The sequence below is a fragment of the Myxine glutinosa genome, chromosome 2, assembly GCF_964187855.1.
Source record: "Myxine glutinosa chromosome 2, kmMyxGlut1.1, whole genome shotgun sequence".
Taxonomy (NCBI): Eukaryota; Metazoa; Chordata; class Myxini; order Myxiniformes; family Myxinidae; genus Myxine; species Myxine glutinosa.
Window position 1 is genome coordinate 81,545,134 of NC_136262.1, and position 72,089 is coordinate 81,617,222.

A 72,089-nucleotide genomic window follows, 5' to 3' on the forward strand; every position below is an offset into this window, starting at 1 on the left:
GAGGGCTTGGCAATGGTTTTTATCATCAAAATACAGTACTTGTCCTCGAAATATGGTACTTGTCCTCGAAATATGGTACTTGTAACTTTCTCTTTCCTCTGCCGTTTTTAGTTCAATCATTTAGAGTACGGTACTTCAATAGTTTACAGCACCTCCCTGAAGCGGACATTGCTGTCAAATTGTACATCTTGCAAATTACCTTCATCTCCAGAGTGTGTTTGTGCGTATGTGTGTGTTTGTGTGTGTGTTTGTGCATACTTGTGTGTTTGTGTGTGTGTGTGTGTGTGTGTGTGTGTGTGTGTTGTATGTTGTATGTGTATGTTGTATGTGTGTATTTGTGTGTGTATGTTGTATGTGTGTGTTTGTGTGGCTCTGTGTGTGTGTGTTTGTGTGCATACGTGTGTGTTTGTGCATTTGTGTGTGTGTGTGTGTGTGTGTGTGTGTGTGTGTGTGTGTGTGTGTGTGTGTTGTATGTGTGTATGGTGTTGTATGTGTGTGTTTGTGTGTATGTGTGTGTGCAAGTGTGTGTATGTTTGTGTGTGTGTGTGTTTGTGTGTGTGTGTGTGTGTTGTATGTGTGTATGGTGTTGTATGTGTGTGTTTGTGTGTCTGTGTGCGTGCAAGTGTGTGTATGTTTGTGTGTGTGTGTGTGTTTTTGTGTGTATAGGTGTGTGTGTGTGTGTGTGTGTGTGTGTGTTGTATGTGTGTATGGTGTTGTATGTGTGTGTTTGTGTGTCTGTGTGTGTGCAAGTGTGTGTATGTTTGTGTGTGTGTGTGTGTGTGTGTGTGTTGTATGTGTGTATGGTGTTGTATGTGTGTGTTTGTCTGTCTGTGTGTGTGCAAGTGTGTGTATGTTTGTGTGTGTGTTTTTGTGTGTATAAGTGTGTGTGTGTGTGTGTGTGTGTGTGTGTGTGTGTGTGTGTCCGTGTGTGTTTGTGTGTGTGTGTACATGTGTGTGTGTACATGTGTGTTTGTGTGTGTGTGTGTGTGTTTTTGTGTGTGTGTGTTTGTGCGTTTATGTGTTTGTGCTTGTGTGTATGTTGTTTGTGTGTGTTTGTGCGTGTATGTGTTTGTGTGTATGTTGTAGGTGTGTGTGTGTGTTTGTGCGTATGTGTGTGTGTTTGTTTGTATGTGTGTGTGTGTGTGTGTGTGTGTGTCTGTGTGTCTTTGTGCATATGTGTGTGTTTGTGTGTATGTGTGTTTGTGCGTGTGTATGTGTTTGCTTGTGCGTATGTGTGTGTGTGTGTGTATTTGTGTATATGTGTGTTTGTGCATATGTGTATGTGTGTGTGTGTGTGTGTGTGTGTTTACGCGTGTGTTTGTGCATATGTGTGTGTGTTTGTGCATATGTTTGTGTATGTGTTTGTGCATATGTGCATATGCAGATGTGTGTGTGTGTGTTTGTGCGTATGTGTGTGCGTGTGTTTGTGCATATGCATATGTCACATGTCTGTGTGTGTGTGTGTGTGTGTGTGTGTGTGTGTGTGTGTGTGTGTGTGTGTTTACGCGTGTGTGGGTCTCGGCATGTTTTTGTGGATTTCTTTTGAACCTTTCTGATGTGGAATGGTTTACACCAAAATTATCGTTATGATCTCCTGAGTTTCTTAGTTTGATTAACTACAATTAATTCGGATCAATTACCATATTTTAAACACACACCATGTTTATGTGTGTAGAGCAGCTTTGTAGGTGTTTACAATGCATGGTATTCTAATTACAAAATTAACAAGAAGGAACAATCATAGATTGCAGACCCTCGCCAGGAGGTGTATGCGTGGTGTATTTTGTGTGGTGTTTATTAGCTGCTGTGTTTGGGCGGCTTTTTTGAAGACGTAGATTTATGTTCAATCCAATATGTCTGCCGAACTACATGAAGGAGTGAACGATGACGTCATTATTTTAATTCTCACATACAATGGTTGTGTGGTCACTCAATAAATTTCGAACTAATCGGATCAAGCGTTCTACTTGTCTAATGATATCATATACACTATACAGTATAATGAAGGCACCGATGACATCATCATGAATATATGGTGTTCCCCATGGAGTGTACTTGACAATGACACAGACATGTTTCAGGTTTTTCCATGAAGCGGTTTCTGAGATATAGAGGCGTAAAGTTTTTCGGTTTTTCAAGCATGGCGCCTTTTCCACGTCACGTATGACGTCATAATTATCATTAAACAATTATGCAGGAGGAGGCGCTCTTATGGTTAAAATTTCGTGTCCATCAGACGAAAAGTTGCATAGAAAATGAATTTTGAAATGCAGACACACACGTATGTAGTAAGTCCGCCACACATACACACGCTTAACCCCGTTTCCACTTCGCGAGCCCAGGGTAATAAAAACACCACGAGTGCACTGCGATGCACCTTGACATTGAAAAAGAGTGCAGCACCTTGGCACAAGGCAAAGTTTCCCGCATTTAGACGAGGCGCGCGCGGCATTCTTCCCTGTGGCAGGGCAAGTCCAAAGGAGCTCAAATATGCGGCCAAAGCGCGCGTTGGAAACACTAAAAAACAGGCACACCGAGACCGGAGGTCGAAAGTCAACCGACAAGGGCCATATGCGAGCGAGTTTGAAGTGGCCAATGGCGCGCCTCGCGGACCGTCTCGGCCAATGGGATGAGCCAGCCCTCGGAGCGCGAGCTCAGCGTCCAGGCACGCGTTCTCCGAGCACCAATTGCGAATGCGCGCGCACTTTCCATCTGAACTCCAAGGTTCGCGAGGTGAGACGCACGCGCGCGCCGTCGCTTGTTATTCGCCAATTTAAATAACGTTAAATATACGACTTTTTTTTTACATCTTAATAATAATTCTGCGTATTTATAAAACTGATACGAATTAATATGGAAAAATAACTTGCAGTTGTATTGGGTTCGAATCCCGATTTTTAAAGATGCCATTTTAACTGGATATTCTCCATGTGAAGCTTTGGTATTTATCTAATTATTTATTTTAATAGTTATAGAGTAAAAAACAAAACAAAAGACTTGTTGATCGACTGTAGAATAATATATCGCTCGGTGGTGTATTAGCGTGTTTCGGTCAGAGAGAGGAAATCGGGCTCCATTATGCTTAAACAATGGAATCCGAAAGTAAAATCGACAAGGAGCAACACAGGTGGTGTATCACCACACAGGTAGTGTAGCACCACACAGGTAGTGTAACACCACTCAGGTACTGTAGCATCACACAGGTGTTGTTGCATCACACAGGTGGTGTAGCATCACAAGGCACGCCTTCCTGAAAGTGATAGTTTCTCCCTCTGTCGCAACCAACGAACATCTCTGTTGCTCAATTAACAAAAATAAACTCTTTACTTTTGGACGTACAAGGCAAGAACATGTTCATCCGTCGAGGCGTTACTCACCTCTATTCAAAAATCATAACCTTCAACGTTTTTCAATATAACCTTCAATTTATACACCAATTGTATGCAGCATGTATGTATATATGTATGTATGTATTTTTGTATTTATATATATGCATGTATTTCTATTGTATGTACAATGTACATATACGTAGTATGTATGTATGTATTTATGTATTTTTATATATGCATGTATTTCTATTGTATGTACAATGTACATATACGTAGTATGTATGTATGTATTTATGTATTTTTATATATGCATGTATTTCTATTGTATGTACAATGTACATATACGTAGTATGTATGTATGTATTTATGTATTTTTATATATGCATGTATTTCTATTGTATGTACAATGTACATTGTACATATACGTAGTATGTATGTATGTATTTTTGTATTTTTATATATGCATGTATTTCTATTGTATGTACAATGTACATATACGTAGTATGTATGTATGTATTTATGTATTTTTATGTATCCATGTATCTGTTTATGTATTTTTATGTATCCAATTATCCATGTATCTGTTTATGTATTTTTATGTATCCATGTATCTGTTTAAGTATTTATGTATTTTTATGTATCCATGTATGTATCTGTTTAGCTATGTATTTTTATGTATCCATGTATGTATCTGTTTAGCTATGTATTTTTATGTATCCATGTATGTATCTGTTTAGCTATGTATTTTTATGTACCCATGCATACAACAACAACAACAACAACAGTCATTTTAAGGCCATTTTCCCTGCAAGAGCGGGGGTTAGCCTATGTACCCATGTATCTGTTTATGTATTTTTATGTATCCATGTATCTGTTTATGTATTTTTATGTATCCATGTATCTGTTTATGTATTTATGTATTTTTATGTATCTATGTATGTATCTGCGTATGTCTTTTCATGTATCTATGTATGTATGTATTTATGTATTTTTATGTATCTATGTATGTATCTGTTTATGTATTTTTATGTATCTATGTATATATGTATTATATGTATTTTTATGTATCTGTGTAGTGTGTATCTGTTTATGTATTTTTATGTATCTATGTATGTAGCCTGGTGTTGGCTTAGCAGTTAGGGTGCCGGCTTGGGATCCTAGGATCCTGGGTTTGAATCCCGGTCGATCGTTGAATTAACACCAGGGGGGCTGACTCAGCCTGTCATCCTTCCAAGGTCGGCAAATTGAGTACCAGCTTGCTGGGATGAATGATCCCGGTGTGTACCCTGGCCTAGAATAGGTACACCGTATCCCTGCGCATCGTAAGAGGCGACTAAGGGTTGGTGTCAGGAAGGGCATCCGGCCATAAAAACATTGCCTCAAACAGGGAACTATGATTGTCATGGGGCCTGCAAGGCTAACCCCCGCTCTAGCGGGGAAAATGGCCTTAAAAACGACCATTCATTCATATGTATGTATGTATTTTTATGTATCCATGTATCTGTTTATGTATTTATGTATTTATGTATTTTTATATATCTATGTATGTATCTGTGTATATATTTTTATGTATCTATGTATGTATGTATTTATGTATTTTTATGTATCTATGTATCTGTTTATGTATTCATGTATTTTTATGTATCTATGTATGTATCTGTTTATGTAATTTTATACATCTATGTATATATTGTTGCGGTTTTGAGTTTGTACAGTGAGTCTAATAAAGGTTAAAGTTTGCCCCCCATAGTTAGTCACACAAGCAACATGTAGCCTCGCGATAGTGTAGTTATCTCTTAGTATTTGTGAGCTTAGTCCTTTTCCATTGTTAGTTCTGCGTTGAGTAGAGTCAGGAGAATAGGCCCTACTTCTACCGACTTTCCAGCTTCCCTAGCCTCATGCCCCATTGCGCTGACTTTGGTTCATTTTGGGCGAAGTAACACGAGGCAGGCTAGGAGGGTCGGGGCGGAGCCGAATGAGGGGCGGCAGAGGCTGACGGTAAGCACGAGCTGCCAATCAGGGCTCAGAGGTGGTAGCGGGGGCGCTGCGTCACAGGGCGTGGTAAGAAGGTTCGAGAGGGTTCCAGAAGGTTCGGGGGCATACCTATATAACCCATCGCACAAAGCCCCCGAGAGGAGTTGCAGCAAAAGGACTCGCGAGAGAGGGACTAATGAGAAGGACCAGCGCTGAGGACTTGCGCGAGAAGGACTTGCACCAAGAGGACCCGAGAGGACTCTCGCTGATGAACAGAGGACTTGCCCAGGGAGAAATCGCGCGCACTGACCAACCAAGAGAATCGTTGAAGAGGAGTTGTGAGCGTCAGAGAACTGTGAAAGATACGCGGGCGAAGCAAGACGAGCATGAACCGAAATACGCGCTTTTATAAGTGATGCTCGGTTGAGTTGGAGGCTGATCGATATACAGTGCATTAAGGCGCGCGAGTGAGAATGGCTGTGTAATCGCCAGCCGCGCTGAGAGTCCCGCATTTGCCGTTCTGCCTCATCGGCTGCCTTGTTCGGGAGACACGCTACGAGGTTCCTTCCATCACCTGCTGCCATCTTCGCGGGGCGTGCTGGGACCGTGGAGAGCTGGACGGGGCCGTTCCTGGCGACCACGTCGACGCGTTTGGCTGAACATCAACCCATCTGCATTTCCTTGTGTGAGTGTGACGGGCCCGAGTCTGGGGGATAAGATAAGACTGATTAAGTGCTGCCCTGTGTCTCTGCGTCCCCGATCATTGTACATACTGTTACGGATTCATAACTTCCGTGGTTTGTGGTTTTCCTCCACTTGACATATTTCTGATATTATGTACTATTATTATCTTCAAAAGGTTTAGTATTCACGAACAGTTATCAAAAGTTAAAAAGGTTAACTTTAAATGATACCGGAAACCAGACCGGAAGACAACAGCAGAGGAGAGGAAGAGGCGGAGCGAGAGAGTCGGAGAAGAAGCTGGTTGCTTTGCGGTCTGCAACGAACGTTGTCGAGCAAGAGTCACTTACTTTGGGTTTCCTGGGAAAAAGGAATTCCTGCGATAAAGTTGTTATTGCTGTGACGGATCATCCTGCGTGTCAGGTGGCGTTAGATTCCGAAGAATCATCGCTGGGTCGTGACGACTCGAGAACCACGAGCCGTCGGCCATTTTGACTCGTGCGCTTCGCACGTCGAGCAGACTTTCCTTGCTTCGTCAACCGTTTCCACCGCTTTCAGACGTATCTGTGGTGTGTGTGTGCACCGAGGCTTTTGACGATTACTTTACTGCTCGCCGACCGTGAACAGTGAAAGTTCATACCTGGAGGGTGCCGTTGGATTTCCCAGTCGCCGTGAGTGCGCCTTTGGGCCGCTTTAACCACGTGACCATTTTCTCTGCGGCCTTTGTGCCTTTGTGCCGTTTTGGGCGGCGTGTCTGTGCCTGTCCTCTGAACGAGATTCTGGTTTCGATTCGACATCGTTCCGTTGATCACTGGAGGGGACCAACTCTGAGCTCGAAGACGGGAATATAGAGACACTGGGGAAGTTTATTTTCCACTCACTTGGAGCACAGTGAGTTACCTCATGCATGTTAACGGATGGTACCATCATAGGAGATATTGATTGTACTCTGGATTCCTATTATTGTTGTACTGTTATTTTTGTGTGATTTTTAATACAATATTTGTTTCTATTTATTGGTGTTTGTATTATTTGCAATTGGTGTGGTTTCACCATTGATTTTTGCCTCAGGATAACATATTTTTCTGCCGTGTCTCCTCTCGGGGTTCGGAGGTATTCCGAGACCAGGAGATCGTAGAGGAACCCGTAACAGAAATTGGGGGCTCGTCCGGGATCAAATTCCCTAAAAACATCCATTTGGGATTGATCCAGATTGAAATTGGGGGTTTGTACTGTGGGAAAATTGGGGGCTCGGCTTTGCTGGTTAAATTCCCTAAATCTCAGACGGTGGATTAAATTCCTTAAATTTCGTCTGGGAAAGAATTCCCTAGTATTCCCAAATTTTCCAATTTTGGAGTATTTTCCAACAGTCCCAAATTTTTCAAAAAACAACAAAATATATATTTTTTTATTTATTTATTTTAATTTCTTGTGTGAAGGTTAACAGGTGCTAACGGATAGTCACCATGGAGTTTGACGCAGAGAAGTTTGCAGCGACCCCTAGTGAGGAACAGTTCCGAGCGTTACTAAAATCGGAACTCTTGATATTGGCCAAACATTTTTAGCTTGGAGGTCCGAGCTAAAATGAAGAAAACAGAGATGCAGACAGTGGTGATAGAATCTATGGTGGAACTAGGAACATGGAAAGAGGGAGCCTTGGATTGGTTACCAGAAGAACAAGAAAATGTGGAGCTCCAAAAAATGGAGATGCAATTGCAGAGCCAGGAAAGGTTAAAAGCAAAGGAACGAGAACTCGAGGAAAGAAGAGCAGCACCGGCAAGAGAACTCCAGGAAAGGTTAGAAGAGAAAAAAGCAGAGGAAAGGAGAGCTGCAAGAGAGCTCGAGGAAAAGTTAGAAGAGAAAAAAAACAGAGGAGAGAAAAGCTGAAAGGGAGTTAAGGGAACGGGACTCAGCGCTTCAGCAGGAAATTAAACTCAAGGAGCTGGATTTAATGAAAGAACGGGGAGAGGTACCATCCATGCTGATTGGTTCGACACCTAGTCAAACACCTGGGAAGTTGGCAGACATGTTAGGCTGGTTCCACTCTTCAATGAAAACGAGGTAGCCAAGTTTTTTTACACTTTGAGAAAGTGGCTCGAATGCTAAAATGGCCGGAGGAGTTCTGGACCATGTTAGTGCAAAGTGTTCTGGTGGGTAAAGCTCAAGATATTTATTCGGCTTTACCGATTGACCAATGTGCAGATTATGGGATAGTGTTTAAAATATGTTTAAAATAATGTGCAGTGTTTAAAATCGTTTATTTTTATTAACTCCTTTATTTTCATTTTTATTTATTAATTCATTTATTTTTATGGAATTTTTTTATTTACTTATTATTGTTGTTTTTTTCTTTTATTAATACTTTTTTTTATCAACTATTAACTTATTTATTTATTTAATTAATTAACTTTTTATTAACTTTTTCATATTAATGCATTTTACTTTTATTATTACCCTCGCCAGAGGAGAAGGTATTGCATTTGAGCCCGTTTGTCTGTCTGTCTGTTTGTTTGTCTGCACAGAATAAATATTATTGACACAATTGACAGGAAATTTTCACCAGAGGTGAACCTCCTCCTGTAGAATTTTAAAATGATAATTATGACATCATAGGTCACGTGGTACAGGCGCCATCTTGGAAAAACCGAAAAACTTTGCACCTCTATTTCTCCAAAAGCGCTGCATAGACAAAATTGAGACATGACTCATTGTAAAGAACTCTCCATAGGGAATAACATCTGTTAATGATGATGTCATAGGTGTCTCCATGATGACGTCATAATTCGACAAGTACAAAACTTCATCCGATCAAGATGAAATGTCTTGAGCAGCATCTGGGGAGAAAAAATTGGTGGAGAAAAAAATATTAATGACGTCATCGGTCACACGGTTCTGCCGCCATATTTGTTTTAATGCAAAAGCCTTAAAAATCACTAAAAACATGTCCGGGCGAGGATCTGCAATCTCCGATTGCTCTTTCTAGTTTTATATTGTGCTTTGTCCTGTGGCCTTTTACAGCCGATTTGAACATTGTGAACCATTACCATGGCGATCTACCACACCAAAATGAACCCCAAGCTACCAGTGGTGGCACTGGTGCTTGAGGTTGTGATGCTTATCCTGTTTGGCATATTTGTACGATATGACCACGATGCCGATGCAAAGGATCATCATAATAACACCAAAGCACAGAAAAACGAGTTCTACTTCAGATACGCAAGTGAGTAGCCCTTAATTGTTCAGACGACCATCACGTTTTCACATCGACAACTGCATCACGTTTTCACATAGACAACTGCATCACGTTTTCACATAGACAACTGCATCACGTTTTCACATAGACAACTGCATCACGTTTTCACATAGCCAACTGCATCACGTTTTCACATAGACAACTGCATCACGTTTTCACATAGACAACTGCATCACGTTTTCACATAGACAACTGCATCACGTTTTCACACAGACAACTGCTGGAAAATAGTTTATACTTTCACTTCATTGTGAATCACCTTTTATATGAATGACTATAAATGGCCTGCTTTTCTTTCATGTGGCGGATAAAGTTATGGCATTCGATATCATCTCACACTTCCTACTATCTCAGCCCTGTTTATTGGCCCTCCCAAACCTCAACTGCTGCGTGTGTTTTGTGAACATAATTATGGATGTTGATATTCAATTACGGACACATCCCAACGGGTAGTAAATTTATTGTTTAGATCTCAGCAAATCAAACATATGTTGATTGATTAATTAAAATAAGTAGAATTGACATCAATCCTTTGAAGAACAGAGTTGATAAAAAGATAAAACCATAACGTAACTATTATGGCACTCAGTAGAGAGCATACCAGGTGAACAGTTTACGTTTTGTATCCCAGAGTCGACCAGAAAATCACAATACAGAATCACATTTAAGCAAAATCATCGGTCGACAACTTTTTGAGATATCCTGCTTTGTATCGTTTTTGGCCCAATCTCCCAATGGTGAAGAATCACTTAAAAATTCTACTAGCCGGACCCGGATCCGGATCTTCACCAAAATCTAATCATTTCGTCCTTGTCCCATACACTACATCTGCCAAATTTCGTCCGAATCCGTCCACATCTTTTTGAGATATCTTTTCACAAACGGACAGACAAACAAACAGACAGACAGAGAGCGGTGAAAACATAACCTCCATCCACTTTTGGGTGTGGAGGTAATAAGTGACTGGAATCTTCCCACCTTTTTTATTCCTCTCTCTCTAGAAAAACGAGGCTCATACAAGGGTAATATAAAATTGTCAGTGGGGCAACGGATCAACAATTGGGCACAACCAGTGAGGTAATAAACAAACAAAAAATTGAAAGATACAGAGAGAGAGAGAGAGTATCTCTTGTATTACTAGTACTCATATCTCTGGGTAATCCAAAATGAGTGTCAACCTGTTGAGAAATGAGATGCTGTGGTTCTGCCAATCGGTAATATATGTTTGATATGGCAAAACTTTTTATTACCTCTGCCACGGAAGGTGTTTTCACCTCTGTCTGTCTGTTTGTATTCACCATCGACAGGTGTAGCCAAAAACGATATATAGCACGATAAAGGTTATGGATGGATTCGGACGAAACTTGGTCGACAGGTTGGGTGTGTGACAAGGAAGAATTGATTCGATTATGTTGAAGATCCAGATCCAGATCCGGATGCAATAATTATTTTAATTTTCGAAGTAATTCTTCACCATTGAGAAACAGGGGGAAAAAACGATATATAGGACGATATATCAAACCGTTGTGGATCGATTTGGATGAAACTTGGTGGATATGTTGGGTGTCTCGCAAGGACATATTGATTCGATTTTGGTGAAGATCCGGATGTGGATGTGTATCCGGCCTATCGGTGGGATACAAAACATAAACTGTTCAGCCTCGTGGAGGTATTGCTCCCAACTGAGCGCCCGCCGTTCTAGTTTATTTATTTATTAAATTTAGTCTTCAAAAATCTTTCACCAGCTGAAAGTCTGGCGCTTCCCATTTAATCTGCATACACCGTTGCATATCACCAGCATCCTCTGCTACTTCCCATTCAAAATGATCACCATTCAAAGTGACCATGAACACCTGACATGATCTGCACGTGCCAAAGTTTTGATATTGACATTGCATTATCTTAAACAAAAGAAGCAGAAGCACAATCTGGTGGTTATCACGTTTGCACAACCTCGCCAGCCTCACGAGATTGGCGTATTATGAAAGAAGCATTTCAATTCACCATCGCATTTTCAACTCGCATTGCCGCTCCATGAATTCCTGCTTGGATTATCACCCACGACAAAACATCCAAACATCATGTTATTCCAGCCATTCCAAACGGAAACATGAAAATGGATTTGTGCAATAACATGAAGATACCAGATATTAACAGGATAGTCAGGTTCACTATGTTTTTTCGTTCAAAATCATGGTAGATTAGCAAACCTATACATTTTTGGAAACGTTATTACATGGAAAATCTGAAAATCAATGTTTACATTTGCCAATTCCGACCAATTCGATTCGACCAATTCGACCAATCGACCAATCGACCAATTCCATTCGACCAATTCGACCATTCGACCAATTCGATCGATTCGATTCGATTCGATTCATCGAATTCGATTCGATCGACCATTCGACCAATTCGATTTGCCAATCAATTTGACCGACCTTTGCTTGTGTGGAACGGACTGTGAAAACGATGCGGACTATATTGTCGGATACGACACACGGGACAGTGATGACGAACTCTAAATGGCATATTCTGTAATCGTGTATGTTTGATGCCATTGACTGCCTGTGTATATTTTGTCATTGACTGCCTGTGTAGATGTGAAGTTATACTGACTGCATGTGTATATATGATTTTGCTGACTGCCTGTGTATGTTTGGTGATATTAATTATTGTGACACATTTTGATGTTATTAACTGCCTGTACAAAATGATAACATGTATTTGATTATGCAACTTATCGTGAATATAAAGATGGTATTTTGCAATTCAAAACCTTTGATTTGTGTCTTACCATTCCCCATAGCACTAATTTGATACTTTCATTGGATTCCTTGTCCCTGAAAATATAGGTTTAGCATATTTTTAAAAGTTGTTAGGGTAATTAGAGGCAGAAATAGAACAAAATATGTATTTTACAGTGGCCATTTTGAAAATCCAAAATGGCCGCCATACAGGTATCTCTCCAAATGTAAACATTGAGTTTTGGTTTCCTTATGCTATAACCTTTCCAAAAATGTATAGGTTTGCTAATCTACCATGATTTTGAACGAAATATAATTTATTGACATCGTGAACCTGACTAGGAGGGTCGAAGAGCATGACGCTGTGACATGATAGTGACGTCGTGATGTGTTTATTTGTCTGTCTGAGCAGGATATCTCAAAAAGTTCTGGATGGATTCGGACGAGCCTTCATGGACAGGTTGGGTACCTGACTGGGGTTAATTGATTTAATTTTGGTGAAGATCCGAATGCGGATCCAAGAATTTTTAAATTTTAAGTGATTCTTCACCATTGAGTGAAGAGGCCAAAAATGATATGCAATATAGCATGATGTTTCATAAAGTTGTGGACGACTTGGGTCGGTTCGGCGACAAGAACAAGCCGATTAGATTTGGTTCAGATCTGAATCCAGATTTGGTTCAGATCTGAATCCAGATCTGACTCATTAGTGGGATACAAAACATAAACTGTTCAGCCTGGCGAAGGTATGCTCTCTACCGAGTACCCTTCTAGTTATATAACTGTTTTTGAATGATTCCTGAATCCTTCTGTGCAGTGCACACACAAAAGGGGGCTTAAGCTAGGAGAATGGCAATAACAATTCCTCATATATTTTGTGCCTCTTCTTCTTTTTGGTGCAGCACGTGGCTACGTGTAGCAGCATTTGCTGGGCGTGCAGCTGTCACGCTGATGCAGCGCCCTCTGTAGGTTAGAGCTGGAATCTGGAACTTAGCTTGGGTGTAGGCAATAGCTCGCCTATAACATCCACCAACAAATACCGACAGACTGGGCACCCAGTTTAACGTCCATCCATGAATCACTTTACCTGCGAAACATCAGCATGACAGTTTATTGCTGATTGAGATTCCAACCCAGGCGAGACAGCTCAGAGACGAGTGTGCGTATCTTATTCTTCCAGCAGCATTTTGAGCCGACACCATGCTATGTTGTTTTTTTTCAGGCTTTCAAGATGTACACGTGATGATTTTCATTGGTTTTGGCTTCCTCATGACTTTCCTTAAGCGCTACAGTTTCAGCAGCGTGGGTTTCAACTTCTTAATCGCAGCATTTGGTCTGCAATGGGCAGTGCTACTGCAAGGATGGTTGCACCACTTCGACTCCAGCACTATGAAAATCCACATTGGCATGGAGGGGTGAGACCCGTCAGCATCTTTGCTGTTAGTGTATGGTAAAAAAAAAAAAATCATTGCTGGAGTTTTCACACCTCCTCGGTCTCATATCGGATTTCCTGTCTGGTAATCCAATAGTTCATTCATTCATTCACACTGTCATATTTTCAGTTCAGAGCAGGACAAAGACCTCACTCATCTCACATTGGGGGTATTCGTTTGTCAAGTGTGTTGCTGGGAGAATTTTGGACTTTGGCACAAATTTGAGCACAAATTTGGAATTTGGCCAGGACACAAATGGTAACTCACCTACTCTTAGCCAAAAGTTGCCTTTTTACAATTTCTGAAGCTAATAGAGCCTTATGCAAAGAAGTGTTGCAAATAAATAATGTTGCTCGTACCGTCACGGTTGTTTCTCTCCGCAGGATGATAAATGCCGATTTCTGTACAGCAGCCGTTCTCATCAGCTTTGGTGCCGTGTTGGGTAAAACAAGTCCTTTACAACTGTTGGTGATGACAGTACTAGAAGAGGTTTTCTTTGCTCTGAATGAACACATCGCCATAGGTATTTTACAGGTCAGTGTTATCACAATCATTCATATATCACTTGTATCATGTAGTCATTTTAATGAACAGGTTTTCTTTTATCGCGGAAATGCTGCAGTCATGTCCATCGAGTACACGGCAGCCCCCCTTTGTTTCAGCACCATCATCTCAGTCAAATGACCAGTGTATATGATTTGTGGCATAAAATGCAAATGTGTTCAACCTGAACATGCAAACAAACAATCGATCATGCAAACGAACATGCAAAACGATCAATGATCTCTCCGACTCTCTGGAAAATCCTCTCTATCTCTTTGCTGATGACTCCACTCTCTGCCGCTCCATTCCTCTTCCCTCAGATCGGCAGTCTGCAGCCTCCTCACTCTCTGAAGACCTGGACAAAATCACAGACTGGTCAAACAAGTGGAACATGTCTTTCAATCCTGCCAAATCTCACACTCTTACTATGTCTCTCCGAAAAGATCGACTGGACAACCCTCCCATCTACTTTCTCCACAATCCTCTCCAAGAAGTTCTGTCGCTCAAGCTTTTGGGTCTCATTATCTGCCATGATCTTTCTTGGGAAAACCACATTTCCAAGCTGGCCTCCAAAGCCAGTCGCCGACTGGGCATCCTCCGTCATGCGAAGTCCTTCCTAGGCACACCTGAGCTCCTCACCACATACAAGGCTTTCATCCGCAGCTCAATGGAATACTGTTCTCCCCTATGGGCCGGTGCTCCTGCCTCACACCTAGCTCGGCTTCACGCTGTTGAAACCAAAGCTTTCAGAATCATTGGAATCTCCCGCGATGAAGCTATCTCTGAGGGCCTTTCACTCACTCACCGCAGGCAGGTAGGTGGTCTTTCTGTCTTCTACCGACTCCTCTCCGGCCTTGCTCCCCCAGCTCTCTCTGTGCTCTGTCCCCCAAATATTCCTACAGGTCGCACAAGATCTGCCAGCAACCCTCTGATGGTTAAACTGCCGAAATCTCGGCTCTCTGCTCACCTTCACTCTTTCATTCCACTTTTCTCCCGCCTCTGGAACAAACTCCCACACTCCCTTCAATCCCACTCCTCCCTCCAGGTATTTAAAACAGCTGTTCACCACCATCTCTTATCTTCCCCCATCCAAAACCTTGATCTTTTCTACCCCCACTAATTCACCCCAGATCCACCTTGTTTGAAATTCCAACTTCTTTCCTGGAAGTCCTGGCAGTGTCCATATGTTTTATACCTCTCCCACCCCCCCCCCTTCCCATGCCTCCCCCCCAAAGCCCTCTCCCTCCCACAGATCTCTCAATGTCTCTATGTCTCTCGGTCCCTGCTCTCAAATGTTGTGTTTGTGTCCTTCCCCCTCTCTCCCCATCTTGTCTACCGCTCCCGATGTTATATGTTTTATGTGTCGGTTTGTGTTTCTGTGTGATTAATGTTCGCTCTTTCACGAGCCTCGATCTTGTATACAAAAAAAACAAAAAAAACAATATGAATGGTGTTCGCACCGTCGGGATGGACTACGGAACACTGTCTTTAAATCGAGGATATTATTCGCCCCCATTGCTGCCCGGCAAATTACAACCCAAAATCAACATACTTCTTTGGTCCCCTTTTCTCTCTCTCACAGGATGTGGGCGTTGAAAGATTGGAGATGTTATAATCAGCAAGGATTGAGCTTCTTGTTCTCGAAGTGGTGGGCATGAAGTAGGAGTAACTTCAGACAGCTCTATGCTGTTAGCACAGTTCATATTAATAATAATAATAATAATTCATTTATTTTGTATAGCGCTTTTCCAGAAGCCCAAAGGCGCTTTGACAGAGTGGAAAACATAATGCATAACAATACATGAAAACAACAATTGCAAAAAGACAAGAATCAATAGGGAAATATTTAAAGCAAAAAGAGGGAGAAGGAGAAGAGATAGTCAGGGGTTAAATGCTGTGGGTTGAATGTTGAATGCAGTGTTGAACAGGTGGGTCTTTAGTGATGTTTTGAATGTGGTGAGTGTAGTGAAATTATACCAAGGTGAACCCAGGGTGTGCTCGCTACAGAAGGGGCGTCTATAAGACCCGGGACAACCGGGGCGCGCGGACACTCCAGCGGAACTCACTGTGACATAGTCCTGTAGTTTGAATGGTATGTACGCCCCTAAATGCTGCGCTGACTGTCCTCTCTGTTGGACCATTGCTATATTGAATCGACCATTGCTCATGAAATACTCTGATTTTAATGCCTGTTGCATGCATGTATTCTTACAGGATGTACTACAGATCTAAATGATATTAAACCTACCCAGAGGTCAAGTCGTGTCTGAGCTTGATTTTCACGACATTTAATATCATTTAGATCGCCGGAATGGCTGACCACAAGATGATCGTGGTACCGATTCTCGGAGCCGACCCTCAAGCTGAGGGATCAGCATCGGAGTTCACTCACTGGCTCAAAACGCTGGAGAATTACTTTGCTGCTCAGCAAAGCTGCTCACGAAACAGAGCCCACCGCAGCGATAAAGCTGTCCGTGTTACAGTCGAAGGTCTATCACACCGTTTTCCGGAACATTTCTCGATCTGGGACGTACGCTACGGCTCTAGCCGAGCTGAAGTGCCTCTACGTAAAGACACGGAGCGCTGTGCACGGCCGGCATCAACTCTCTCAGCGGCGACAGCAACCATCTGAATTGATCGATCGCTTCACGCAGGAGTTGCGCTACCTGTTGGCAGACTGCGTGCAGGACGTCCGGACCCACGAGCAAGTGCAGGACGACTTGCTCCGAGATTCATTCATCTCCGGAATTAATACTGGAGTCTTGCGGCTCCGGCTCCTGGAGGTTGCGGATCTGACATTTACAGAGGCACTACGGCTGGCACGCGTATACACAGATGCCCGAGAACAATCCACCGCATATGATCACCCACGAGTCGTGGCGGGGACCTCGCAACTCGCGCGACCGGAGAGGGCTACCGCCGAGGATACGGAGGAGGACCCGACCACTACGGCCGAGTCTCTGGGAGCTCCTGAAGCGGACTCCGCTTCCAGCCTCACTGCTGCCGCCGCTGCCCGGCCACGGCCTGACCGGTATGCAAAATGTTATTTTTGCGGGAATCGGCAGCACCCTCGCTCTGAATGCCCGGCCCGGGAGGCTACATGCCACCTGTGCTCCACCAAGGGCCATTTTGCAAAGGTCTGCAGGAAGGCCGCTCGGGGCACGCGTCCCCGCGCGACCTTGAATGGGCTCATCGCGGAGCCAACGGATCGAGCGCCGGACGGGGCGCCTCACTCGGCTTTGAAGAGCCGCTCTCCTTCTCGCGGGCCTCTGGCTACACGCCCGACCTTGGTGAGATACACCGGGCCGCCGAAACAAATGGCGCGAACGCGACCGGCCACAGCGCGACCGACCTTGACTGGCGTTCGAACGCCTACTTCAAACAAGCGACATGCTCCTGCTTTGGAAACTCCTCTCGAAGTGCGGCAAACGCAGCACGTGACTCGAGCCCCATCTGACGGCGGCTTTTACGAATTACATGCACCCACTTTGGCATATGAATCTGCAGACGGCAGAAATCTTTCTCACGTGACGCGAGCGCCATCTGGCGGCGGCTCTTACGAATTACATGCACCCACTTTGGCATATGAATCTGCAGACGGCAGAGATCTTTCTCACGTGACTCGAGCGCCATCTGGCGGCTGCTCTTACGACCAACACACACCCACTCTGGCAAATGAAACTGCTGATGAGCCAACTGACTTCAATGCTCCTGCTGAGGCCCAACCTGCCGACGCTGCCCAAAGGATTGCAGCCGGCGTGGGATCCACCCGCGAGGCGTGATCTTCTCGCCCGGCCGGTACAATACCTGCCGGGTCTGCCGGCCTTGCGCAGGCCATCATTCCGCTCACGGTCGCGGGCGTTTTTGCGCAAGCTTTGATTGACACGGGGTCCACGGATAGTTTTATCGATCAGCGACTCGTGCATCAACATGGGTGGCCGGTTCTCGGGACAACCCGCCGGATCTTCATGGCCTCTCAGGGACTTCGGTTGAGCACAAAAGGGGCGTGTCGATTGAAACTTGTGATAAAGGGACGCACGTTCCCGGACGTGTATCTCATGGTATTACCTGCTTTATGCGCTGACGTTCTGTTAGGACTTGATTTCCTTAAGCGGCATGGACGTTTGGAAATAGACTTCGGAGGGCCGGACACGCTCGCTGTGTGCGCCCTCGCTCAAATGGACATGGAGCCACTCTCACTGTTCCCCAACCTGACCACTGATTGTACCCCTGTAGCCGTCAAATCGCGGCGCTACTCTCGCGCGGACGCGCAATTCATTGCGGAAGAAACGGCCCTGCTCTTAAAGGACGGTATTATAGAACACAGTAGGTCACCGTGGCGGGCCCAAGTCTTAGTGGTGCGGAGTGAGGCCCACCGCCGGCACATGGTAATCGACTATTCGCAGACGATTAATCGTTTTACACAGCTGGATGCCTACCCCTTACCGGGGATGGACGCCCTGGTATGCCACGTGGCCCTGTATTCCGTTTATAGCACTCTCGATCTGCGTAGTGCGTATCATCAAGTCCCCATCTCTAGGGCTGATCGCGTCTTTACAGCCTTTGAATCGGGTCAGCGGTTGTACCAGTTCACGAGACTTCCCTTTGGGGTAACTAACGGAGTCGCTTGTTTTCAGAGGGCTATGGATGACCTCGTTGCGAAGGAGAATTTGACCGATGTCTTTGTCTATCTGGACAATCTTACGGTTTGTGGGTATGACCAAGAGCATCACGACGCTAATCTGAAACGCTTCCTCGAGGTCGCGCGGATATATCGCCTAACCATGAATGCGGCTAAGTGTCGATACTCTCTACGCACGGTAGACCTTTTGGGGTACACTGTGACCCATGGCTCCGTCTCTCTGGATAAGGAGCGTCTGCGCCCTTTGCTCGATATGGCTCCGCCTAGCGATCGGGCTTCGCTGAAACGCGCTCTAGGGCTGTTCGCCCACTACTCAAAGTGGGTGCAAAATTTCTCCGCGAAGCTCCGCCCCCTCGTAGCCTGCGACACTTTCCCCATGGGCCCAGCCGCCCTGGCGGCCTTCGAAGGCCTCAAAGTCGACATCGCTGGCGCCGCTGTCGCGACGATTGACGAGAGTGCCTCTTTCGTTTTGGAGAGTGATGCCTCGGATCATGCGATAGCGGCGACTCTCTCCCAAGGAGGCCGCCCTGTGGCTTTCTTCTCGCGGACTCTCACCTCCGCCGAGCGGAGGCATTCGTCTGTCGAAAAGGAAGCGTACGCGATCGTCGAATCAATTCGGCGATGGCGGCCGTATCTGCTTGGGCGGAGTTTCCAAATTGTCACGGACCAACAGAGTGTTGCGTTTATGTACGACACCTTACATGCTCAGCGCATTAAGAATGAGAAAATCACCCGTTGGCGTATCAAACTCGCCGACTTCTGCTACACCATCAAATACCGCCCGGGGAAGGATAACCTGGTCGCTGACGCCTTATCGAGGCCGGCCACTTGCGCGGGGGTTGTAACTTTGGAGGGGCTGCGCACTTTGCACGGCACTATGTGTCATCCCGGGGTAACGCGCTTCGCGCATTTTGTGCGCGAGGGCAATCTGCCATACTCGATTGAGGACATCCGCCGCATCTGTCGTGATTGCGCGATCTGTGCGGAACTCAAACCGCGTTTTTATAACCCTCCTATGGGGACACTCGTTAGGGCTACTAGACCGTGGGAGCGCTTGGCGATGGACTTCAAAGGGCTGCTGCCAATGTCGAGCAACTCTCGCTATCTGCTCACTATCGTCGATGAGTATTCCCGATTCCCCTTTGCTTACACGTGCGGCGATATGTCGGCTGCCACGGTTATTCGGTGCCTGCAGAATTTGTTTTCTATGTTCGGGTATCCGGCCTACGTGCATACCGATCGGGGTGCGGTGTTCCTGTCCCAGGAGGTGAGGGGCTACTTGCTCCAGCATAATGTCGCTTCGAGCTACACCACCCCGTACCGGCCCCAAGCGAATGGGCAGATCGAACGCTTTAATGGGATTATATGGAGGGCCGTCATGCTAAGCCTTCGGACCCTCGGCCGAGGCCTCGATAAATGGGCGTGGTCACTACCTGCCGCTCTAAACTCGATCCGGGCTCTCCTATGTACTGCCACCAACCAGACTCCTCACGAACGACTGTTCCACCACCCTAGAAGCTCCGGCAGTATCCAATCTTTACCCAGCTGGCTCGCTGAACCGGGGCCCGCCTATCTCAAACGAGCGGTTCGCGCTAGCAAGTACGACCCCCTTGTTGACAAGGTGCAGGTCCTCCAGGCTAATCCCGAGCATGCTCGCGTGTTAACGGCGGATGGCCGCGAGTCTACTGTCTCCGTACGCCATCTCGCCCCATGTGGGGACGACGACCGGGATATCGACGAACCCGTCTACGAGTCTATGGACTCTATCGAAGTTTCCCCTATGGAACTACCACCGTTACTCCCGTCGTCCCCCACTCCCGTGCCCGAAGGCGCAGGGGCGCCCCCTCCGACTCCCACCTCCGGCGGCTATTCCGACGCGGGGGACTCCGGGCTTGGGGACGCCGTGCCCGGTAGATTCCGAACACGAACTGGCAGGGAAGTTCGCCGCCCCGACCGCTACGGGTGGACCGACTGACGTGGATTGACGTGACCCATTCGTTTATTTCTGATGCTTGCTTGCATCCTGCCGAGCGGCAGTATAGTTCTAACGGCGGGGAGAATGTAGTGAAATTATACCAAGGTGAACCCAGGGTGTGCTCGCTACAGAAGGGGCGTCTATAAGACCCGGGACAACCGGGGCGTGCGGACACTCCAGCGGAACTCACTGTGACATAGTCCTGTAGTTTGAATGGTATGTACGCCCCTAAATGCTGCGCTGACTGTCCTCTCTGTTGGACCATTGCTATATTGAATCGACCATTGCTCATGAAATACTCTGATTTTAATGCCTGTTGCATGCATGTATTCTTACAGGATGTACTACAGATCTAAATGATATTAAACCTACCCAGAGGTCAAGTCGTGTCTGAGCTTGATTTTCACGACAGTGAGTGAGGAGGAGTCTCTGATGGTGTGAGGTAGTGAGTTCCAGAGGGTGGGAGCAGCGATGGAGAAGGCCCTGTCCCCCCCAGGATCTGAATTTGGTCCGGATGGAGGGGGTCAGGAGGTTGGTACCAGCAGAGCGGAGGTTGCGGGTGGGAGTGTGTCTGGAGAGGAGGCCAGCCAGGTAGGATGGGGCCAGGTTATGGAGGGCTTTGTATGTCAAGAGGAGGATTTTGTACTGGATTCTCTGGGGGATGGGGAGCCAGTGAAGCTTGTAAAGGATGGGGGTGATGTGGTCACGGGTCCAGGAATGGGTGAGTAGACGGGCAGCGGAGTTCTGAATGTATTGGAGTTTATTGGTGATTTTTGAGGGTGAACCACAGAGGAGGCTATTGCAGTAGTCCAGACGGGAGGTGATGAAGGCGTGGATGAGGGTTTCTGCAGCCGTGGAGGAGAGGGATGAGCGGAGACGGGCAATGTTTTTCAGGTGAAAGAAGGCTGACTTTGTGATCTGTTTAGTGTATTTGTCGAAGGAAAGGGTTTGGTCAAAGATGACGCCAAGATTCCGGATGTGAGGGGAGGTGGATATTGGTTGTCGCGTTCCCGGGGGTGAACACCCCTGGGGACGAATAGCCGATTTAGCTTAAACTCCGAGGCGTTCAGTCAAACTATGGCGGATCTTCTTTACACATGAGGGAACAGAGAGTGACGAACTTACCTGGACTGCCGGACACGAAACGGGGTTCCTGAACCACTAACAAATAAACAAGGCAGGACAAGGAATTAAAATTCAACAATAAAAGGGTTTAATAAAAATAATGCCAGGGAACAAGAAAATGTGTGGTAATACATAAATCACGAATTGGGACGTCCCAACACAGACACATATACAGACACAGGGGAAAATAACTGGAAAATAATGCGTGTATGTGTACTCAGCTTTGAGCGGCTCTTGAACCCTGTAGGTCCTCGAACGGGTCCCCGTGTCCGTGCGTGGGAAAACACACGCCTTGGCATGAAGTCCATGCGTGGGAAAACAAACGCCTTGGCGTGAAGTCTGTTCACCGCCAGCCGCTAGGCGCAAAGCGAGGAGACCGAACTCCCTCCTCGTTGTCCGCTCCACACAGCACCGCCGTCTCTCAGGCGCACCCAGCCATCAGGAAGTCACCACCAAGGAACCAGAAAACGAAGATGCGTCCGCTCGCACACGCAGCAAGGGCGTACGAACCGTGACCGCCTGTATTGAATGTCCCGTCCAGGAGAGTATATGCGAAATGTGACTGTTCGTTACAAAAATCCCAGCGCAATAAATATAACTTCAACTGCACGGTATCGATGTCCCAAAGCAAGAGCGTATAAACTGCGTCTGCTCGTTATGACTGCACCCACGCAAGAGAGGGAAAATGCCGGGACTCAAGTCTTTTTTCCCCGGCCTCCCATGTCATCCGATGACATATGCGCTTGCTCCAATCAGAGAGTCCATCTCATCGCTCCAACGGCCGGACCAATCACCACCCCTCGAGGCGGGGCTCCATGCCCCCTCCCGCTTGGTGTTGCGATGACTCGGCTGGCGGCGCCAGCGCCATTTCAATGTACTGGTGGCTTTTATTTAGTGTTTATTTTAGGTGTGGAGTGTATGGCTGGTGTGGTGTGTGTAGTGCAGTGTCATAAGGAACAAAGGAAAAGGTCACAGAGGCAATTTACATACAGGGAATTTACCCTTAACCCCTACCTAATTAACATAGCCCCTCCCCTCGCCATGGGGACAAATATATGACCTTACATGACATCCGGTCTAACATATTCCATACTTAGGTACATGGAGGTTTATTATTCTTCACAACAGTCAGAGCACACTTCCTATTCAATCCTACCTGGCCCTAAGGTATTCCATTGCCTACCCCCCATAAACGTAACAATATTATCGCTCACATCTCCATCGTTCCCCATGGAAGAGTCGGCTATACCATTGCCAGGACTCGTGTTCTTGCTGAAAGGCACTCTAGCTGGAGCTTGGACTGTTGGTGTATAAGGGTGAGAGGAGGATTGGGAGCAGGAGTTTGGGTGTAATCCCACTTTTTGCTAATAAAAAAAAGAGGATTCCCTATATAATCTTCTTCTTCTATCTTCTCCATATATATAAAAGAAAGTTTTTGTTTGTTTGTTTGTTTGTCTGCATGCGCTAATCTCCTGAACGGTGAAAGATAGGAGGAAACCTCTGAAACAAAAAGTGTCAGGATGGCCCCGGGAAGGTTATAGGCTAGGTAGCGAGGCCGGTCGAGGCCGCCTCTGCCCGGGCTGGGCCCATTTCGCAATTAAAAGCTGGCCTGAATTATAGTAGTCAATCTTCTATGGCCGCGAGTAAAAGCTGAATTATCTTACTATAATTCACCAAATGTCCGTCCGTCTGTCTGTACGTCCGTTCGAAGGTACCGCAAAAACGGCTGAACCGATCGCAATGATATTTTGGGTGGGTAATGCTGGGATCTCCTGGAGTAAAATAGGCTACATTGTTTTTCCAATTTCAGCTTTGGCCTCCAGCATTTTCAGGTTTGGACTCCCGCATAACTTTATTTTCCCGGGTGCCGCACAAACGGCTGCACCGATCGCTGCACAGCTGCACCGATCGGCTGCACCGATCGGGCTCAGTGACTTTGAACAAAGACATTTTATAAGGACATGGGTTGAATCCCTGCTTGAGAGAATGCCAACCCCCTCCCCACCATCACAGTCGTCTCTCCAACTCACAGTCCCACGAGATATGCGGAAAGGACGACCCAAGACCAATTATATTCTTTTTGATTTGTATATAAACATCATTAAAAGTAAATAATGACTGCGGCCAAAGTTCAAACGATGTGAGTTTAATCTCTACATGGGAGAATTCCACATAGCTATTTGGGCGGTGTGTACGCTAACAGATCGCTGTCTCCATCAATCTTGCCAAGGCCGTAACACCTTTCGGCTCAAAATCCTTTTAATTGTTGACTTGGTAGTTTTTACAATGAAGGAAACATTAACAATGTTGTTCAAAGTTTATTTTGTGATTAATTTGTGATTGGAGTTATGTTGTTTGGAATGAAAAAAGAGATATCGAGTTCAAGTAAATGACAACATGCCGTGATGGTTTCTACCTTCTAAACGTGAACTTCGTCGATCGCCATATGCAGATTCGCCATGGACCCACGATCGATGTTTCTATACATGAACGTACCCATTTGTTTGCGAACGGGTACCGTACGTTTTTCATGGAGGTCTTTCACGAACTTGCTGTCCATGGCTGAAGTGCGATTGAGGGTGCTACAGGAATGCGGAATTTATTGGTTTCATTCTTTCGCATTCGCCGTATCTGCATTGCCTGTTTGCTTCTGGCCTCCCACCCGTGCGTAGCACATGTATCTCACTAGTAGTAGTAAATGAGCGAAATGCGGCCGTGGCCGGATAGTCAAACTCCGCTGCTTCGCAAGGCCGCGTTTTATTCTTATTTTAGTACAGAAGATTAAATTTATTCAAAAGGAACCTGGGCAACGCCGGGTGCATTCAGCTGGCATTTTATATGTGTTTGTGCAGTTGTTTGTGTACGTTATGCTTCCATGGCCGAACTGTATCACCTAGAGGCTCCAAATTTTGGGTGTAGGTACTTCAGAATCTGGCCATGGTTCTAAGCTACCATACATTGGCCTTGATGTTCGTTTTGAGGCCACCCAAGGCCGCTATAAAGTGTGTATTGGGATGTTGAGTCAGGCAGTGCTGCCCCCGGGCCACAGGCAAAAGGAAAACACCATGAGGCCAATAACTCCATCGCTTTTGAATCTCCAATACATCCCGAAACCACCGCTGGGAAAAGTTCTCCCAGCCGGGTAGCACCAGGGTTTCCACCACCTCCCTCCCCCGGGCAGTGCTCTATGTAGCCCCTGACAGTTCATTCACAAATCATACATTTATTTTCAAATATTACAACGTATTTTCCTAAAAGGTTTATGGCCATTCGCATCTCGTAATGACTTCACAGTTCACACCTATGGTGCAGGCCATGTATTGTGTCCATCTCCTCCCCCTTTCAAAATCCCGGATTATTACCAACTAGCCGAAACCCGTGGAACATCCACGGAAGGGAGGATGTGGTGTATGGATAGAGTGTACCATTATGGATGGCATAGGGGATTTGCTTGTCCGAGTAAGAGTTAGGAAGAAAGATGAGAATGAAGAGTGCGTATATGAACAACGTATTTATTGCAATCTACTTAAATGACAACGCTACGATATACTTTTGAAAAATGAATGGATTCGTAATAGGAATCGGCATAGCACCACTCTGGCCATTTTTTATGAGACTATATGGTGTGGGTTGGATTTGTGTGAACAAAATCAAGAAAAAGGCGACACTTTGTAGAATCCAACTTACACTGTGTATAAAGTGTCACCTCCTGACTTTGTATTTTATATTGTTAGAGACAAAACAAACACTAAATAACATAGCCACATACCAAAAACGTGTATTTTCAATTTTCACTTGTGCAAAAATGCTACTCACAATTACATCGCCTGTGCGTCGGCCTGTGATTGAGCCAGAGAGTTGGCCTGTGAGTCAACTTCCTTTCCAATGTCTGCAAGAGTTGAAATACTGATTGTGCATGTGTAAAATTATATGAAAGAAGAACATGCATATCAATAGACGATGCCATTGAAAAGGAGCGCAGCTGTCAATAGAAAAGGATGTCTGACTTATCAATTTGACATTATTGCACAGGAAATGACAAACAAAGAAACAGTTCATTTCCATCGGGTAATATTACGATGAGAGATCAGCCGATACCTTTATTATGTCCATCAGCATCCATGGCACTTAGGAAAAAAAAACGTGGCATCAGCCAGCCGCAGCCAACTATCACGTACCGTCTCAAAGTCAATGCCATCCTTTTATCTCTTTGTATACACCTCACTGATTTCTACCTTATCGTGAACAGGGTAAAGCCTACTTTGATAATCATGAACGGTGGCAGATGCAGGAGCGAAACGTAAGCGTAGGCCTCGGCCCTACCTATCCAGTTGTTGTTTCCGTTGTGTAAGGGGGGGGAAAAACAAACATTTTGGCCTCAGACCTTTGAGAGTACGTCGTTCCGTGAACTTTTTGAACGGGCCTCGTATGCCATGCTTCGTCAACGTTGGGTTGTTTTTAAATGATTTGAAGGATTAACTTAAGCACCGTGAATAGAGCAGATACTGATGGGCTGCTGATCGGTTTCACTTCGTTGTTATCACAGTATATGGAAGAAATTATGGTAAACCCACCTGATGAGGTTAGCGTACACCGCCATCGATGACACCGGCACAAATGGCGGAACAGATGGATTCTTCTTCATCGCATTGCATCGCATTCTCTTCCTGTGAAACTGTTTCATAGAACTGTGTCGTTTATGTACATTTTTAGCCGCGTCGCAGACGCTGCTCATAGAGTGCACTCTGCTGTTGTTGTTGTTACCATGTCTTCTTCTTCTTCTTCTTCTTGTGGTTCTTGCAGAGAAGACAAAACCTCAAAGCTCCACCCATTCTGGGAACCATAGCTCCACCCATTCTGGGAGAGCCTTCATATAAACAAATATCCACCATTTTATTAACTCGCATACCTTTGAGGCCTGTTGTGTAGGCCCGTGGTGTCTTCCTCTCACACAGTTTTCTTTCAAATCAAATTCGATATATCATTTCATTTTTCACAGTCGCCAACATAGTTTTAGACTCGGTTGAAAAAAAACGGGAAGAAAATGCGATGAAAGTTGCCCTTTATAGAACGAAATGAATTCTCAAAGGCCTGTAACTTCAAGTCCATTGCCATATATTTTTTTTAAATCGCGGCATGCTCAGTCATACACCGCCCGAAATAAGAGACGGGAAAATGCCGAGATATATATACGTATTTTGTTTAAATCGCGGCATGCCCAGTCATACACCGCCCGAAATAACAGACGGGAAAATGCCGAGATATATTAAAAATTCGTCCATTTGATGACAATCGTCACGATGAAATATTTAATTTATACGTCGTCACAATAATGTGGAGAGAGGAGCATAGCTTCGTTCACGTGTCGCCACATACGCGAAATTGCCGAGATATATATTTTTTTACATCGCGGCATGGTCAGTCATACACCGCCTGAAATAACAGACGGGAAAATGCCGAGATATATTAAAAATTCGTCCATTTGATGACAATCGTCACGATGAAATATTTAATTTATACGTCGTCACAATAATGTGGACAGAGGAGCATAGCTTCGTTCACGTGTCGCCACACACGGGAAATTGCCGAGATATATATTTTTTTCAATCGCGGCATGGTCAATCATACACCGCCTGAAATAACAGACGGGAAAATGCCGAGATATATTAAAAATTCGTCGCCACACACGGGAAATTGCCGAGATATATTTTCACTTTGCACAAAAATAACATCAAGTAATCGAATCAATAGGAATGTCCTGTGCTTATAACATCGACGTTATAGGCACAGCTGCATCTAGGCATTGTGTAACATCGACGCGGTTTTTGTTTTAATTAAAACTTTTTGTACTTGTTATTTTATTACATTCACGTAGTTTCACATTCTTTGACTTCGTGGAGCTTCAATCTTTTGTGGTTCAAAAAAATAAAAAAAATATGGATTCTTCTTCATCGTATCGCATTCTCTTCCTGTGAAACTGTTTCTCCATTTAACGTTTCCAAAATCAAAACTTCAAAAACTTCTTCACTTCGATTCGAAAAAACTTCAAACTTCAAAAAACGTTTCCAAAACGTCACTCCATTTAACTTTATTAAAATGACGATAAAGACCATTTGACCATCGCCTTCGCCCAGCAGACGCCAATAGGATGGTGTCGTAAGATGGCGTCGTATCGGCCGATAATCGGATGCTTTTGGGTCCCAAAGTCGGCGAATTCAGATTTTTCGAGTATGGCTGTCCGTGATAAACAAAGAGCGCGGTTCGTAGATGGAAAATGCATTAGTGCCGTGGGCATGGGGTCACTGGGTGCGGCGTAAAAGGGATAACAAAGTCGAGTCCTTACGGTATTATTTATATAGATACTTTCTAATTTTCATGTTACTTGTATTTCTCTCCATATATTTAATGCCTTCACCACAAAAAAAAGCAGATGCCTCGGTGTTTAAATATGACATGAATATAATCGACAATGCTTGTGGTTTTCATTTGTACGATTTTGCAGGTGAATGATGCTGGTGGATCAATGGTCATACACCTGTTTGGAGCCTATTTTGGTCTTGCTGTCTCCAGAGTAATGTTCCGTGATGGCTTGCACGGAGAGACGCATGAAAAAGAGGGCTCTGTTTACCACTCGGACGTCTTTGCCATGATTGGTGGGTGATGTTTCATATCACATGTCATCACGTTTGCGCTTCAACATATACTTGCAAAGGTGCAAGCGAGCATGAAAATGTAAACGACTCACCAACCTTTGAAGTCCAACTAACGGCCAATTACTGACAATTTCATTTTTAACAGTCGATCGCACTCCCATAATACGCAAAATGATGTTCACTGTGCACCGAATCAATACGTGCTGTTCAGAGGGATGGTTAAGTCGGCTGTCCTGACCCCTAGCAATATTCCACACGTACAGGGTAAATTTTGTGCTTGTATGGCCAAATTCAAAATTCAGGAGCCTGATCTACAAGGGGCACTTTATCAGTGTCACACCCACACCACCAAAAAATATACAGCAGAAGAAAGATGGAGAGAAAGGAGAGAGACAAGAGAGATTTGTCTTCAGCTGAGCACGATCGATCATTGGGGCCTCACCCCTTCAGTCAAATAAACTTCTCCAAAGAGCGGGTCCACAACTTTAGTTTATTTGAACTTTAGCGGTTCCACAGCTTTAGGTAATTCAATCAGGGAGATGGATCGAGAGAAAGAGATGTGCTGTTCGGCTTTTCAATTCTCAAGTCAAGTTGGAGAGCAATTTTAGCAAGTGACAGGTTTGTGTTGTTTTAGCAAGTGACAGGTTTGTGTTGTAAATGGGTGTAAAAGCAGTATTAGCTTAAATGAGTTATGATGGAAGTCCCATGATTAATCGATTTTCATCGTGCATCTGAATTCCCTACTTAAATATCACAGTGGCTGCTCCGATCCCGATTAAATTTTCACAGAATGTTCTGTGATTTTGTTTCTGTGGAATGGAGGGAAGAGTAATGCACCAAGAGGAAAAAGGCAACACATTGAAACAAGGCAGTGGAGGAAAATGAATGAACAGAAGAAGGGCAAGGGAAGAAAACATAGACGCAGATCCAAATGAGACCCACGAGAGCAGCTGGCCGAGACAAGGGCACAAAATCACTGCACAAATGCACATGTGAAATTATTCCTTCAAGATGGAAGATGAAAGTATTCCTTCCTTTTAATTATTCCTTCAAGATGAAATTATTCCTTCAAAATATTAATGAATCAGAGACATTCCTTCAAGATGTCTGATTCCTTAATATCTCCTCCGGTATGATAGACCTGAGGCTCGTCCTGGTGGTGGGGTTGCTATCTTTATAAAAAACTCTCTTCCTCACTCTCCTTGCACTGCCCTCTTTCCTCCTCACCCCCAGGAGTACCTCTGGCTACGGCTTCCTCTCCGCTCCCACCTTTTGTTCATATGTGTTCCGTACCGTCCTCCAAACAGTGATGACTCCATTTACATTTCACTGTCTGACAACATGGACCAACTTCTATCCACTCATCCCAACTCTCTCTTCCTCATATGTGGTGACTTCAACTGTCATCATGCCAGCTGGTTGGGTGTGGGTTCCTCTCTCACCAGTCATGGCACCTCAGCAAAGGACTTCTGTGACTCACTGGGATTGACACAATCTGTCAATTTCCCGACCCGGATCTCAGCCAATGGAGAATCTTCTCTTCTGGACTTGGTTATGACTAACTTCCCTGCAAATATCTGCTGCTCTTCTTCTGTTCCAATCGGTTCATCTGATCATTTTCTTGTTAAAGTGGATATCTCTCTGGCCATTCTCAGAGAGCCTCCTCACTCCTCAGCATCAACGAGTCGGGCATTTCACTCAGGCTGACTGGCACGGTCTTCAAGCAGCCATCAATCATCTGGACTGGTCTTCCATCTCTACTGCCTCTGACATCAACTCATCCTGGGAATTCTTCCAAAGTAAACTGCTCTCTCTCATTCACAGATTTATAGAATCTTGTCTTCAGTTGTCATACCCTTCCTCCCGTCCATGGTACACTGAAGCTTGTGATGAGGCAGTTGCCCTTAAACAACTTGCCTTCGCCACCTGGAAGGCAAATCCAACGGAAGGCAATCTCATTTCCTTTCACAAAGCCTGGAACAAGTGTGTGTCTCCCCTCAGGAGATCCAGCAAAAACTATCTCTCCACTCTCAAGACTGAACTCTCAAACCTGTCTCCCTCCTCCAAATCCTGGTGGTATCTGGTCAAATCTGTTTATGGTGTTTGTTCCCCTTCAATCCCCTCCCTTACCTCAAACTGATCCACAGCTGACACTGCACGTGACAAAGGCGAATGCATCAACTCTCTGTTTGCCTCAAAATCTTGTGTCCCGAACCCATCTCTCTCTGTTCCCACCTTACCCAGTCTAACCCAGCTGCTCCTGGACTCTGTGTCCTTCTCTCCTGACAAGGTGGAGAAGTTTCTGTCAAACCTCGACTCTGATTCTGCAACTGGACCAGACGGCATCAGCCCATGGGTCGTAAAATCCTGCTCTGCCACTCTATCTCACCCTCTCTCTGTTATATTCACCCTCTCTTTTGCTCCAGGTCATCTGCCATCTGCTTGTAAATCAGCCAACATTAGCACCTTACACAAAAAAGGTGCAAAAACAGATCCTTGCAACTACAGACTAATCAGCCTGCTCCCAATAATCAGCAAGGTCATGGAATCCATCATCGCTTTTGACATTAAATCCTTCCTCTTCTCCAATGGCATTTTTCTTCTCTTTTTTTGGATACAGAATTGAGGCTCATGTAAGAGCTAACACATTGAACATGAAAACATGCACAGACATATAAAACATGCAATGAAGGGAGCGGGAGACAAGAGAATGAGAGAGGGAAGCACACAAGCACAGCAACAGAAGAGCACAGGGACGTCGGTAAGACATTCGACAAAGGGTAAAATACTCGGGGGAGTTAGGGGGAGAAAAGAAAATCAAAGAAAAAAATGATACAGCGAAGGAAAGAACTTAAATTCACAAAACGCCGATGGGGGAGCAGGGGGGCGGGGAGGAGTGAGCGGAGAGGGACTAGGCCGCACATGCTGTACCAACAGAAAACGATTAATTACACACAAGTTTGCACGAATTACAAACCAAAACCTAACTAGAAACACACAGTAACACATATGCAGTAAAATAACCAGTGGAAATTTGACAAAGTCATACAACAACATGACAAAGTCATTGCTCCCCCTGCTCGGGCTGTGCTCCCCCCCCCCCCCCCCAAATATTCCTGCAGGATGCACAAGATGTACCAGAAACCCTCTGCTGGTGAAACTGCCAAAATCAAGACTGTCTGCTCACCGTCACTCTTTCCTTCCTCTTTTCTCCCACCTCTGGAAAAATCTCCCTCACTCCCTTCAATCCCTCTCCTCACTCCAGGTCTTTGAAACAGCTGTTCACCACCATCTATTATCTTCCCCCATCCAAAACCTTGATCTTTTCTACCCCCATTAAAACACCCCAAATCCGCCTCTTTCAATCCCCAACTTCTTTCCTGAAATTCCTAGTAGTGTTCATTTGCTTTGTACCGTGTACCCTTGCCTCCTTCCACAGCCCTCCCCCTTCCACAGATCTACCAAAGTCCCTGTTCTCTACTGTTGTTGTGCTTGTGTGCTTCCCTCTCTCTCCTTCTCTTGTCTCCCGCTCCCTTCATTGTATGTTTTATGTGTCTGTGCATGTTTTCATACTCAATGTGTTAGCATATACGAGCCTCGATTCTGTATACAAAAAAAAAAACAACAAACAAATACAACGAAATGCACAAATAAACTAGAAAGACTCTCGGTAGAGCGCATACCTCCACCAGGCGGACCAGTTTACGTTTTGTATCCCACTGATACTGTAGGCCAGATCTTGATTCAGACCTGAACCAAAATCTAATCACCTTGTTCTTGTCACCTACACAATCAACTCATCCACCAAGTTTTGTAATAATCCATATACAACTTTTTGAGATATTGTGCTATATATAGTTTTTGTCCCTACATTTCAATGGTGAAGAACACTTTAAAAATTAAATAAAACTGGATCCGAGAGTTTTATGTTCACCAAAATCTGAACAATTTGTCAATGTCACATACCCAAGCTGTCCACCAAATCTCGTCTGAATCCATCCACAACGTTTTGAGATATCCTGCTCACAGACAGACAGGGGTGAAAACATAACCTCCGTCCACTATCGGTTTTCCTCATGTTACAAAGACAGCCTCTCAGAGCAGAGGAGGTGGTCTCTGGCTGTGAAGGAACCCACTGAACAAACCGAAAGATGAAAAAGCAAAATGATATTGCTGTTATCAGTAAATGCAAATTGTATTGGGATTAAAATATGAATTCAGTCTGCTGGTTACATCATTACTGTATTTCAGTGTGGCATTAGCTCTGATGGAGTACCCATGCGCCCTAAGGCAGGATTTGTAATTTGGCCTGGGTGCCGTTGGCAAACGCATACTCTTTGGGAAAGACACTGGCATCCTTAACATCCACAAGGTAGTGCTAGCATATTGGACACCCAGCTTAATATCCATATAAGGGTGACCAGTGTATGGCACATGACCAATAGTTGGCACATGACCAGTATTTTATGTAACGCCAGTACCTGACACCATACCACTGTGTGGTACATCCATAGTACATCGGTCTGATGTGAATATACACCCAAAGGGAACCATGAGCTGGCAGCTAGTAGCAAAGCCATCACAGGGATGGGAGGTGAAGGTTTGGCTATCAAAATGAAATTTTAATTTGTCATTAATTTTCGCAGAGTTTCATTATCTAACTTTACTTACCACAGAAGGGGGAAAATCAATGAAATTCCATAAATATGATTCATGATCTCCATGTGGATAATGTCAATTTAGACACCTCTGGGGAATATGAACAATAAAAAATGATTTTGCTGACATCATCGAGGCAACATTTGCAATCACCATTTATCTTGGTTTACATTGGTTTAGAGTTTCACCTTTTATACCTACTGACACCTGGTTCTGCCCACAGGCACCATCTTCCTGTGGATGTTCTGGCCAAGTTTTAATTCTGCCATCGCTGGTCATGGAGATGATCAAATGCGCGCTGCGATGAATACATATTTCTCACTCGCTGCCAGCCTTGTGGCCACCTTTGCAATTTCGAGTTTGACAAGTCGAGAGGGAAAGTTGGACATGGCAAGTGCTTCCGGTTTTTCTACTTTTTAGTTTAGCTTCATCAGGAAATTAATTTGTTTGCTGAAGCAAGGTAATAGAGAGAAACAGCTCAGGCAGGTTTGTTTTTTATTTTTTATTTCATTAAGTAATTTTTGGATCTGTTAATGTTGAAAATGTTTCATATACGTATAAATACACACACACACACACACATACATACATACATATATATATATATATATATATATATATATATATATATATATATATATATATATATATATATATATATATATATATATATATACTGAAACGCAAAAGAAACTTACCACCTTTGAAACCTTTAAATATCAACAATAACACTGCGTGTAGTAAATGTGTGAACCTATTTGTGGACAATAGTGTCCTCACTGTCAGACAAAACGGTCACGGGTGGTCACTTGAACCTTCAATGGTCACTTCATAGCACAGCTGTTGAACAGCCGTTTTGACTGTCAGTGATTAGCCAAGGGGTACGGGATGATTTTAATGAGCTGCACGTGATGTCTTGATATTGGCTTTAAAAAGGCCAGTGCAAAATGGGCATTTCAATCAACATGCCACGATTGTCAAGGGATCAACGGCAGCGTGCCCTGGGCATGCTGCAAGGCGGACTGAGCTACCGTGAGGTGGGACATCGCCTTGGCTGTTCACACCAGACGATATCGGCCCTGGTGGACAGAGACACCCTCCACAACTCTGCAGATGACAGACCTCGATCAGGGAGGCCAAGAGTCACCACTGCAAGGCAGGACAGGCAGATGGTCCGAAGTCACCTGCGGGATCGATTCCGTCCAGCATCCCGCACTGCGGCAGAAACTCCGGGGCGTGCAAACCCACGGATCTCCAATGATACTGCACGAAGACGACTGCATGACTATTGCAGTCATGCAAGAAACTTACCACTTGTTTGAAATGTAATAAAATTGTAACAATTTACGCCGATGATGCACTGCCTGTATCCAAAACAATGGTGGCCACACACGCTATTGAAAGGGGACTGACATTGCACCCTGTGCTGTTCTGTGCTGTAGAACAAACTGATGAGATGGTGTATCTTGGTCAAAAACTTGACATGTCATCAATAAAATGCCAATGTTTCAATTAGCAATTGTTGGTTTGTTTTATTTTGAACTGTTACATTTTTATTACATTTCAAACAAGTGGTAAGTTTCTTGCATGACTGCAATAGTCATGCAGTCGTCTTCGTGCAGTATCATTGGAGATCCGTGGGTTTGCACGCCCCGGAGTTTCTGCCGCAGTGCGGGATGCTGGACGGAATCGATCCCGCAGGTGACTTCGGACCATCTGCCTGTCCTGCCTTGCAGTGGTGACTCTTGGCCTCCCTGATCGAGGTCTGTCATCTGCAGAGTTGTGGAGGGTGTCTCTGTCCACCAGGGCCGATATCGTCTGGTGTGAACAGCCAAGGCGACGTGCCACCTCACGGTAGCTCATTCCGCCTTGCAGCATGCCCAGGGCACGCTGCCGTTGATCCCTTGACAATCGTGGCATGTTGATTGAAATGCCCATTTTGCACTGGCCTTTTTAAAGCCAATATCAAGACATCACGTGCAGCTCATTAAAATCATCCCGTACCCCTTGGCTAATCACTGACAGTCAAAACGGCTGTTCAACAGCTGTGCTATGAAGTGATTATTGAAGGTTCAAGTGACCATCCGTGACCATTTTGTCTGACAGTGAGGACACTATTGTCCACAAATAAGTTCACACATTTACTACACGCAGTGTTATTGTTGATATTTAAAGGTTTCAAAGGTGGTAAGTTTCTTTTGCGTTTCAGTATATATATATATATATATATATATATATATATATATATATATATATATATATATATATATATATATATATATATATATATATATATATATATATATATATATATATATATAATATATATATATATTATAATAGCCGTAGATGATTCTGTCTGTCTGTCTGTCTGTCTATCTGTTGGGTGTCTGTCCGGGGTGTGGCTTACTCGGTTTGCAGAGTAGCTCCACCCATAGCTCCACCCATTCTGGGAGTGGCTATAAACAAATATCCACCATTTTATTAACTCGCATAGCTTTGAGTCCTGTTTTGTAGGCCCGTGGTGTCTTGCTCTCCCCCAAATCAAATTCGATAAATCATTTCATTTTTCACAGTCGCTAACATAGTTTTAGACTCGGTTGAAAAAAAACGGGAAGAAAATCCGATGAAAGTTGCCGTTTATAGAACGAAATGAATTCTCAAAGGCCTGTAACTTCAAGGCCATTGAGTCTCTCTCACGCCTTTATCTCCAATCTAACTCACCATATGATTTCATTTTTATCGATGGTTTTACTTTTAGACTCGGTGTCAGCAATAATTGAGAACAATCCACACACGCGGGAAAATGCAGAGATATATTTTTTAAAATCGCGTCATGGTGTATCATACACCGCCCAACATGACACCGCCGGCAATGTGTCGATATATATTAAAAATTCGCTTTTGCTTTTCCGTTATGATATATTACTATTTCGTTTGATGATAGTCGTCACAAAAACGTCAACAATGATGCCGACATATATTTCTTCGTTTTTATTTCATTCAACATATTAGCCGGAAGTAAAATATGTTTCAGGAAATTACCGAGAGATATTTCTTCGTTTTTTTTATTAGTTATGTGCGCATACACTTTAAATAGGTTTATTTGAAATCTTTAATTTTCCACAAACATTCCACACACGCGGGAAAATGCAGAGATATATTTTTTAAAACCGCGTCATGGTGTATCATACACCGCCCAACATGACACCGACGGCAATGTGTCGATATCTATTTTAAATTCGATATATCATTTCATTTTTCACAGTCGCTAACATAGTTTTAGACTCGGTTGAAAAAAAACGAGAAGAAAATCCGATGAAAGTTGCCGTTTATAGAACGAAATGAATTCTCAAATGCCTGTAACTTCAAGGCCATTGAGTCTCTCTCACGCCTTTATCTCCAATCTAACTCACCATATGATTTCATTTTTATCGATGGTTTTAGAGTCGGTGTCAGCAATAATTGAGAACATTCCACACACGCGGGAAAATGCAGATATATTTTTTAAAATCGCGTCATGGTGTATCATACACCGCCTAACATGACACCGACGGCAACGTGTCGATACATATTAAAAATTCGATATATCATTTCATTTTTCACAGTCGCTAACATAGTTTTCGACTCGGTTGAAAAAAAACGGGAAGGAAATCCAATGAAAGTTGCCGTTTATAGAACGAAATGAATTCTCAAACGCCTGTAACTTCAACTTCAAGGCCATTGAGTCTCTCTCACGCCTTTATCTCCAATCTAACTCACCATATGATTTCATTTTTATCGATGGTTTTGGACTCGGTGTCAGCAATAATTGAGAACATTCCACACACGCGGGAAAATGCAGAGATATATTTTTAAAAATCGCGTCATGGTGTATCATACACCGCCCAACATGACACCGACGGCAACGTGTCAATATATATTAAAAATTCGCTTTTGCTTTTCCGTTAAGATATATTACTTTTTCGTTTGATGACAGTCGTCACAAAAACGTCAACAATGATGCCGACATATATTTCTTCGTTTTTATTTAATTCAACATTATTAGCCGGAAGTAAAATATGTTTCAGGAAATTACCGAGAGATATTTCTTCGTTTTTTAAAATTAGTTATGTGCGAATACACTTTAAATAGGTTTATTTGAAATCTTTAATTTTCCACAATATAATTTACTTGCCATTTATCATTTGATGATTACGAGACAAATTCCTCTTGAGGATCGTGACAATTCATGCGCTGCGTGGAAACTTCTATTTCCAAAATGAATGAGACGCTCGATGAAGAACGCAGACTTGAACAGGATGCAGCAAGAAAACGAATGAGACGGGCGAACGAGTCCATCGACGAACGTCAATGCAAACTTGCGGGGTCACCCGTGGGAATCCCACGGGCATGGATGTGTGTGACATTTCGACATATTGTCATTGAGTTAGATGCTGCACATTCATTTTTACAAAATGGTTACTGGCAAGTCATCAGATCCAGAAATGGTGTAAAAACCACCGTTTAGAGGCCATTTTTCCCCGCAAAGCGGGGGTTGGCCTTTTCGGGGACCGTGGTAGTTGTTGTTTTTTTGTCCCCTTTTTGAAGCAATGTTTTACGGCCGGATGCCCTTCCTGACGCCAACCCTTTTTGCCGCCTTCAACGACAAACAGGGAATTACCAGTGAACTGGTACTCAATTAGCCGACCTCGGAAGGATGACAGGCTGAGTCAACCCCCCTGGCATTAATTCGGCGATCGACCGAGATTCGAACCCAGGATCATAAGCCGGCACCCTAGCCGCTAGCCCAACACCAGAAATGGTGTCATGAACACAATTTATTTACGCACAAGCACAAAAGCAAGACGGGCCGATTTCCGATTCCGACGGGCGAGACGGGCCGATTTGGAGCAAGAAAAAGAACGAGACGGGAGAAAAAGGAGAGAAACGAGACGGGGAAAGCCGATTGGAGAGGCGAGTGAGGCGCGATTGGAGAGGAGTGTGAGGCGCGATTGGAGAGGAGTGTGAGGCACGATTGGAGAGGAGTGTGAGGCGTGATTGGAGAGGAGTGTGAGGCACGATTGGAGAGGAGTGATTGGAGGGGAGTGTGAGGCACGATTGGAGAGGAGTGTGAGGCACGATTGGAGAGGAGTGTGAGGCGCGATTGGAGAGGAGTGTGAGGCGCGATTGGAGAGGCGTGTGAAGGATTGGAGAGGAGAGGAGTGTGAGGGATTGGAAAGGAGAGGGATGTGAGGGTTTGGAGAGGAGAGGAGTGCTAGGTGGAGAGAGGAGAGTGTCAGGTGGAGACAGGAGAGTGTCAGGTGGAGACAGGAGAGTGTCAGGTGGAGACAGGAGAGTGTCAGGTGGAGAGGAGTGAGGGGTCACATATTATGTGAAATAACTAAATTCACACCATTTCTGGATCTGATGACTTGCCAGTAACCATTTTGTAAAAATGAATGTGCAGCATATAACTCAATATGTCGAAATGTCACACACATCCATGCCCGTGGGATTCCCACGGGTGACCCCGCTAGTATATATATATATTCCTTTGGAAGGTTCCTCGGGCCTGCTCCCTGTCCCTCCGGACCTTAGGCCACCAGGGCACAGATAACTCCGTGGCCCAACGGGTTGTTAAGCAACCGTGGACGTCGGTTGGGATAAGTCTGTCTAATAAGGTCCCCTCGCCTTTATGTCGTGTTACCTGTTAGTGACCCCATGACCTCAGCTAAGGACCGCACCCTCGTCCCATTATTCACTCATCCTCCCTTTAATCCCTTGGCCTGGTGTTGGCTGAGCGGTTAGGGTGCCAGCTTGGGATCCTAGGATCCTGGGCTCGAATCCCGGTTGATCGCTGAATTAACGCCAGGGGTGTTGACTCAGCCTATAATCCTTCCGAGGTCGGCAAATTGAGCACCAGTTCACTGGTAATTCCCTGTGTGTCGCAAAAGGCAACTAACAGGGTTAGTGGCAGGAATGGCATCCAGTCATAAAACATCGCTTCCAAAAGGGGACCACGGTGCCCAAAGAAGGCCAACACCTGCTCTCCGGGGAAAAATGGCCTCTAAAGGTGGTTCTTCTCCCTTTAATTCCTTCCTTCTACCCTCAGTTTAATTTTTCAAGTCACTCTACAAATAAAAAAATTGAAAGACAAGAATTTTTTTCTAGATTTGAAGCTGCAACAAGCATTGTGGCTTTTATGGGTTTCGATTGTTTTGATTTTTGTGGTTTTTTTTTGCAGGATTAAGAACGTTTTGTATATTTTATTTGTAAAATTAATGCATTATCAAAATGTCATCACCATTCAATAATAGATGCTGGTGTTCATGAGGAACAGCTAATAAAGAATGCGTGTCTCTGCTTACTCTTCCTTTGTTTCCCCAAACCCTCACAGGTTCACATTCAGAATGCCTCACTAGCTGGAGGCGTGGCTGTGGGGACGTGTGCCGACATGATGATAAACCCGTATGGAGCTATCATGATTGGCTTTTGCAGCGGTATAGTTTCTACCTTGGGCTTCAAGTATCTTGCGGTCAGTCTTGAATTGGCTTATAACTTTAAACCGCTTTGGATTTTTCTTTATACATACAGCATTATAGGTTTCAAACAGCATGTATACCGCTTTATGCTTTATACAGCATATACCGCCGTTGATGCAGCATCTGTTACAACACCTTATATAACACGTTAAATAAGTTATTCGTGCCTGTTGTTTGTGTCCTTTATGACGTCCTTAAAACAGTAAGTTTCCTGTTTGGAATGATTTTCAATTTTAACTGCCAGGCAGGGAGACAGAGTAAAAGTATTATCTCGCTCGTCCTTGCGCATGTGTGATTGGGATGAGATTACGTATAATTTACCAAATGCAGAGCCAAAGTACTGCAAAACTACAGGTTTGTGTTCTGATTTGTATTCAAAATATAACATTCACTTTAAATTCAATAGTTCCTCGACAGACAGACATGCACCACTTACTTAGTCCTGCTTTTCGCTTTGTGCGTGTGGGTAATAAGCCAGGAAGCAACACCAGCATCGTGAATACATCAAAATGTGGCACCTTACGTGATGGAAAAAATTGGGAAAACAATATAGCCTATTTTACTCCAAGGGGTCCCAGGATTACCCACCCAAAATTTGGTTGCGATCGGTTCAGCGGTTTTTGCGATACCTGGGAACAGACAGACAGACATTTGGTGAATTATAGTAAGATTCTCCCATTTATCTGGATTCAGTCAATGCAAGCCATGCGTACTTGTCGCTTTGCTAACGGGTTTAATCAAAAGACAACATTTTGTATCAGTGAATCTCAATGAGGATTGAAATTGAAGTGAAACACATCAAAAGGGATCTTTTATAGCACATCGTTGTTATTGTCGTTGCTGTTGTGCACTCTTTCCGTGTACTTGTTTATGTTTTTGATCTTGCTTCCATAGGTATTACCACCTTAAATACAATTTTGTGTGCTACTTTCATGTCCGTCCCGAGTTATGCTAAAGGGTTCTTGCTGTCGTACCGTTGGAAACACTACGTTAAAGCTACAGGTTCTACTTATTCTTCCATCATGGAAAGACAGGCTTTTAAAATGGATTTCTCTCATTAAATAGTCACTATTTTTTGTTCCAAGCAAATCGATTAATTAGCTTTCCAAACAAAGAAGTCGAGTATTAGGTTTGTAATGGTACCATTTTTATACTACAACAGCAAGAACCCTTCAGAATAACGTGTGACGCGCACGCACACACACACACACACACACAAGCACACACACACACACTTCTGTTTTTACAACAGGTAATTTATACCAGTGCAACAAGCCAAACGTCACATGATAAAACTAGAATAAGTAGAGACGATAGAGCACACCTCCGCCAGGCTGAACCGTTTATGTTTTGTATCCCACTGATCGGTCAGATCTAGATCCGGACCTGAACCAAAAACGAATTGGCTTGTTCTTGTCACCTAACCAATTAATCCACCTGAATTCCCAAATAGCATGCTATACATCGTTTTTGGCTCAATCACTCAATGGTGAAGAATCATTTAAAAATTAAAATAAATAATAAATCGGATCTATCGCCAAAATCGAATCGATTCTTCCTTGTCACACACCTAACCTCTCCACCAAGCTTCGTCCAAATCCGTCCATACCTTTTTGAGATATGGTACTATATATTGGTTTTCGCCTAACTCTCACGCAATGATGAAGAAGAAGAAGAAGAAGAAGAACACACATTTTGCATCTACAGATTCATATGGCTGCCGAAGCAGTTTCCTAGGCAACAGGGCACAATCCTGGACAGGTCGCCATTCCGACGCAGGATACTTGAATGGCTCATTCTTCCAAGTTATAATAATAATAATAATTCATTTATTTTGTATAGCGCTTTTCATGAAGTCCAAAGGCGCTTTGACAGAGTGCAAAACATAATGCATAACAAAACATGAAAACAACAATTGCAAAAAGACAAGAATCAATAGGGAAATATTTAAAGCAAAAGGAGGGAGAAGGAGAAGTGATAGTCAGGGGTTAAATGCTGTGGGTTGAATGTTGAATGCAGTGCTGAACAGGTGGGTCTTGAGTGATGTTTTGAATGTGGTGAGTGAGGACGAGTCTCTGATGGTGTGAGGTAGTGAGTTCCAGAGGGTGGGAGCAGCGATGGAGAAGGCCCTGTCCCCCCAGGATCTGAATTTGGTCCGGATGGGGGGGGGGGGGTCAGGAGGTTGGTACCAGCAGAGCGGAGGTTGCGGGTGGGAGTGTGTCTGGAGAGGAGGTCAGCCAGGTAGGATGGGGCCAGGTTATGGAGGGCTTTGTAGGTCAAGACGAGGATTTTGTACTGGATTCTCTGGGAGATGGGGAGCCAGTGAAGCTTGTAAAGGACGGGGGTGATGTGGTCACGGGTCCGGGAATGGGTGAGTAGACGGGCAGCGGAGTTCTGAATGTATTGGAGTTTATTGGTGATTGTTGAGGGTGAACCATAGAGGAGGCTATTGCAGTAGTCCAGACGGGAGGTGATGAAGGCGTGGATGAGGGTTTCTGCAGCCGTGGAGGAGAGGGATGAGCGGAGACGGGCAATGTTTTTCAGGTGAAAGAAGGCTGTCTTTGTGATCTGTTTAGTGTATATGTCGAAGGAGAGGGTTTGGTCAAAGATGACGCCAAGATTCCGGATGAGGGGGGAGGTGGATACTGGGATCACCATTATCGATGGTGCCAACATCGATGTTGAGGGCAAAGTTATGGGTGGATTTTGTGAGCGTTTTTGGGCCAATGATGATTATTTCAGATTTATCACAGTTAAGTTTGAGGAAGTTGATTTGAAGCCAGGATTTTATTTCAGAGATGCAGTTTGTCAGGATAGAGTGGGTGTCGGTGGAGATGGACTTGGTGGAGATGAAAAGCTGGATGTCATCGGCGAAGCAGTGGAATTGGAGACCACGACGGCGGATTAAGTGACCGAGGGGGGACAGGTAAAGGATGAAGAGGAGGGGGCCAAGAACTGAACCTTGGGGGACACCTTGGGGGAGGGGAGCAGTGGGGGATTTGCAGTTATTGATGGAGATGAACTGGCGTCTGTCAGAGAGGTATGATTTAATCCAAGAGAGGGCAGTGCCGGTAACGTTAAAGGTGGATTCAAGTCGGGTGAGGAGGATGGTGTGATCGATGGTGTCAAAGGCAGCGCTGAGGTCGAGGAGGACGAGAATGTTGAGGTTGCCAGCATCAGAGGAGAGGAGAAGGTCGTTGGTGATTTTGAGGAGAGCAGTTTCAGTACTGTGGTTGGAGCGGAATCCGGATTGGAATGTTTCATACAGGTTATTGGCAGAGAGGTGATGTTTGAGTTGAGCGGCTACAGCGCGTTCCAAAACTTTTGACAGAAAGGGTAGGTTGGAGATGGGTCTGAAGTTATTTAGGGTGTCAGGGTTTAGACCAGGTTTTTTTAGAATGGGGGTAACAGCAGCAATTTTGAGGGATGGTGGGATGATGCCTGTAGACAGGGAGGAGTTTATTGTTGCAATGATAAGTGGAGAGAGAGCAGGGAGGGAGGCCTTGACAAAGCTGGAGGGGATGGGGTCAAGAGTGCAGGTGGCAGTTTTCATTCCTATGAGGAGTTCAGAGAGGTCAGTAGGGGAGACCGGGAAGAATTGAGACAGGGGAAGGCAGGATATGGGGGGGCAGGTGGTTGGAGGGGGAGCGGGTGCGGCGGTGGCCAAGCTGTTGTAGATGTTGTCAATTTTGCATTGGAAGAAAGAAAGGAAGGAGATGCAGTTGTCTACTGTGAATGACTGGGTGGTGGTGTCCAGGGGGCGGAGGAGTTTGTTTATTGTCGAGATGAGTGCTTTTGGGTTTCCGGAGCCAGAGTGGATAATTTGAGAGTAGTAGGCGGAGCGGGCGTGGGAGAGGGCATCTTTGTAGTGTTGTAGGTGGTCCTTGTAGGCTTGGGAGTGAACTGTGAGACCTGTTTTATTGCGGAGTCTTTCAAGTTGGCGAGCACGAGTTTTCATCAGGCGGAGTTCAGGGGTAAACCAGGGAGCAGAATGGGTGAAAGAAACTGTTTTGGTTTTTACAGGCGCAGGCTGGTCAAGGCAGGAGGAGAGAGTGTGGTTGTAGTAGTCAGTGAGGTCGGAAGGGGTGTGGAGGTCAATGAAGGGAGAAGTGGACATTTTTTCAGAGAGGGTGGATGAGAATGAGGTAGGTGAAAGAGCGTTTAGCTTACGGAAGTTGATAGTGCGATAATGTCTTGGTGTTGGGGTGGGGATGTTGATGGTCATAGTGATGGCTAAGTGGTCAGAGAGGGTGAGGTCGGAGCCAGAGAGATGGTGCAAAATTAATCCAGTGGAGCAGACAAGGTCCAAAATGTGACCACGGATATGCGTAGGAAAATTGACATGTTGAGTGAGGTTAAAGCAAGTGAGTAAATCAGTGAAGTCAGTGGTTATTGTGGAGTCAGTGGAGTCCATGTGGATATTGAAATCACCAAGGAGGAGGATTGAGGGGGAGAGGGAACATAGCTGGGTCAGAAAGTAGGAGAAGTCAGACAGGAATAATGGGTGTGGTTTGGGAGGGCGGTAGACGACAGCCATGACTGACTGCGTGCGACCAGAGAGTTTAAAAGCCAGGTGTTCAAAGGATGAGGATGAGGCGATGGGGATGAGGCTGGTCCTGATGTCTTGACGGTGGATAACGGCTGATAAGCTGATATTCTTTGCCGACTACAGAAGTATGACAGTCTGAGTCAACCCACCTGGTGTTAACTCAACAGCATGGCAGGGGCTTGAACTCAGGACCCTGAGATCTCAAGCCAGCCACCTTAACCATTAAGCCAACACCGGGCTTCCAATGGTGAAAAATCACATCAAAAAATTCTCGGATCTGGATCCAGATTAGAATCTTCACCAAAATTGAACCAATGCTTCCTCGTCACACACCCAACCTGTCCAGTGTCCACAAAGTTTCGTCCGAATCCGCCCACAACTTTTTGAGATATCATGCTATATATCGTTTTTAGCCCCGTCACCAATGGTGAAAATCACTTTTAACAATCTCTGATCCGGATCTTCACCAAAATTGTGTGTTGCTGTACTTGGCCGGTCACCTGCATAAACGATAAATTTCAGAATGATTGCTTGAAAACTTTGGGCAAAAATCAAACACAACCGACACTGCAGACCAACATACTCGGCAAAATCAATTTGCCAAGTAATACACCTTGAATGGGGTAATTATATAGCAAGGCATACCTGGACCAGCAGGGATCATGTATAGTGATCACTAATCAGTTTGCGCAATGGCAAAATTCCACTCAGTCTACCTTTAAATTCATGACTCTGGTTTGATGCAAAAATATACTCTGCTTGGGAAAAGTTAGACAGCCCTGAAAGATTTTTAATCTTCACTCATGTGTGCCTTTTCAGCCGCTTTTGGAATCAAAGTTGAAAGTTCACGACACATGTGGCGTTCACAACTTGCACGGAATGCCAGGAATTCTGGGAGGACTTTCTGGAGCCATTGCTGCGGCCTTTGCTAGTGAAGAAGTCTATGGACTGAGGTACGGTTACATGAAAGGCCTGGGAGTTTCCTATGATAATGAACTATAATGTTCCTTTCATTAGAATCATTGCATTAAGAATACAATTATGTTGCATTGTTGGGCCATAAGGTGGTAGTTTATTTGGTAGTCTGTTATTAATTTATTCTGGACTTTCTCCACCACCTGCACTGACTGCCAGCCTAGAGGTGGGCTGGACATTTGAAAATGTGTTTGCCGCTCCCTACATATCGATAAAATTAGCCCTTTCTCGAGCTTACCCACCTGATTGGTAGACTGACTCAAATGGGGACAGGTGATGGAACCTGAGGACAGATGATTTAGATTTTAGAAGATGTGTTTCCAGAGGCTGTGCTACTGCACCAATCCCTTCAAGGCTTCAACCAGACAGTGTACCACCGTTTCATGCCAGCCCTCCCATGCCCCCCCCCCCCCAAATCTTTATCACCCTCATTAACCCTTTCTAACCCAACCCTCTTATTTACAGGTTGCATGTTCCCTCTCCTCCTCTCTATCCCTTCCTGTTCATTCATCCCCTTGTTTAATGAGTCCTTCTGTCAGTTCGTACCCTCCGTCACCTCGCCCTGCATTGAGCCTCGAGTTTCTACAGAAAAGAAAACCATGTTATTTACCTTTTCATTTGCTTTATGTTTTAACGATTACCATTTTAGAACAGTTTAAAATTTATCAACGTTGTTTCAACTCGTTGATCATGATCTTTTTTCATTTCCAGCTTGTACTTGACCTTTCCAACATTAGTGCCAGAAGACAAAAACACTCCTCTGTTCAAACGTCTTCACGAATGGAGCGATGAAATTGAACCTGGAAAGGGACGCTCGCCCATGGTGCAGGGGGGGTTCCAGGCTCTGCAGGTCCTCATCTCCTTGGTCATGGCGATAGGAGGTGGCATGATTACAGGTAAGCACTTGCACATGAGCCCTTGCTAGTAATAGTAACAAATAATGAAACGCAGCACGATGCAATTTAAACTACAACAACCGATTACATGCACTCATCATTTTACTTTGGACAAGTCAGGAGACGACGATGGTTCACGAGCGAGCGGTATTCAATGACAAAGGATGGACTATAATCGACACAGGCCCGGACATGCCAGGCCCGGAAATGTCAAAACGAAGGTTACTGACCTTGAAATGAGATCGAAAATAATGTAAAATCAGTTATGAGGTTGGTTAGGCACACAATACCGAAAATTCGGTTCGATTCCGACAACTTTGAAAATTTGACCTTTGTGACCTTCAAAGGTCAAAGGTCGAAGATTCTGAAATTTGTTGGAAAACTTGTATTTCATGATGTATGTGATAATATCAGATCATGTACAACATTTCACCCTATCAGGAAGCGAACAATGTCATAAAACCATCAAAAATCGACTTTTCTAAATTTCGTGACCTTGTGACCTTGACCTTGGGGCGAAAATGAAAAATCGAGCTCCGTGGGGCTAGACACATGACATTGGCCTAACCAAGTACCGAAACCCCTGTCAGATTCCACCAACTCCCTCGGAGAAGATGTAGCTTGAACTCGATTACCCCCTAAAAAGACATCTTTTTCGGGCGTCGCTCCGCCCACAATGGGCGCAATACGCCCACTCTAGGCAGGACACAACTAGATCATGATATCAACCTCCCACCCAAGTTTCATCAAGATCAGATGATATCATCGGGTAGTTATGCTGCGGACAGACAGACAGACAGACACAGACAGACACACACCCATGACAAATATAGTGGTCACTCTGTTTGATAACTCGTGAACCAACACATTAGCTGCAACAAAAAACAGGGGGACCACCTTCACATCCAAAGCACGTTACGATATTGACAAATCAAAATGGCACCTTACCACCTGATGCATCATCAACACCTTGGCTATACTCCGGTGCTGCATCGCTGATTGCATCCTGTTGCCTCCGATGCAATGCTTGCAAAATCATCTTCAATATGATTATTTAAATCTACAAAAGGCAAAACTTCTTGACAATCCCTTGTACAAAATGAACACAATGACTGACAAATCATTTTTCAGGTGTTTCACCATCACAGCATTGAACCGTTAGCCTCCGATGCTCACTTCCTGTTTACTTTATATTTTGATATGTTTAAAGCAGACACAAGTTTGTAAGTTGCACATATGTTCAAAACAATTTGGTATAAAGTTTATATTTGTGACCATTCTGGGAAGGTTTTTAAACACTCGTTTTTCATCCAGGTTTCTTCCTCAAACATACTTGGTGGGGGCAGGCTTCTGATGTTGATTGCTTCGAGGACAGCATGTACTGGGAGGTAACGTGGAGTTAACGCTTTACATGTCCTGCCAGTTAAACGTGTTGGAGTAATTAGGGGGTTCCTACACAGTAACATGATGCGACCTGATGCAAGACCCTAATCGTTGTGTGCGAAAAGAACAAACTAGATGTTGGCCTTATTGAGAGAGGTCACGGGAGATTTGGCTTGCCGACCCAGGTAAACGTGGCCATTCAGTAAATGTAGTGTCTACCTTTACTGAAATGATCACCAGCGCAGTGAGCTTTCAGCTGATCTAAGCTGCAGTTGGGATCCCCTTGTTTGAGGTTTTCCTTTCAGCACAAAATGACACTTATGAAAAGAGTGAGATGGGGTAAGAGGAAAGGGAAGGGGTCTCTCTTTAGTGTTAGCCAATCGAAACGACTTCAACTCCGGTAAGTTTCCGACTTCTTTCCTGGAAGTCCTAGCAATGTCCATGTGTGTTATACCTCAACCCCCCTTCCCGTGCCTCCTCCCCCAAGCCCTCTCCCTCCCACAGATCTCCCGGTGTCCCTGATCTCTACTGTTGTACTTGTGCTTCCCTCTCTCTCCCCATCTTGTCTCCCGCTCCCTTTGTCATATGTTTTATGTGTCAGTTTGTCTTTTTGTGATTAATGTTAGCTTTTACACGAGCCTCGATCTTGTATGCAAAAAAAAAAAAAAAAAACTCCAGGATCAGCTTGAATTGACCCAGGCACATGTGCAGGGGTGTCATCATTGCTGACGGCCAATAAGTAGTTAGATGGATAGATCGATGAATGAATGAGTGGGTACACTTCCTGCTGTCAATCACTTAACCACATCCACAATGAGCTTGGCGCTCAGATGGGAACTACAAACAAGCACTCCCATAATGAGGGCCCGTCGGGTTGTCGTGTGTCAAGGAGGGGTTCTAGCGAGAAGGGTCAAATCAAAGTTCATCACAAAGTTTTACACTAGTCAGGATATTCCATACACAAAGCAGCGTTATACAAACTCAGTGACCTTTTATGACATCACAGTTTTTCTTTCTCTTAAACGAGTAGTAAATGAGTTTATGTATGATTATAAATGACATTGGTGAAACATCCATGATAAACCGAAACAGTCTTGCATTTCCTGAAGTACATTGTATACGGTTTCATCACATTACTGTGCATGGTATGACATGTCAGAAATGTTTGAAACAAAGTCACCTCTTGTGCACTTTTTCTAGGTGCCTGAAGCTGAGGGGTTTACAGAGGTCAAAACTGATGGAGAGCATCCCTTGGATACGCAGGACGAGCTCTAATTACAAAAATACATTATCATCCATTTATATCTCAACATATACACTTGTACACAAACGAACCACCTTGCAGACAGGCATACAAACAGACATACAAACAGACATAGACGTTTGCACATACACATCGATATGCATACAGAACTCTAGAGGAAATGAGAGCAGTTGAGAAACGTCGAGTCAAAGCACGAGATGATCAGAATACTGCCAAAAGAAACACGGATAACCCAACCAAACCATAACCCAAAACCCAAAAGAAACCCAAAAAGATAACCCAAAAGAAACACGGATGCACAACAAATTTTAAATTTTCTCTTCGGAAAGAGTTTCAGGTTTGCACAACATGATGGCAGTTAAGTGGGACTGAAACATTTGAGTTGAGGAGAAGAAGGATCAAAATTCCTAAAATTTGTTTACTGAACCTAGTTACATGAAAATGGAATCAAAGTTTTTAAATATACAAAACAAAAAACGTTTAGTTGTGAATGGCGCACATCTACCTGGATTTCAGTGGAGTAATGAAAAGGAACAAATTGTGAATATAAGGGTTTACCGATGTCACACCAAGAGAAATGAGTAACAAAAGGGTTGAGGTGTGTAGTTAGCCTGGATTTTGGAAGTTTAGCCAGAAGTAGGTTACTGGAAGAACACGTGCACCCTGGAGATGCTGCTGAGGGTTGGAGGACAGAGAGCAGAGGGAGAAATATCAGAAAAGACGGAACCACCTTTAGAGGCCATTTTTCCCCACAGAGCAGGGGTTGGCCTTTTTTGGGCACCGCGGTCCCCTTTATTTTTTTTTGAAGCAATGTTTTTATGGCCAGATGCCCTTCCTGCCACCAACCCTGTTAGTCACCTCTTGTGACACACAGGGAATTACCAGTGAACTGGTACTCAATTTGCCGACCTCAGAAGGATGACAGGCTGAGTCAACCCCCCCTGGCGTTAATTCAGCGATCGACCGGGATTCAAACCCAGGATCCTAGGATCCCAAGCCGGCACCCTAACCGCTAAGCCAAACACCGGGCTAAATATCAGAGAAGAAGGGTTAAAAAAAAAACAGAGAGGCCGCCATCCTACGTGCAAGGTGAGAACAACAGATCTTGTGCTTCATCCTAATCGTAGGAGATTCCAATAATGTTTTGAGTTTTAGATTCCACAGAATCCAGGAAAGACAGATGTGATGGTGGAGTACCAGCCCATAAGGGAGAGCAGTACTCCATTGAGGTATCGACAAAGGCCTTGTAGACTGAGTAGCTCTGATTTTTCAAGGAAAGATTCGGATCGATAGAGGATGCACAGTCTGTGGCAAGCTTTGGAGGTAAGCTTTGCTATGTGGTCGGCCCAGGAAAGGTCATGGCTGCTGGTGAGGCCCGGAAGGTCAATAGACTGAATATCTTAATTCCAGTGGCTAGCTAGGGAAATAGAAGGATGGGTGTGTTTGATGATTCTTCCATTGTAATAGAGTGACACAATGAATTTTTCCAAGATTGAAGGACATGTTCCATTTATCAGAGCATAACTTCCAGATCAGCAGAGCATGATACAGCTGCTGTCTACCTCGCAGAAGAATGGGGGTAAGGTACGACATAATGTGGAGTCATCTGCAAAAAGGAAGAGAGGGTTTTCCAGAGCATTGGAGAGGTCATTTATGTATACGAGGAACAGGATTGGGCCCAATACACTGATCAGGGGAAGTTAGAAATTCTAAATGTAGACAGCCTTAAATGCCACCGGCAGAGGGTATGGGTTACATTCTAATTTGATAGGAAAGTTATTACTGAAAAAAATTGTAAACTCTTGACATTTTTTAACAGTGCTTAGTCTCCTTTTTTATTGTTGGTCAGATATTTTTGTTTTGTGTCAAACTGTTGGAAGTTGTTTTTAAAGTGAGAAGCAGTTGTGCTTTGTTTATGTTGCATTTGATTGTTTTACTTTATATCACGTTTAGAGCAATATATACAGTGCCTATAGAAGGTCTACATCCCCTTCAAAATGTTCACCTTTTGTTGCCTTGTCACCTGGAATTAAAATGCATTAAATCAGGCTTTTTCCACCTTTATTTACACATCGGAACCCAGAACTTCCAAGTGAAAAACAAATTCTACAAATTTCAGAAAATTTATTAAAAATACAAAACTAGAAAATCTTGGTCGGATAAGTGTCCACCCCCTTATAATAGCAATTGTAAATTAGCTCAGGTGTAACCAATCACCTTTAAAATCACACACCAAGTTAATTGGCCTCTACATGTGTTAAATTGTCGTCATTCTGATTATTATTACCCTGCACTCGCAAAGCGAAAAGCAGGGTTAGGCATTCGGTTGCGTACGTACGTGTGGCGTGTCTGCATTTTTAAAATTCATTTTCTCAGCAACCGTTGGTCCAATTGACACAAAACTTTACCATAGGAGTGCCTCCTCCTGAATAATTATTTTTATTCATAATTATGACGTTATAGATCACATGGTATGGACGCCATCTTGGAAACACATTACACCGTTATATCTCCCAAACCACTCAATGGAAAAAGTTGAAATAGGGCTCATTGTCAAGTACTCCCAATGGGGAACAAGATATGTTGATGATGACGATGCCATTGGTGTCTTCATTATGGCATCACAATTCAACAAGTACAACGCTTGATCTGATCAGTATGAAAAAAAAAAATTCCCCTGCAACTGTTAGTCAGACAGACACGAAATTTGTACCATAGGAGCACCTCCTCCTGTAGAATTTTTAATGATAGTTAGAACGTCATATCTCACCTGGTACAGGCGCCATCTTGGAAAAACCGACAAACGTTGCACCTCTCTATCTCCAAAACTACTCCATGGAAAAAATTGAAACGTGGCTCATTGTAAAGAACTCCGCATGGGAAATATGTGTTGTTAATGATGACATCACTGGTGTGGTAATTATGATGCCATAATTTGACAGGGACAATGCTTAGTCTGATTAGTTTGAAATTTATTGAGCGTGATCTATGCAACAATTATATTAGAGAATATAAATTTATGATGTAATCACTCATGTGGTCTGGCAGATATTGGATCAAATAAAAAAAGAAGTGAAAAAACAAGAGTTGACTCGCACCAAATTGACTGCGCATGGTAAGTAATCTATGAATAGAATCTAGTTTCAGAATAAAATCAGCTGTTCTTGTAGGTTTATTCTTCTGGGTAGTACATTTCACAGCAAAGACTCAACCATGAGCACCAAGGAGCTTTCAAAAGACCTCTGGGATAAAATTGTGGAAAGGCACAGATCAGAGGATGGGTATAAAATATTTCAAAGGCCTTCAATATCCCTTGAAGCACAGTCAAGCCAAACATTAATAAGTGGAAGGCCTATGATACCACCAAGACCCTGCCTAGATCAGGCCGTCCCACCAAACTGGATGACCAAGCAAGGAAGACTGATCAGAGAGGCCACCAAGAGGCCAATGGCAATGTAGAAAGAGCTACAGGACTTTATGGCAAAGAGCTACAGACTGGTCACTGTGTGCATGTGACAACAATATCCCAAGCACTCCACAAGTCTGGCCTGTATGGTAGGATGACAAGAAGGAAGCCATTACTCAAAAAAGCCCACCTTGAGTCCCGTTTACGGTATGCAAAAAACACTCCAGAGATTGTGAAGCCATGTGGCAAAAAGTTTTGTGGTCTTACGAAACCACGATGGAAACTTTTTGGCCTAAATGCAAAATGTTACATTTGGTGCAAACCCAACACAGCACATCATCTGAAGAACACAATCCCTACTGTGAAGCATGTTGGTGGCAGCATCATGTTATGGAGATGTTTCGCATCAGCAGGGACTGGGTCACTTGTCAGGATACAAGGGAAAATGGATGAAGGAAAACACCAAAAAATCCTGGAGGAAAGACTGCTGCCCTCTGCAAGAAAGCTGAAATTGGGACGAAAGTTAATCTTTCAGCATGACAATGACCCGAAACACAAAGCCAAAGCGACACTGGAGTGGCTATGGAACAAAAAGATAAATGTCCTTGAGTGGCACAGTCAGAGCCTCGACCTAAATCCTATCTAAAATCTGTGGCATGACTTAAAGATTGCTGTTCATCAACACTCCCCATGCAACTTGACTGAGCTTGAACAGTTTTGTACAGAAGAATGGGCAAATATTGCACAATCAAGGTGTGCAAAGTAGGTAGAGACCTATCCCAACAGACCCACAGCTGTAATTGCTGTCAAAGGTGCTTCCACCAATTATTAACTCATAGGGGGTGGACACTTATCCAACAAAGATATTTTAGTTTTGTATTTATAATTAATTTCCGAAATTTGTAGAATTTGTTTTTCACTTGGAAGTTGTGGGTTCCGGTAAATAAAGGTGGGAAAAGTCTGATTTAATGCATTTTAATTCCAAGTAATAAGGCAACAAAAGGTGAAAATTTTGTAAGGGGGTGTAGACTTTCTATGGGCACTGTATATTACATTAGCAAAATATAGGGTGTAGAGGGAAAAATATCCGAAGAAAAATACAGTTAAGAAAAATAGTTAATGGGGCACATTGATGGAGTAGATAGGGGACAGGGATGGGGAGTTGTGTTGGGTGTTGCAAAATATAGGAGGGGGGAGTGGAGGGATGTCAAAAAAAGTCATTTTTTGCAGACATATTATAATTTGTCCAAAATAGACAAATCAGGTTGCTATTTCCATAGTTTTACATTTAGTGGACAATGGTGTCGTCTTTAATGGGCCAAATTATTCCCAACTTATTTTGGGGTCGGCTTGTGGGAACGATTCTGACCCAAGTCTTTTCTGGAACCGGCTAGCCAGGCCTGATGATTGACTTTGGCAGGAATTTGTAATTTCTTCAGGGTGCTTGCAAAAACTCGCCTACTCTTCGTGGAAGAAAACGTGAGGTCATTAACGTCCCCAAATACTCCCATAGCTGGCAGATGGGTGCTCTGGCTTAACGTCCATCTGAGGTATGGCACTGAAATTGACGCCTCAACCTGCATGTGAAACACCAGGATGACAGTCTACATCTGGGTCATATGGGTCTGGATTTGACACGCTTACAAGATATTGTTTCCAAGATATTCTGCCAACCCTAAAGGCAACCCATGTTACATTTCATTTCATACATGAATGAAAATTATTGTACAGGGGCACCTGGCTCAAATGAGGAACCTTTTTATACCGTAACTTTAATTGAATAGAGTACAATATCAGGTTAAATGTTAGTTTGTTCAGTTTTAGTGATATGAATGCTTAAATTTCATATTTGTGATTTTGCTTTGGTACAAAAAAATATTTTTGCATCTCATATTATATTCTTCGAGTTACAATAAAAATAATGTTGATTGCCATTTGCACTAGATGTACCAGTCACTGATCCTGATCAAAAGTCATGTTATGACCTCAGCAAAGTTATCCTAAGACTGAAATGCATGCAATGCAATGAAAAAGAGCATTCTTCACTCTAATATTTACAGGAACAAGAGAGTCCATAGAACACCTTACCCCATGCTGTCCTGAGAAAAAAACGTTGGAAGGGTCTTTTCAACTTTTGCTTGGCATTTCTGAGCAAGATATATATTGGCTTTGTTCGTGGACTTTGAATAACAGGAGCGATGGGAACCATACGACGCCGATACAAAGGGAACGTTATGCTAACTTTGCTCAGAGAAACTGACAATTTTGGAATGACGCTTGAGAAAAAGATGCACTAAACAAACATTTTTGGGACAAAGTTAGCACACATGCCATTGCATCACTAGGCGCCGCCATTTTGTCTGAATCTGACTGTTACCCTCACAGCACACAGAAATTGGTCAAGATGGCGTAAAATTTTTGCACAATTACTGCGCACAAGTATTCAGTGCGAAAGTACTGCTAAACTGCAGGTTCGTGGTCCGATTCGTGTTCTACAGTGTTCAAAATGGAAAATTCAACTGAAATTAAGTAGCTAAACTGAAATAACGCAGGAGTCTCCCATAACCTTTCAGTGGGTTTCAATTCCCCTCTGCTTAAGTTCCATTATTGACCAAGACACTGATACCAGACATGAACAGAGTTTACAAATGTAAGTTGTTTATTTGCAGAAGTGAACAGTCAACGAAGAAAGACTCATTTATTTATCTGAGACCATTACGATAATATTTTCGCCCTTTTAAATGAATCTCCGCCATACTGCTTAAGTTTCAAATCTTAGGACTGCTTATGTAAGGCTTATGTAATCCTCCTATGTAAAGGGGAGGAGAGGGCGGTCAATAAAGGAAATTGATAAATCAATATAATCATTTGATAAATCAATATACAGTGTATAATTGTTCCAAAAGTAGCACCATTTTTCTTCCTGACAAGTCACTTATAATCGACTTAAAATTATATCATAAGCAGATCAAATCGGCTTGGTCTTGTCACATAACCAACTCATCCACCAAGTTTAGTCATAACTCGTCCATAACTTTTTTAAATATCATGTTAAATATTGCTTTACGCCCATCTCTCAATGGTGAAGAATCACTTAAAAATTAAATAAACACCGTATCCGAATCCATATTCAGATCTTCACCGAAGTCGAATCGATTCGTCCTTGTCAAACACCCAACCGGTCCACCAAGTTTCGTCCAAATCCGTCCATAACCTTTTGAGATATGCTACATGTCGGTTTTAGCCCTATTACGCAATGGTGTGGAATCCCTTAAAAATTAAATAATTATCTTATCCTAATCGATATTCAGATCTTCACTGAAGTCGAATCGATTCGTCCTTGTCAAACACCCAATCTGTCCACCCAAGTTTCGTCCAAATCCGTCCATAACCTTTTGAGATATGCTACATGTCGGTTTTAGCCCTATTACGCAATGGTGAGGAATCCCTTAAAAATTAAATAATTATCTTATCCTAATCGATATTCAGATCTTCACTGAAGTCGAATCGATTCGTCCTTGTCAAACACCCAATCTGTCCACCAAGTTTCTTCCAAATCCGTCCATAACTTTTTGAGATATCATGCTACATGTCGGTTTTAGCCCTATTACGCAATGGTGAGGAATCCCTTAAAAATTAAATAATTCTCTTATCCTAATCGATATTCAGATCTTCACCGAAGTCGAATCGATTCGTCCTTGTCAAACACCCAATCTGTCCACCAGGTTTCGTCCAAATCCGTCCATAACTTTTTGAGATATCATGCTACATGTCGGTTTTAGCCCTATTACGCAATGGTGAGGAATCCCTTAAAAATTAAATAATTCTCTTATCCTAATCGATATTCAGATCTTCACCGAAGTCGAATCGATTCGTCCTTGTCAAACACCCAATCTGTCCACCAGGTTTCGTCCAAACCCGTCCATAACTTTTTGAGATATCATGCTACATGTCGGTTTTAGCCCTATTATGCAATGGTGAGGAATCCCTTAAAAATTAAATAATTCTCTTATCCTAATCGATATTCAGATCTTCACCGAAGTCGAATCGATTCGTCCTTGTCAAACACCCAATCTGTCCACCAGGTTTCGTCCAAACCCGTCCATAACTTTGTGAGATATCATGCTACATGTCGGTTTTAGCCCTATTACGCAATGGTGAGGAATCACTTTAAAAAAAAAAAAATTCTCGTATCCTAATCGATGTTCAAATCTTCACCGAAATCCAAACGATTCGTCCTTGTCACGCACTCAATCTGTCCACCAAGTTTCGTCCAAATCCGTCCTTAACTTTTAGAGATATTCTGCTATATATAGTTTTTTGGCCCTATTACGCAATGGTGAAGAATCACTTTAAAAATTGTACTTGCGAAAAAAATTCTACGAATCGGGATCTTCACCAAAATCAAATCATTTCATTCTCGTCACATACACTACATCTCTGCTAAATTTCGTCCGCATCCGTCCACATCTTTTTGAGATATCTTGTTCACAGACAGACAAACAGACAGGAGTGAAAACATAACATTCATCCAGCTTTGGTGGTGGAGGTAAAAATGGATTGCTTTGACAAAATAGAACACGGATATAATAGTCTGCAACAGCTGGAATGAATTGAATTTACAAACTTTAGCAATTTAGCAAGGTGTTGGATCCATCCTGACATCTCGATGCGAACCTGCATGGAAGCAGAGATCAGGTGATCCTCAAGTTTGACTCTCTGGGGTTGACCATTGAAGCTCGTTTGGGATGAATGAGGGGCCTAGGACAAGCAACTCAATGTGAACAGCACTGAGTTTGAGAAAGTTGTTGGACATCCGTATTTGAATTTCTCAGAGATACAAATCCTGAGCTGCAGAGAAAGTGCTTCTTACTCTGTTTAGAAGTTTATCAATGACTGCACCCTCATGAGTACATTATCCTGTTCAATGGACAAGTACATTTGGTATCATCAACGTAGCAATGACATCCGATGTTTGAATGCGGTGATAGTGCTGAGTGCAGTTTATAGGTGACAGATGGTAGAAGGTGCCATTGATAATGGGCAATCTGGTTTCGATATTTCACTAATGGCAAAATAATGTTTGAGAGCAAATAGACAAATTCAAGCCGTGGTGTAACAACAGCATCTCACCTTGTTAAGGAGGCTTTCGTGGCCTCTTGAGAGGTATGAGGTAGCTCTGAACAGGATCGAAACTACCTGAGGAAGGATAAACAAATAGGTTATGTACAGGGTAGAGACATGCTTGACTTGATTCACAACTCACAACTAGAAGCATTTCTTAACATCCAGACGAGCGTTGCTTTTTTTAGTTCCAGTGGATGACCTCTCGTACCCACATACTCTACTCTTTGGAAGAGTGACTCTTCATTTATTGTGTCTGTCTGGTGGAAGATTCGGCAAGTTTGGAGCATGTTTCTGCATCACCTTCCAGCTTCCAATGTTATCAGGTTCAGTCGTTACAGTCTAGCTTCATATGGTCGTTCTCCGATACTTGGATATCTTCACTATTCATACGGACTCGATACCACATATTAACTAGTAAGACATTAAGCCTGGTGTTGGCTTAACGGTTCAGGTGTTTGGCTAAAGATCTTGGGGTGTTCAGTTTGAGCCCCTGTCGTACCACTGAAATAACACCAGGTGTCATCCTTCCGATTTGGCAAAATGAGTACCAGCTTGCAAAATGAGTATAGGGGCACTGCATCCAGAGAATGATGCAACCAGCACCCAGGTTAGGGTGCCGGCTTGGGATCCTGGGTTCGAATCCCGGTCGATCGCTGAATTAACACCAGGGGGGTTGACTCAGCCTGTCATCCTTCTGAGGTCGGTAAATTGAGTACCAGTTCACTGGTAATTCCCTGTGTGTCGCAAGAGGCGACCAACAGGGTTGGTGGCAGGAAGGGCATCCGGCCATAAAACATTGCTTCAAAAAGGGGACCACGGTGCCCGAAATAGGCCCCTCTATGGGGGAAAATGGCCTCCAAAGGTTGTGTATACTAATAATAATCCTCATGAAGAGGACCGAACAACGTGCGTGCTGTGTTTGTAAAGTTGCTTTTATTATCTCTTCCATAGAAGGTGGTTGTTTTCACCATCGTTTGTCTGTCTGTTCGTCTGCGAGAACGATATCGCAAAAAGTTATGGACAAATTCGGACAAAACTTGGTGGACAAGTTGGGTTTGTGACAAGGAAGAATTGATTCAATTTTGGTGAAGATCCGAATCTGCATTATCGAGTTTATTAATTTTAAAAGTGATTCTTCACTATTGAAAGATGAAGCGAAAAACGATTTTTAGCACGAGCTCCACGATATGTCAAAAAGTTGTGGATGGATTATGACAAAGCTTGGTGGACGAGTTGGGTTTTTTGACAACGAAGAATTGGTTCAATTTTGGTGAAGATCCCAATCCGGATTATAGAATTTCTCAATTGATTTATTCACCATCGACAGGTGGAGCCAAAAACGATATAGAGCACGATATCGCAAAAAGTTATGGACGGATTCGGACAAAACTTGGTGGACAAGTTGGGTGTGTAACAAGGAAGAATTGAGTCAATTTTGGTTAAGGTCCGAATCCAGATACCAGAAGTTTTTAATTTTAAGTGTGATTTTTCACTATTGAAAGATGGAGCCAAAAACGATATAATAGCACGAGCTCCACGATATCTCAAAAAGTTGTGAACGGATTATAACAAAGCTTGGTGGACGAGTTGACTGTGTAGGTGACTATAGAACAAGCCGATTAGATTTTGGTTCAGGTCCGAATCCAGATCCGGCCTATCAATGCGATACAAAACGCAAACTGTCGAGGTTGGTGGAACTTGGTTGTTGAGGCAGGTTGGTGGTCTTTCTGTCTTCTACCTACTCCTCTCCGGCCTTGCTCCCCCAGCTCTCTCTGGGCTCTGTCCCCCAAATATTCCTACAGGTCGCACAAGATCTGCCTGCAACCCTCTTATGGTTAAACTGCCAAAATCAAGACTCTCTGCTCACCTTCACTCCTTCATTCCTCTTCTCTCATGCCTCTGGAACAAACTCCCTCACTCTCTTCAATCCCACTCCTCCCTCCAGGTCTTTAAAACAGCTGTTCACCACCATCTCTTATCTTCCCCCATCCAAAACCTTGATCTTTTCTACCCCTGTCAATTCACCCCAGATCCACTTTTTTTAAATTCCGACTTCTCTCCTGGAAGTCCTAGCTGTGTCCATGTGTTTTATACCTCTCACCCCCACCCCCCGCCTTTCCCATGCCTCCTTCCCCCAAGCCCTCTCCCTCCCACAGATCTCCCGATGTCCCTTCTCTCTACTGTTGTACTTGTGTGCTTCCCTCTCTCTCCCCATCTTGTCTCCTGCTCCATTTATCTTATGTTTTATGTGTCAGTTTGTCTTTTTGTGATTAATGTTAGCTCTTCCACGAGCCTCGATCTTGTATACAAAAAAAACGCAAAAAAACGCAAAAAAAAAAAAAAGAAAAAAAAAGCTATGCTCTCTGCAGAGTGCCGTTCTAGCTTCTTTTATTGTTACAAAGTTTCTCCTTGAACAGACCCGTAGTCACATTGGCATTTCATGTCCCGAATAGCAGAGGATGGCCTCCAGGTATGCACACTCGCTTTTGAGCTGTCCAGTCGAGCATGAGTTATTGAGTGTCGGCCCAGCTATAAACTGCCATTCTGGTGATTCACATGCAAACCTATTGATCACCCGTCGCTTGGATGAATGTTAAACGGGAACCCCGTCTGCTAGCATTACTTGGCGGACGTTAAAGATCTCACGGTGTCCTTGGGAACAATAAGTGAGTTATCGGTTACTTGCAAATTACAAATACCTGCTCTAACCGCCAGGGGGAACTGCATCACCCGCAGGTGATGCCATCCACAGTCATGTGCTCCATTCAAAAAATGATGTTTCTCACTTTGTGATTTGGATTATTGTGAAGACTGTGCACAAAACACGTGACTTTTTGGCAGTGTTTCCCTCCACCACCGAAGGTAGACCGAAGGTATGTATTCACCCCTGCTTGTGTGTCTGTCTCTTTGCAAGCACAAAATATCTCAAAAAGTTGTGGACGGATTCGGACGAAATTTGGCAGACGTGTAGCGTATGTGACAAGGACGAAACTATTAGATTTTGGTGAAGATCCGGATTCGGATCCGGCTACTAGAATTTTAAAATTGATTCTTCACCATTGGGAGATAGCGCCAAAAACGAAAAATAGCAGGATATCTCAAAAAGTTATTGACAGATTCGTACGAAATTTGATGGACAGGTTGGGTATGTGACAAGGACGAATTGATTCGACATTGGTGAAGATCTGGATGCGAATTTATTTTCTAAAATTTTAAGTCATTTTACATCATTGAGAGATGTGGCCAAAATTATATATACGGTACAGCATGATATCTGACAAATTTGTGGATGAGTTAAGACAAAACTTGGTGAATGACTTGGGTAAACGACAAGAACAAGCCGATTCGATTTTGGTTCAGGTCCGAATCCAGATCCGGCCTGTTAGTGGAATACAAAACATAAACTGTTCAGCCTGGTCAAGGCCAGATCAGTCTGGTCAAAGCCGAATTTAACTGGTCAAGAATGAATCAGACTGGTCAAGGTCGGATCAGACAGGTTAAGTCTGGATTAGCACAGTCAATGTCGAATCAGTCTAGTCAAGGCGGCATCAGACTGGTCAAGGTAGGATCAGCCTGGTCAAGGCCGGATTAGTCTAGTCAAGGCCAGATCAGACCGGACAAGGCCGAATTAAACTGGTCAAGGCTGAATCAGACTGGTCAAGGTCGGATCAGAATGGTCAAGCCTGGATCAGCCGGTCAAAGATCGGATCAGCCCGGTCAAAGGTCGGATCGGCCCGGTCAAAGGTCGGATCAGCCCGATCAAGGCTGGATCGATCAAGGCCAGAGAGACTGAACCAGCTCATGCCTCCGCCCCACGTCCCTGCAAGCTACACTTATTGGGACTCGGTGACGCATCCATTGACAAGAGTCCAGGAAACAGAAGACAAGTTATAGGCTACATTTGGATTCAACTCCAAAGTGTCACCACCTGTGTCCTTTCAACAAAACGTAGAGCACACCTATAGATGGACTATACAATCCTGCAGGGATATCAAGTTACCTGCATGCATCAAATTGAACTATTTCACTACCTTCACACTATCTGGATTCCGACTTCAATGAAAATGATGATGACGTCAACCGAGCCTATAGAAATAAAACGATATTCCTGCCAGATCGTATCCACCTCATTTGACTGCAGCATTAATCTGCACAAGGTGAACCAACCACCTGGGCACGCCTCCCTTACCTTCTGCTCCCACGCCCCGTCTTTCTGGTTACACTCAGCATTGCTTGAATCATGGTTTCAACGAGTTTTGTGAGTTGGATTCAAGTGTGCACCATTAATAGTCATTAGTAACACATCCCCATGGCCACGAGTCACTCTGTGGTCAACCAACCAATCGAGTTATTCAGTTCTGTACTTTGGGCGTGGCTACTATGAAAAGGGCGTGGCTTCACCTCTGGATGTCCAAACACCCAACAGATCGTTTTCACTGATTCTTCTAAATAAAGAATAAACCATTCCTTTCACAGTGAGACACATCGGAGCTGCCAAGGCAGTTTCATTGACTAACTGCTAAGGAGTGCAACCCCGGACAGGTCACCACTCCGACGCAGGTTGATCGAATGGCTTATTACCCCAGGAGGGTGGTACAGTCTTCATTTTTCCGACCCTCGAAGGATGACAGGGTGAATCAACCCACTCGGTGTTATGTTTTCAGCATGACTCACACGGGATTCGACATCAAGACCCTAAGATCTTAAACAAGCCATCTTCACCGTTAAGCCAACACCAGGCATTGCTTTTTCATCCGAATCTGTCCTCAACTTTTTTAGATATCCTGTTCACAAACAGACAAACAAGAAATATGTCGTCCACAGCACGATACAATCATGCAAAATCCCTAAAATAAGTTGTTGACCTTTGACCTATGCTGACCTTTTGGCCGATGTTGACCTCAAAAATAATAAATGGTTGAATTTAGTGATATGATATGCAAATATCATATTGCTCTCCAAGAAGCAATCCTCTCCAAGAAGTTCTGTCGCTCAAGCTTTTGGGTCTCACTATCTGCCATGATCTTTCTTGGGAAAACCACATTTCCAAGCTGGCCTCCAAAGCCAGTCGCCGACTGGGCATCCTCCGTCGTGCGAAGTCCTTCCTAGGCACACCTGAGCTCCTCACCACATACAAGGCTTTCATCCGCAGCTCAATGGAATACTGTTCTCCCCTATGGGCCGGTGCTCCTGCCTCACACCTGGCTCGGCTTCACGCTGTTGAATCCAAAGCTTTCAGAATCATTGGAATCTCCCGCGATGAAGCTATCACTGAGGGCCTTTCACTCACTCACCGCAGGCAGGTAGGTGGTCTTTCTGTCTTCTACCGACTCCTCTCCGGCCTTGCTCCCCCAGCTCTCTCTGTGCTCTGTCCCCCAAATATTCCTACAGGTCGCACAAGATCTGCCAGCAACCCTCTGATGGTTAAACTGCCGAAATCTCGGCTCTCAGCTCACCTTCACTCTTTCATTCCTCTTTTCTCCCGCCTCTGGAACAAACTCCCTCACTCTCTTCAATCACACTCCTCCCTCCAGGTCTTTAAAACAGTTGTTCACCACCATCTCTTATCTTCCCCCATCCAAAACCTTGATCTTTTCTACCCCCGCTAATTCACCCCAGATCCACCTTGTTTGAAATTCCAACTTCTTTCCTGGAAGTCCTGGCAGTGTCCATATGTTTTATACCTCTCCCACCCCCCCCCCCTTCCCATGCCTCCCCCCCAAAGCCCTCTCCCTCCCACAGATCTCTCGATGTCTCCATGTCTCTCGGTCCCTGCTCTCAAATGTTGTGTTTGTGTCCTTCCCCCTCTCTCCCCATCTTGTCTACCGCTCCCGATGTTATTACCTTCGCAAAAGCGGAAGGTTATGTTTTGATCGCTGTGTATTTATTTGTATGTCTGTGTGTGTGTGTGTATGTTATTCGCATAACTCAAAAAGTATTCAACCGAATTGCATGAAATTTGGTGGGATGATTGGTTATTATACGGGACACATTTGATTAGATTTTGGGAGCAATCGGGTCAAAGGTCAAGGTCAAGGTCACGAAAAGGTCAAAATCGTATTTTTACCAAGTACAGAACAGTAGCTGCGGCGAAGGTATGCGCTCTACCGAGTGCCCGTTCTAGTTTGTTTTATGTGTCTGTTTGTCTTTCTGTGTGATTAATGTTCGCTCTTTCACGAGCCTTGATCTTGTATACAAAAAAAAAAAAAAAAAAAAATCCTCTTCAAATTTCAAGTCAATTGGATGAAAATTGAGGATTTTAGAAATTTGACAAACATGTTGACCTTTGGCCTATGTTGACATTTTGACCTCAAAATCAATAGGCTTCTTCCTTATGACCAACTCTACTGTTTGGTGAAGTTTTGTAAAGATCGGTTCAAAACTGTGACCTGTAGATGATTGGCATACAGACAAACACAAAGAGACAGACAAACGACAGAATAACACACAAGACCAACGAATATACGTGAAAATTTTATATATAAAAAAAAAAAAATTTGATTTTATTGAAGTTCAGCTTATTGAATTTTATTGAATGAATGAATGAATGTTTTTTATTGAATGAATGAATGTTTTTTATTGAATTTTATTGGATGAATGAATGAATGGTTTTTATTGAATTTTATTGAATGAATGAATGAATGAATGGTTTTTATTGAATTTTATTGAATGAATGAATGAATGGTTTTTATTGAATTTTATTGAATGAATGAATGAATGGTTTTTATTGAATGAATGAATGAATGGTTTTTATTGAATTTTATTGAAGGAATGAATGAATGGTTTTTATTGAATTTTATTGCTGTGAGATTCATCTACACTAGAGCATTAAAACAATTTGCAGTATCACACTGAACTTTAAAAAAATGCAATGCACAAAGTGTTGCATTTCCAAGACCACGAAAGCGACGCATTGGTGTCATGTGGCCCTAAAAAGGGTCGTTTGTGTTTGATGGCGGGAGCTGGTACGTTGGCATGGTAACCGGAGCTCCAAAGCAAAGCACCAATTCTGAAGCGAGTATTTGGGTCTTTAACACAGGTTTATTAGCTCTGCCACCAAAGGTGGATGGAGATTATGTTTTCACCCCAGATTGTGTCTGTTTGTCTGTCCGTTTGTGAACAAGATATCTCAAAAAGTTGTGGACGGATTCAGACGAAATTTGGCAGAGATGTAGTGTATGTGACATTGTGACATGGACGAAATGGTTCGATTTTGGTGAAGATCCGGATTCGGATCTGGCTGCTAGAATTTTTAAATTTACTTCTTTCGTATGCAACACATGGTTGCTGCTAGCATCATACCGCCAATACAATGTACACAGGTGAGACCTGTACTTTGTTCAGGATGCCGGCGATAGCTCGCCTACTCTTCGTGAAGGGCCCGTGGGATATTTAACGTCCACCAACTAATACTGTCAGACGGGATGACTTGGTTAACATCCATCCGAGGGACAGCACGTACATTGATGCCTTTCGGTAATAAAAAGAAAGAATATTCACAGTAGGCCCACACTTATGCACAAGAACATCAAATTACAATAACTAGTGGGGTCACCCGTGGGAATCCCACGGGCATGGAGGTGTATCGTTGCGATCGGTGCAGCCGTTTTTGCGGTACCCCGGACAATAACGTTAGGCGGGAGTTTAAACCTGAAAATGCTGGAGACCAAAGCTGAAATTGGAACAACAATATAGCCTATTTTACTCCAGGGGGTCCCAGGATTACCCACCCAAAATTTCGTTGCGATCGGTGCGGCCGTTGTTGCGGTACCTGGGAACGGACGGACGGACAGACAGACAGACGGACGGACATTTGGTGAATTATTGTAAGATAAACTGCTTACAAAGTACCAAGCTATGCTTCTCCATTCCATTCTCGTAGCACATAATAAAACCAGATCTTCACCAAAATCGAATCGATACAACCTGTCCAACAAGTTTCGTCCAAATCAATCCATAACTTTTTGAGATATTCCGCTACGTATCGTTTTTGGCCCTGCCTTCCAACGGTGAAAAATCACTTTAAAATTCTAGTAGCCGGATCCGAATCCGGATCTTCACCAAAATCTAATCATTTCGTCCGTGTTACATACGCTACACGTCTGCCAAATTTCGATCAAAACTAACCACAACTTTTTGATATATTTTGTTCACAAACGGACAGATAAACAGACAGACAGGGGTGAAAACATAACCTCCATCCATCTTCAGTGGCGGAGTTTTAGCCGGGGAGGCGCCATTTTGCAGTATTGGGGTCAGTATTTTGCAAGGCGCCATTTTGCGTGCCTGAAACCTCGTGCGCGAGAGCGCCATTTTGTGCACCTGATACCCCCTCAACCACATCCTCCATATACATTTCCCCGAGGTCCTGGGTCGACACAGGCACCCTAAACCAGGCACCAGGCACGACACAGGCACCAGGCAGGCAACCCTAAAAAAATGACCCCAATTCACCATTCTCGGAACACATTTGTCTTCTGTCCCTTCAGCTGACAGTTTCGTTCAATTACACAGAGACACAGTAACAGACACAGACACAGTAACAGTGTTTGCAGCCTTACCGATGGAAACTCACTCCAAGTCCGATCTCCTCGTCCGCGTTCATCATGATTTGTACACCCGTAGGCGGCCGCACACCACTACATTTTGCTTTAAAGTACAGTATTTGCTTTAGCAATTTAATCAGTATGAAATCAGAATATTCATAAAAACCAATTAAATCAAGCAGAAAACCAGCGAAAGCTTTCCACTTACATTCACACGTTCAGTGCGTGCGTTGGGGGAAACAATATGGCTGCCTGTACACTTCTGGTGACGTCACAATTAACAGGCGTTTCAGCGATGAGCCTCCAATCCAGTTAATATAAAGATCAGGGTGGAGCCTCACTTGGCAGAGGCGGAGCTTGGAATGTACCGGGTGTACGTCACTTCTTCAGCCAAGATGGGGCGGAGCTTCAACTGCAAATGAGGAACTGATTGATCCTGCTCCCTCACGCCTTTTGGGGGTCTCGCCAAGGTTTGAATCCCGACCCGGCTATTAAACTGTCATCCTGGTGTTTCACAGACGGTGATTCCTCAATGTGCCGTCCCTCGGATGGACGTTAAATTCGGTGTCCCGGCTACTAGCATTAGTTTGTTGACCTTAAAGATTCCACGGTGTCCTTCGTTAAGAGGAGGCGAGCTATCACCGGCATCCTGAACAGATTACAAATTCTTGCCCTAACTTACAGAGGCCATTGCATCAGCGACACAGCTGCCTGCTCAGCCAATGATACTATCTCTTTGCTTTATGTTACATACGAAAGAAGAAGAAGACTGCTCACTCATTCATTGATTTATCTGCTTTGAGAATGAAAGCACAATCCACCAGTTGACTCATATACAATATTAATGTCACTAATTGTTTCAGGGATTTTTATTTTAAATAGAATTTTTTTTTAACTTTCAGAATTCATAATTTGACAAGCCAATCATTCTTTGCCAGCATTTGAATGTATTTATAATTAATCACATTTTCTTTTTTACCTCCGCCACCAAAGGTGGATAGAGGTTATGTGTTCACCCCTGTGTGTTTGTCTGTCCGTTTGTTTGTGAACAAGATATCTCAAAAAGTTGTGGACGGATTCGGACGAAATTTGGCAGAGAGGTAACGTTTGTGACAACGACGAAATGATTCGATTTTGGTGAAGATCCGGATTCGGATCCGGCTAGTAGAGTTTTTTAAGTGATTCGTCACCATTGGGAGATCGGGCCAAAAACGATACATAGCACGATATCTCAAAAAGTTATGGACGGATTTGGACGAAGCTTTGTGGACAGGTTGTGTGTCATAAGGAAGAATCGATTCAATTTTGGTGAAGATCCGGATCCGGCTAGTAGAATTTTTAAGTGATTCTTCACCGTTGTGAGATCGGGCCAAAAAGGAGACATAGCAGGATATCTCAAAAAGTTATGGACGGATTTGGAGGAAACTTTGTGGACAGGTTGTGTGTGTGACAAGGACGATTCGATTCGATTTTGGTAAAGATCTGAATATGGATTCGGATATGAGAATTATTTAATTTTTTAGGTGATTCTTCACCATTGAGTGAAAGGGCTAAAACCAACATATAGCAGGATATCTCAAAAAGGTATGGACGGATTTGGACGAAACTTGGTGGACAGGCTGTGTGTGTGACAAGCAAGAATCGATTAAATTTTGGTGGAGATCCGGATCCGGCTAGTATAATTTTTAAGTGATTCTTCACCGTTGTGAGATCGGGCCAAAAAGGAGACATAGCACGATATCTCAAAAAGTTATGGACTGATTTGGACGAAACTTTGTGGATAGGTTGTGTGTGTGACAAGGACGATTCGATTCGATTTTGGTAAAGATCTGAATATGGATTCGGATATGAGAATTATTTAATTTTTTAGGTGATTCTTCACCATTGGGAGATAGGGCCAAAAACGATACATCGCAGGATATCTCAAAAGGTTCTGGACGGATGATTTTGATTAAATGTGATTCTGTATTGTGATTTTCTGGTCTATTCTAGGATACAAAACGTAAACTCTTCACCTGCCGTAGGTATTGTCTCTACTGAGTGCCGTTCTAGTTTTAACCTGCGATCAATTAAGTAAGTAACTTAACGCGTTTTACCCATTCCCCAACTACTTCATTTACCGTTGGTCAAGTTCACACATGGACGCTCCAGCGATCCGTTCATTAAAAAAAAAAAAAAGAGGTCTCAAATGAGCTCTTGGGACATCGCGCAAGGCAAACAAAGAAAACACAGAGCGCTCCATTCATGATTCCAGACGCGCCTTTCAATGGAATTAGGAGATTTACAATGCCCCATGCAGGCGCACATTGTCGCCGCAAATTTCCTCCTGGTTCACTGTATAATGAATCTCTATTGTACCGGCCACTTGTACGCAGTATAGTATAGTGGGGTAAGAAACTGCGAGTTTGGGCCAACTTTCATATGGCATCTGAGTGTAGAAAACGCGACGCTTTAAACTTTGTTTGCGCAACTTTAAGAGTATTTCGTGCGCACGATAATCGAGTGTAGGTATAGCACAGGTATTTAGACGAAGTCGAATTCCTCACTTGTTTTAAGTTTTAACCTCGTATGGCAGGTGCTTCGCTGCACTTTATTTCCAGTTCTTGAACGGGGGCTTGTCACTCACACCTGTCGTCTCTCTCGTGCGAACCCGAGATCGTCGCTGACGTCACAATTGATACCGTATTCGTTTGTCAGTGCGTCCCCCCTGACAATTTATTTCCTCCCTCCACCTCCCGTCTGCCACGAAGTCCGACCGTCTGGCCACAAGCCTATGGGGAATACCTGCATACAAACAAACAAACGATAGTTTTAAAAAGCTTCATTTTTCACTTCAGGCAAATAGCAAAATGGCGCTGAAACACCAAAACGCTCCTTTCGTCATGGAGCGACTACGAAATCGTTATTTTCTCTTTATTGAAATTATGACAAAATATCGGAATTGTGATTTTCTAATTGGCAATCCTTCCTTTTCTCTTCGTTTAAATTTTAGGGGTTAAGCCTCGACATCAGGAATAGAGGGAACGCAATCCCACTCCTCCCTCCAGGTCTTCAAAACAGCTGTTCACCACCATCTCTTATCTTCCCCCATCCAAAACCTTGATCTTTTTTACCCCCTCTAATTCACCCCAGATCCACTTTTTTGAAATACCAACTTCTTTCCTGGAAGTCCGAGCAGTGTCTATGTTTTTTTTACCACCCCATCCCATGCCTCCTCCTCCCAAGCCCTCTCCCTCCCACAGATCTCCCGATGTCCCTGCTCTCCATCTTGTCTCCCGCTCCCTTTATCATATGTTTTATGTGTCAGTTGGTCTTTTGTGATCAATGTTACCTCTTACACGAGCCTCGATCTTGTATACAAAAAAAAGAAGCCGCGGTTAAGGGGATCCCGGGCCAGCGTGAGGTCCGTGAGGTTGGCTCCTTGGGACGAAAAATCAAACGACTCGTGGCAATGAGCCGCCTTGTGGCCACCAAGACGCGATACAGCGACGTCGAGGGCAGCGCATCGTCGCCCATTGTCCGACTCTCGGGATTACACGGCACCGACAATGTTCTCCCCCGTGGCAGGGAAGTGAAGCGATGGCTGGTGGGGTAGGGGGCAGCGCACGCCTCGGCGTCCCTCCCCGAGAGGCTGCGAGAATTTCCATGGCCGGGGGGGCCGTCTGGACGTCGAGTCGTGGAGTCGAGGAGGAGGAGGGGTAGAAGAATGGGAATGATGAAGGAAGGCGAGGGCCACGCAGGGGCAGCTGGTAATAATGCCATCTGCCTGACTGACGGCCGTCCTCAAGGCTGCCGTGTCTGGCCCTTTGGCGTGGGAACGGTACCATGACGGCGTTCACAACTCCTTCCCCCAGTCTTGATGCTGGTTTCATCATGGAGCACATTGAACTCGGGTCCATCCATGGCCTAACACCACAAACTGAAGGAAGAACTTAATTTTTTTTTTTTTTTTTTAAATCTACTCCTAACCTCGCAAAACTCCTAACCATCACTTCCATCATCAACTTCCATCAAACTCCTAACCTCGCAAAAAGCCATTTAAACTCCTCACCTGTCTTAATTATACTCATCACCTTATACAAGTAAATACATTCCAAAGTCGTCATCTTAGCAAACTCCTCGACTTTTGCAAACTATAATCAACTCTGCAATTTAATCATCTTTACAAATTCCACCTTAACGAACAACGCACCTTCTGCTACCTGATAAAAATTCACAAACCATACCTTCTGCAACCTAATCACCTTTAAAATCGGATCATCTTATACTCACCTGCAACCTAATCACCTTTAAAATCTGATCATCTTATACTCACCTGCAACCTAATCACCTTTAAAATCTGACCATCTTATACTCACCTGCAACCGAATCAACTTTAAAATCTGACCATCTTATACTCACCTGCAACCTAATCAACTTTAAAATCTGACCATCTTATACTCACCTGCAACCTAATCAACTTTAAAATCGGATCATCTTATACTCACCTGCAAACTAATCAACTTTAAAATCGGATCATCTTATACTCACCTGCAACCTAATCACCTTTAAAATCGGATCATCTTATACTCACCTGCAACCTAATCACCGTTAAAATCTGATCATCTTATACTCACCTGCAAACTAATCAACTTTACAAACTCATCATCTTTATAATAAACTTCTCACCTTCTGCAAAGTATTCGGCTTCACAAACTCTTCTTCTTTAACAACCTCTCATCTTCTGCACGATTCGCTGAACTGGGTCAGAATGAGACCGAACTGAAAGAGACCGAAAGGTGTTCAATCAATCAATACAAAGAAGCTTGTTACTAACTACCTAAATTTTTTAAAATACAACATTAATTGACATTTCTTAAACACTGATCCCAAGAAACACCTGCCTGAGTGTTAGAGACGTGATATTTAAAGAATTGTTGCACAAAATGGCAATAACTCGCGGATCCAAAAACCTGCCGTATTCCTCAACCTTTGACCGTGTGTTCAGTATCGATACCTTGCTTACTGTGCGCATGGCGTTACCCAAGAGATACGCACAAGGAACTCTGCCATTCAGTCCATTCTGCCCGCGCACCAAACACCATCTATCACCCATAAACACACAAGCTACCTACAAAGTCTGCCAAAAATCCCCATGCACCTGTAACTCTAATGCATCCAGGTACCTATCTTATTCTGTATCTACTGAGCCGTGCGAACAATCAATCAGTTTGAAAATTCATTTCTAAATTAACGTTCATCGTGACTCCGCGCACGCAAAGCAAAAAGCGCGGTTAAGCAATTGGGTCACAGTGTCTGTCTTTTGTCTACAAACGTCAGTTGATGACCGAGGAACGGCTTAATTTCAATTGAATGTTATATTTTGAACACGAATCGGAACATCAATCGGAAAACGGACCTGCAGTTTAGCAGCACTTTGGCTCTAAATCCGTCCCGATTGCGCATGCGCAGAGAGGAGTGAAATAATAATTGCTCTACCTGCCTGACTGTCAAACAAAATTGGAAAATCATTCCAAACAGGAAAACTTACTCTTTATAAGGATGTCATAAAAGACGCAAGCTACAGGCACGAACAAACTAATGCAATGTGTTAAATTAGGTGGTGTAATAGACGCTGCATCAACGGCGGTAAACTTCAAAAAAAAATTCTCTATAACCTTTAAATCTTCATTTTCTTTCAATTAAATTATATACTTGAACACAAATCGCCTTTTTGGTACTTTAAACACCACTGCCCCCAAGTAGAAAGTTTTTGACAAAATATTACGGCATTTTAAGTCATCATGACCAATCACATTTGCCGCTCGCAGACCCCGCCCACATCCTCGTTTCTCAAGACTGCGTGCGGTCAGGTGTTCGATGAACGCTCTAATTTTATTCGTTTTTGATACCCTTTGTAATATGCCACTGATACTTCGCATGCATGTGCCTCGCGATGACCAGACAAACTCTCCTGCGGGCTAATAAGCATCTTCACAAACTGATGATCATCTTAATCTGCTCGCCTTTTGCAAACCCATCAAATGACCAAACTCACACCCGATATGAAAATGAAACTTTGAAGTTGATCAGTAATGCCATTCAAGTCACGTGACTTTTTTAATGCGCTTTGTAAACCTTTCGCATTTCCTCTAATATCATATATCAGGTTAGATCTCACTGGGGGTGAGGCAGTGGCTTTGACTTTGGAGAGGAGTTACAAAGGATGTGCAAGACTGAGGGACTTTGACATGGGGGCAGGGACGGGCCAGCTGTCTGCTGGGGTGGTGCGCAAACTCAGTGTCCCGGTGACCCACGCACCGCCGGGCGTAGCTAGGAGACGGGCCTGCAGGGTGGGAAGCACGCACAACGACACCATGATGGAATGAGCCATGCTCTTGCTCAAATGAACATGTCACTTCCTGCCAA

General features: G+C 43.8%; 1 protein-coding gene across 2 annotated transcripts; it reads left to right on the top strand.

The window, feature by feature from the left end:
• The first annotated feature begins 2,647 nt into the window (after positions 1–2,647).
• On the top strand, positions 2,648–50,650 carry LOC137421649 (ammonium transporter Rh type B). 2 transcript variants are annotated; one of them, XM_068107905.2, is made up of 11 exons: positions 2,648–2,733; positions 9,003–9,204; positions 13,204–13,396; positions 13,798–13,948; positions 28,202–28,352; positions 33,235–33,401; positions 39,391–39,528; positions 44,904–45,037; positions 45,771–45,955; positions 47,270–47,343; positions 48,539–50,650. In XM_068107905.2, exons 2-11 carry the CDS (start codon positions 9,030–9,032, stop codon positions 48,611–48,613), a joined length of 1,443 nt encoding a protein of 480 aa, XP_067964006.1. In that variant the 5' UTR covers positions 2,648–2,733; positions 9,003–9,029; the 3' UTR covers positions 48,614–50,650. The 2 variants fall into 2 exon arrangements, with proteins under 2 accessions (XP_067964006.1, XP_067964007.1); XM_068107906.2 differs by lacking the exon at positions 2,648–2,733 and adding an exon at positions 5,465–5,988.
• The last annotated feature ends 21,439 nt before the right edge of the window (positions 50,651–72,089 follow it).

Coding starts and splice junctions, on each gene's coding strand:
- LOC137421649 (XM_068107905.2), top strand. CDS start 9,030: ATGGCGATCTACCACACCAAAATGAACCCCAAGCTACCAGTGGTGGCA. Junction 28,353..33,234: donor GGACGTCTTTGCCATGATTG/GTGGGTGATGTT, acceptor TTCTGCCCACAG/GCACCATCTTCCTGTGGATG. Junction 45,956..47,269: donor AGGAGGTGGCATGATTACAG/GTAAGCACTTGC, acceptor TTTTTCATCCAG/GTTTCTTCCTCAAACATACT.